The 72,089-nt window shown below is 37.1% G+C and overlaps 2 protein-coding genes across 2 annotated transcripts; both read right to left on the bottom strand.

The window, feature by feature from the left end:
* Window positions 1-31,489: 31,489 nt before the first annotated feature.
* LOC124177479 (putative fatty acyl-CoA reductase CG5065) lies at window positions 31,490-44,501 on the bottom strand. Its single transcript, XM_046559862.1, has 4 exons — window positions 44,314-44,501; window positions 42,149-42,625; window positions 37,494-37,721; window positions 31,490-32,690 (listed from the first exon to the last, which is right to left on the bottom strand). Exons 1-4 carry the CDS (start codon window positions 44,499-44,501, stop codon window positions 32,393-32,395), a joined length of 1,191 nt encoding a protein of 396 aa, XP_046415818.1. The 3' UTR covers window positions 31,490-32,392.
* Window positions 44,502-53,788: 9,287 nt separating this feature from the next.
* LOC124177478 lies at window positions 53,789-55,349 on the bottom strand. The gene is made up of 3 exons (XM_046559861.1): window positions 54,755-55,349; window positions 54,412-54,693; window positions 53,789-54,231 (listed from the first exon to the last, which is right to left on the bottom strand). Exons 1-3 carry the CDS (start codon window positions 55,347-55,349, stop codon window positions 53,789-53,791), a joined length of 1,320 nt encoding a protein of 439 aa, XP_046415817.1.
* Between the last annotated feature and the right edge of the window lie 16,740 nt (window positions 55,350-72,089).

The following is a 72,089-nucleotide window of genomic DNA, read 5'->3' as shown; positions in this document are numbered from 1 at the left end:
ATCTGGTGTCGTCGAGTTTCGATCGACGATAAGTTGAGCCTTGATAGTCGGACTTCAAGGGTAACGTATAAGTATCCAATCACAAGAAAACTAGCTTGTACTTCAGAAAAAAGTGCGTATTGAAACCATCCAACCTTTCAAGTATGGGTTCTACGAAAAAATACAAATCGAGAGTTCAGATGCACAGATACATATTTGCGTTGGATTTCCTGTGGAATTATTTGCTTTGTACATCGGGACTTGGGAAAAAAGCTGTTTACCGGCAGTCTAGTCTGGTTAATATTGATCCTCTACATTTCAAACGTCACGCTCCGATATCGTACAATTCGAATCTCGCAGCGATGATTTCCCAAAAAAAGTAATCAAAACCTTTAGCTCGATAAGAAAATATTTACCGTTACTTCTTTTTATCGGATATGTGGTCAATATCGTATATAACGTACATATCGTGAAATATTTTTCTGCTTATCTTTCATACTATTTACGTACGTTTAACGCATTGCAAGTATTTATTAACGATTCAAATTCTGGTCGTGGATTCGTTTACAATATTACGGCAACGGTACTCAGAGTTTATAAAAGTGGGCGAGCGTTGATCACCGTAATTTCGAATGAAAATTGTGAAACACGGTAGGTTAAATGAATTTGTTGAATTATATCAGCGCGTGGAATGAATATCGATGAAAATCGTCATTGATTGACGGTAAAATTTGAATCCTTGTTTGCACGTACACGAGGAAAAAAAAAAAAAGGAATGAAAATCGCCAAGTAATTTTAATCAGAGAAAATTCAATGATGCCGGATAAAACGTGCCCTGAGCTTCCTGCGTAAATTCGTCTGTTTAGCATTGCCGGCGCAGTTTGATTAATTCTCGAAAATCTTTTAACATTCCGATATAGCATTTGCATTGTCACGAATTTCCCGCTTCCGTTTCTTTTTTTTTTTTGTACAATTTTTAATCAATTTGAGTTCAATATCGAATTGAAATACTCGATTCGAATTTTAAGTCTACACTTTTTTAACTGTACCGATATACCAAATTACATTTTTTTTTTTTTTCGATCTAACTTCACAGCTCTGCAAAGCACCCGACATTACCTTTCATAGGATGAAGGACGTTTGTTCAAGCTTCTATACCAGCGATCGGAGAGATGGACGGGTACAATTTCCCCTGTTCCGTTGACACTTCTGTTAAGACTTGTTAAATGACACGCTATCAACGGCGAGCCGTGAACTGCTTTGCATCGTGACCCTGCCCATCAATCAGAGACCAGAGTTCAAGCTCCAGATTTAGCACAGCTTAGGCTAAGCAGTCGCTGACCGCAACACGGGATTCCACTATTCCGAATTTGACCGATGAAAACTTTGGCCAGCAGCGTTGTGCCAAACAAAAAATGGTCACGTATACCTAAATGTAGACTTTGTCGACGCCACGATCGTTGCGAATATCGGAAGATTTCACATTCCACGTCTCTGAATTTCGACTGGATGACTAATTGTAAGAAGGATTGTCTACCCACACTTCTAGAGAAAACATCGCGTCATATTTGATTATTGGTTGTATTTTTCGAGTTTTAAATTAGGCAGTAGCAGTTTGTTTTTTGCTGGGACAAACTGAATGAGAGTTGACGTAAATGGAGAGTCGAATTCTACGTTACGTTTCGTTAAGTTGTCGCGAGATCGTATAACTTCTCCGTCAAGCCTGCCGTTAATTAAACCGGACCTTGAAATTACACGAGTTTCTTCTTTGCGAGGAAAAAATTTAAAGAAAAAATTACCGTATAGATCTGAGAGCTACGCTTCGTTAAGTCTGGTTAGTTTTGCGCGAAATGGTTAGCATGTTGGATTTAGTATCGCAGTGAATTACAAGATATTTAAAATAAAGAATTTCACATCGAAAAAGAAGAAGAAGAAGAAGATTTCTCACCCGAAACAAGGATGATAATAATCTTTTCGCGTTACGTTTTTCCATCCTGATTCTCTGAGCGCGTGAATGAATACTCAAAGTTTTCATGCAAATTGTGAAAATGTTAATAAATCCGTCTGGTAATTCAAAAAAACTCTGAAACTTTGTACAACGGTGATATGTTTTTTTTTTTTTCAACTTTATTTTACGATGACACTGTGGCGGGTTGAATTGCGATTCCATATTGGATCCGACATTTTGAACTTGTATTTTCGCTTTAGATCTTCAGCCGGTGATCTAAAATGTTGGGTTGCGAAAATTTGCAAGTTATGACACCAGCATTTTTTTTGTTCGATTAAATAGATAATACTTATTCGTTAGTGTAAAGACGTCTGCGGCATAAATGCGTCTGTTTCACGTATCGAACTTTTACCACATTCTAAATTTCATAAGTTGTTTCTATTTGTTTACTATTGCAATCAGTATCGGTTTTCAAAAATTTTGATCTCGTAATCCAACCGTGGTTACGCTACTTAGCATAAAACGCATCCGTGAATTTGTCCAGAATGTGTACTTAGACGATACAAGTTAAATGTATTTACAGTGACGATACAAATAAGATATACGTAGATAGACGAAACAAGTTAGACATAAGTAGATAGACAGCACAAGTTAGATATAAATATATAGACAGCACAAGTTAGATGTTAATTTATTCTTCAAAAAAATCGGATCACAAGCCGCGCATGGCTGGGTTTTTATTTTTATTTATTTTTTCTCAGCTTGTTTGGATTACGGTAAGTGCCATTGGTCCTCCACTTATATTCTCTGAGAGCGGTAAATGTAAAAGTGATTTCGTAAAATCCGTTTGCGTATTGCCGTCATCCAAGTCTGATCACTTTTTAATTATTATCCGACCTGGCCACAAAACAGCAAATATATCCCACATGTGAAACGTGACGTTACATTCATTTCTGATTGAAATTTTCAAATGAGACTATCTTGCGGCAACCATACTAATTTCACGTAAATGTAGTATACGTATACACCCCAATGCATTATATACATATATACAGGTTTCGCCTAAAACCATCTCTGAGCGGGAGTCCGACTATTATCAAATATATTACGCTGCTTAGATCCATGGCAAAGCCCCTGCCACCGTTCCAATTCTCTCCATCCCTCTCTTCCAGTTTCTCTCTCTCTCTCTCTCTCTCTTTCTCTCTTCCACTTCCTCGGTGCCGACGGTGTGCTGAGGTAGGCAACTAAGAGGATTTTCCACTTACCGGGCCAATGGGTGCATTTATCTCAACATCGTCCCACAATTCATTTGGGATTCCTCGCGACTGACAGTACCGCCAGATGCGTAAGAAACCGTAAGGGATGCCTTATACTGAGTTATACTTGCAGTCTGAGTGATCCTTGCCCATTCGGAAGTCGAAGGCACGGTTCACCAAACCCCATTACCTCACCTCCTCTACGTTATCGCTGCCAATAAATATCGCAAAAGTGTAGACGGCGGTCATACTGTGTCCGTTGGACACCACAATGGTATATTATACCTATAACGGACAGTCTTGGATCTGCGGATCGTGAGGACTATAACCATTCGCTGCAATCCTCAGCTTTGCGGTATTTTTCAGGTAAGATTGAGTCGTTGCAACGTGAGATAGAAATCAGTCTTAAAACCTTGATCGTTCATTCTGAAGGGTTTACTACAATCATTCGTTTGTTTGTATACCAGATTTCAAGAATTTACGACTTTCCAAGGTGGGACATGATTTTACAGAATTCAAACGTTGCCATGAGATTCTAAAAATTTGCATGGATTTTGAGGAATATTATACGATTCTAATATCTTCACGAATTTCAGATAGTTTTTCATAACTTCGCGGAATGTCAAAGGATTTCCAAGGATCTCATCAAATTCCAAAGGAATTCTGAAGATTATGTACGATTTTAATGATTTCAAAGATTTTGGAAATCTCAAATGCTTTCACAATATTTCCAAGGGTGAGGATTTCATCGGATTTCAAGGATGTCAGAGATATCGCAAAGATGATTTGACAAGATTTCACATAATTTCAGACCACATCTCCAAGGATTTCAACATATTTAAGAAGTGGCGTACGTGGGCCAGGTTTTAAAGGTGGCCAAGCATCCCCAGCTAGCATTTCCAAATCCTACGTGATTAGACACGTGCCTTTTACGCTTGTGTAGATACTTGGACATAAACGGACAGTGAAATGGGGTTTGAGCTAGATGACGATGCACCGTTGGTAAATACCTGCCGACGAGTGCGGGTTTGGAAAGAGGTACGCGTCATCTGGGTATGTGAAGAAACTTGTAGATTCTTGGTGCGAATCCCGTTTCAGTAGCGGCGTATCGGTTCAGCCCGAGCTTGCGTCTCTTGGAACAGCATAAAGCTCGCTGTTCCATATGGGGAAAGGGAATTGCTGCACGTAGTGACGGCGTCTGTGCAGTGACAGTTCGTTTATTAAAAAGTTTCCCAACGACATCTGACACCTGCAGGAAAATGCTTCAGAACTCTGCGCCGAAGGCGTTCCACGTATGTGCAAATTGTACGATATACTTGAAGGTGAGCAGTGCAGTTTGATTTTGATGATACCAAAACAGCCAAAAATTATCATGTATTAGAAAATTTTAATGACAATCAACTGCTAGTCATTGGTAACTAAATAAGTCGCTGTTCAAGCAGATTGTGACTTTGGCTTGGCGTTAATCGTCATTGAGACGATATTAAAAATTACAGTTTATAAAATTCAGACCATCGACACGAATCACGAGTCTTCACGAATCTCAAAGATGAAGAGTATGATGGGAAAAATTTCATATCTGGCCACTTTTCACTTTTCCGGATTACTTACCAAAAACCAGACTGTACTGGCTCTCTTATCACATTTCATTGCGAGTTCCGCGCTGAGGGTGATTCAGGTTTTATCCCATACGTTTGAATCTCGACTGCGGAAGCGGGGCGGCAAATTGCCTCTTTTTTATATCACGTCAGGCCCAATGGTGCGGCTTATCAGATTACAGAGCTTGTGTACCAGCTTCGCTTCGCGTGGAATGTTTATCGTGTCATGTGTACCGATGCGTGTTCACTTGGGCACGTGAAGATTGGTAAATATCATCTCCGCAATTACAAGCTCCGATTTGGATGCGTAGAAATCAGACGTCCGGTTATCGCGACCGAATATCCGTTTGAAACTCACACGAAACTGAAGATTTCCGTCAATCATTTCGAAAAGTCAGTTTCGTCTCGAGTGCCTTGCAAGCAGTACTGAGATTCGGACTAAGACGACACATCTGTACAATTTGAAGAGTTTATGGGTGATCTCTGAGAATTTCGTGTTAATTAACAGAGTTCTAAGCTGCCGCTGCGCTTGTCGGAGATTTTTTAGGGTAATTGCCTTCGCAACCGTTGGGAAGAGACGGATCCCCGTGGGAAACTACAGCCGTTTGCGAATGACCATCTTCCCGAACGTAGAATTCACTTCCATAGGTCAATTCCAGAAAAATATTCGAGAAAATCAAACATTTATGATCTCCAAAATTGTAGAATACCGGATAATTATAACCGCGCGTAGGATGATTTGCCTAGTAGAATTATGACTAACACTTTAATTCGAAAGTTTGAATTTACCTATCTATACGTTCATAGCGATTCATAGACACAGGCAAAAGTTAGACAAATCAGATAATTTGTCCTTATTCAAAACACATGTTTTTACACATGTTATACTCTAGGTGTTTTGTATAATCTAATGATATACTCAAATACCGAAGAGATTTTTTTGAACGAATCTAACAAAGCTGAAAGTTTTATACACAGTCATATTTGACTTAAGAAAGCATTTTTAATGTTGAGAATTTTTCAAACAGAAAATAGTTCTCTCTACACACCGAAAGAAAAGATAGAGCGAAACTGGAGAAGTAAAAGAAAATAGAATGTTTGATAAACTGGAATCACTTCGTCTTTATCGTTGGAAATCTTGAAAAAAAAAATACTCTTTTCACAACGATTCTGGAGGATGCCGATTTTCACGCTCTATTATATATTTTTGAAGTCGAAGTGAATGACACACCTGTTTGAATAAAAGGGATGAAAAAATAGTTGTGGCTTCTTGGTATGGCGGTTCGGGCTCGAAGCTTGGAAGAATTTTCTGAAAAGTACTACCGGGTAGACGACATAGGGGTGGCGAAAGTTTTAACTTATGTTGAAAGTTAGTGGCAACCATGAAAGTGTTTCCCCTCTTTTATGACCCGACTGTCCACCCTTAACGATTTAGTGGACCTTAACGCCCTCCACTGTATCCATGAACCTGTACGTTAGTTCTCAGAATTCTTTCTTTCTTCGATAACTCAAAGATTCAGTGATATATAGATCTTTTCAGAGGGTATATCAAGCTTCGCATATTATAGTTTCGTAAAACGAGCTCCGACGTAATTAGATTTCACGAATCACCCAACGAAATATCGCATAAGTTTTCATTTCAATTACCTGCTTTCGAACATTTTCTTCAACCATTTTGGAAATTTTTCGTTCCTCAAAAAATTGTGCTTCACCATTCGAGACAAGTTCCCGAAAGACTTTTTCAATGGCTTTTAAATGTCGGTCCGAAATCGGATCGAAGGCCTCAAATTTATACCCATAATTCTCTGCATTGAAAAACTGTTAGATTATTCCTCATCACTTCTGATACGGATAATACCAAAGACGTTTTAGCGAGGCGTGGTAATTGAATGAAAGAAGTTCAAGGCGAGGAGAAATCCGTCGAACCGTGCAAAGGTTGGTTTATTTTTTTTTTTTTTTTTTTTCAAGATCGCTGATCGCCGCATTTCACCCAAGGCTATCAAGATCGAGATTTAGGTACTTTCCGGATAGCGAATCTAGGAGCCGAGATCGGGGAGAGTTTGCATATTCCGAGTCTCTGACTTAAGTGAAAAGTAATGGAGCGGTAAAAATGAATACCATCGTTTCGAGAAGCGCGAGCAAACGAGAATACGGCGTAAGTATTTAAAGTACAGGAGTAGATCCCGCGTTTCCGCATCGTGTTTTTTCTTACCTTATTCCCATCTCAACCTTATTCCATGGAAAAATTGTTATCCTGACGAAGGATCGCTATTGACCCTCTAGGTCGTAGTCGTAAGCATTCTCACCGCCTATTTTACATCCATTTTTTGTATACTCGGAGAACGTGTGAAAAATTTTTTATTCCTCTAATACGTTTTCAATACTCGAGAGTCATTGTTGCGATGTGATGTAAATTATTATCGTTAGAAACAAATTTATTGTGAGAAATCGTGAAAATTTAAGCAATAATTCATTTTCGAATAACTTACTCCTCTACACGTACACATGTTTTATGTATGAAATGAGTTTTTGGGGTCACTGATTACGAATCCGAAATCAGACTTCAAAACTTCAAGGTGACGGATCCAATACGACGGGCAAAAGTTTCAAATTCGACCGAATCCGGAGAAAAAACTCCACCCAACGTTTTTTGGGATCACTGATTGCGAATCTGAAATCAGATTTTTAAAATTTAGTATGACGTATCCAATCAGCGACCCTGAAAACCCGTGCCTAGAGATTTTTGACCGTACTAATGAGAATTGAATTTTGAAATTTCCATCATCCATATTTGATCTGCCACATTGTATCCACCATCTCGTATTTTTTAAATTTGTTCCCAATTTTTCAATCAGTGACCCCGGAAATTAGATCATCGAGTTTTTTGACTTGATTTGATTAAATTTGAAATTTTCGTAGGTCATATCGGATCCAACATTTTGAATTTTTGAAATCTGATTTCAGATTCGTAATCGGCGATTCCCAAACCCAGAGAATACTATCTTGTTACAAAAGTTGACTCAGCACATGATGTGTGACCCTTTGTAAGTTGACCTTTTCGAGGCTCCGGGTATTTCCGAGAAAATACCTCTTTTTATTGTTGCAAAGCTGATATTCTCTAGCCTTTACTTAATTTATGAGTTATCTCTTTACGATTAAACCGTTAGATTCTTTTAATACCGACCGGAACCTTCGTCTTCTCCTTCTGCAGTCCTTTTCAGCTCCTCGTTCTCATTTCACGATGTATCTTTTAATTATAATCTCTTCTCATTAGAGCATTTTATGCTAATGAAGCAAGCCAAGCCCGGTAAATGGACAATTACCTTAATTTCGCAGGTTATTCTTGACACACGCTGATGATTATACGAATTGTTATTCTTACAATCCTCGGCTCTCTGCAAGAATTCAACGTAAAAATTCTGCGGTCGTACATTTATTCTGGAATTAAAGTTTTTTTGTTTTTCTTTCCACCGTCCCGATGGTTGATCATCATTAAATTTCTCGAATATCAATCTCAATCCTACGGTATAGATACCACAGTGTCTAAATTAATGAAAACGAATTTAAAATCGATGTGTTATATAAATGGAATTGCATACCCTGTACGAGTTTGTTTTACATCCGTCTCATTCAATTTCAATCATTCACATACAAAGTTACAAATATACTCACTTTCGATGTTTCAAAATTCATTCGCGTTTCCGGAATTCGTTCCCCAAGTATGATGATAAATCAAATTCAGCCGCGTAAAAAAAAAAAAAAAAAAAAAAAAAATTACGAAAATTAAACGTCGCGGTGTTTCGTTATAGGAAAGATTCTAACCGCAGGGCGAAATGGAAAAACTACCCTCGGAATAAAAATAATAAAATAAGAATAAAAATGCTGCAGCGATGTTTTCGTATCGAATTTCTTTTTATTGTTCTTTTTTTTTTTTTTTTCTTTTCATTTCCAGAAGCTGCGGAACTGTACGGTAACCATTGAAGGTGGGTCTGGTAGCAGATCGGCGAGGACGGTGATAAAACATTTAATAACACCCGCGAAGACGCGAAGGGTTCCTGCACAGTCCTTCTGAAATCCTTCCCACCACCCTCAGCTTTCCGTTGTTTAGTCCATCTTATTTTCCTTCATCTCGCCGAAGGAAGTGTACAGGTATACATACATATATACATACATGTATATATATATATACACGTATATCACCGTGTGGTTATAGGAATAAGCCTGGAGCGATACAAGGTGTGTGAAAAAAAGTCCGAGCTCTTTTATTCCGTCGGAAGATTTCTCTCGGTAAAATGATACGCGAAAACTTCCGTCACGTAGCTATAAGAGAAATAAATAAACAAGTGGGGAAAAAAAAGTTGAAGAAAGAAAACGTGCGGCAAGGTGGTGAAATTTGACCTGAAAAGCATGACAGGCCAAGTCCCAAGTCAACCGTTAGACTGTGACCAAACTGCGGATTCTTCTTTCTATTCTTTGCAGTTCGCTTGTACCTTTGTCGAGTTTTTATCGATCAGTATGAGCGAAGGGTTTATGACCCGACGGAAAATTATACCCTCGGTGACGATTTTCCACAACTCGTGATCAGATCCCGAAACGCGTGCTTTTGCCAGGCTTCTCATCGCCATTTTCGCAGTCTTCTAGTAATGTGGCTTTTTATCCGACAGGTGAAATCGTCTTGGGACGTCCGAGTATCGAGTTGAAAAACGTTGCGATCTGCAGTGATTTGATGCGAATGTCTGAAGCGAACCACGTGCGGCTGTTCGTTAAGATCGTGTAGTACTCCTACCTTTACCGACCGAGTAAACTCACCTTTTTCATTCATGTATCGAATAAACAAACGAACGAAAAGGGTTCAAATTTTGACGTTGTTACTCATATTCCGAAAATCGTCAAAAAAATTTGTGGGTTTTTGACACGTGTTGCTATATTCACACCATCCCCGCATATCGGGGGCCAAAAAATGCATAGCTGAGATACTTTGCGCAATTCCAGAAAGAATGAGGAATAAAATGAGCCATCGTGAGACTGTTTTTATGCAATTTTATGCAATGCAACCTTCGCGGTTTCGCCCGCATCAAAATTTAATGACCTAACCTTGAACCTAACCTAACCTAACCACCGGCATGCTACTGTATGAAATTCGCTCATTTTTTTTAAACGACTCGCGCGCCACCTATATTAAAACGATTGTACCAGTTCATCAACCTCGAAAAACAGACAGCAGACAGACAGAGTTCGTTTCTATGTACCAATATAAAAGATTGAGGACGCTAGACGAAAACTAGGAACTACAATAATTTCGTGAATAAAATGCACCGTCGAAATTAGAACCATTTCGATTCGTTTGTTTATTTAATATAGGAAGAAGAAGGGTGAGTTTGCTCGGTCGGTAAGGGTAGGGGTACTGCACGACCTTAAATAAAAGCATCGTTTTTGCAACAAGTCGAAATACAGGAATTACCTATGTCGTAGGCGAATCACGTACGCAATATGGAATAAAAAATTCCGGCTTTATAGCAGTTGCAATATGCTGTTATTGTTACCGCATAACGTTGTACCGCAGACCCGATGGAGATATATTGGTTATTTTCCTTTCACGAGCCACCTTTTACTTTTTATTTATTTCGTTTTCCACAATGTTATTTCGTGGCAAGTCGACGTCGCCAGTCCGTTTCTAAGGCTTCTACTTTTATCCGATTGAAAATAAAAAAAAACATCCTTTCTTTAAGGATGAAACGGCTATGCGGTACGTCTGACAATGAGTCAGAAGTTAGGAGGAGAAAAAATCGTTCAAACGATCAACAGCAATGTTATTTGCGTCAATGACAGTGAACGGGAACGAAACCACATTCTCACTGTGAAACTGGAATGAATCTGAAAACATTCAAATGAGACAATCTGTGACATCAAAAATTAGGAAAAAGTTGTCATAATTGTACGGTTGAAAATTATTGGACTCCGCTATTTTTTATCCGATGCTTTTATTTCTTGAAGTAAATTTGTTTCTCATAAAACAGAAGTTTTCAAGACAGAAGCTTACTTTTTTCACGACTCTCTTCAAAGCTCAAGTTTTAAGAGCGATCTTTCTCTTACGAAGTCTTACGTAGTTTCAGATTCACGGTCATTATGAGTTGGAGAAAATTTCCTTGCAGCTAACGGTCAATTAAAATTCATTTTACACAACATCGGAGAAGAATTATTCGCCTGGATTTCCGACTGGTGTTTGTGAGAAGACGAGTTCACTCGGAAGCCAAATTCTGCACGCGGAGATCAGACTATTTTGGTACACATGGGGTTTGATTTTTAGAAATCGCATAAATTTATTTGTCGAAATTCGTCGGAATTATGGAGGAAAGTTCTATTTTCATTAATCTCAAAAACACCGCGTCAAAATATTTCAAGCTTATTCCTATAAATCAATAAGCAACATTGGGACTATGATACGAAATCTAAACGATTATCACTTACAAGTAGTTGAAAAAAAGAAAAAAAAAAAAACTCGTTCAGTAAGAATAAGTTCATAAAAATTTAAAACGATCAATCAAATGCTTCCAGAGAAATCTATTTTTATATCGAAACATTTTGTCGCGCGATTTTAACGTCTATGTAACTTGAACTCATCAATTTCACTACAATTTACCTCAAGCATGCAAAATTTGATATTTATGTGGAAAAAATAAGATACATAAGTGGGAAAAAAAAACGAATCTAACCACGAATCAGTATTTTCGTGAGAAATCGTCACGTAAACGTAAAATCTCTGATCTGGTATTCTGCAAATTGCGAAACACGTCTACTAACATACGTTTAACGATATTTTCTCCAGCATAGTTGAGCAACAAACTATTTCCTAATTGCTGGGAGATACGGTGAACCATTATTTTCTACCTTAAGCTGGACGAAGCGATGCAGAACATTCAGAGCAGAGAGTATTCAGGTATTCGGTGTAATTAGGCAGCAAAGCGAAGTTTCGGCTTGTCAAATTATGCAACTCATCGAGCTGATGGCTGCACTTCGAGACCTGCGTGATCCGGAGTCGCGGTGCAGAGAAACGCGAGCCTAAAAGTAGGTACATGGAATTTCTAATCCATAGTCTGTAACGGATCCTTGTTAGCGATTAGCTTCGAACTTTTGATTAGTCGATAGAACCGCAAATTGACGAGCTTCGAGGTATAACGTATTACGTGGCTTGTACAGAGCGAAATTGGTTTCGAGCTGTTATTCTGGTTTGCATGCGTGTGGTTTCCATTGTCTCATCCCGATCACTTTTACCTCTAGGAATTCGTGTATCAATTATACATCGAATTGTTCGATTCGAAGCCTAAATCAATAGATTACCTATTCCATTTGTTTCAACGTTATTTGTTTCTGGCTTGGCTTCAATTCTGCCCAATTCATTGTTCAAAACTTTTGCGTTGTTTAATTGAGCTTCAAGCTTCTCTGACGCTGTAGGATTACGTGAAAATTTGACATTCCTGTTTTAACGCATGTACAGAGTTGACAAATTTTCGTTTTAACATATATATTGATTATATTTCGCTGGACGATAATCGAAAAATTTCATTCTCGAAAATTTGAATTGAAGTTATTCGCCGTTATTCGAAACTTTCAATCTAATCGACGTCAAGTCTTGACTCAACATTTTCAAATCACATTATTCTATGAAATCTTACCAAGAATTTTTAGACACCGTTGACAGATTGAAAAAACACATTTCGTTGTGAAAAACGAACGATGATGTTTTCAAACGTTTTATTTTGTTTTCTTCTGTTTTTAAAGTTCCAAGTCTCATTCACAATTCGTATTCGAATTACGATGTTATTTTTTCAAAGAATAATTTCTACTTTTAGAATGTTGTTGAATCAAGTTACGAATCGTATGGTTGGATAGAAAAAAAACTGGAATAACGATATTGTAATTTAAAGTATCGATTCTCGTAGCCCTCTATTCTCTGATGACAAGCTGCCCGAAAATATTGACGCGACAGAAAAATAACTCAGTTCACTAGTCAGTGGAAGGCTTACGATTAGTCGCATATAAGTAACGTTTATGCGAGTTGTTTCATTGGCGTTTCTTGAATAACGGCTCATCCGGCAATTTTTATGATCTTGTTTTTTCCTAGTCTCGGTGATCGATCGCGACATTGAATAACGCTGAACGGAAAGACCAGATACGAAATAAGACTAGACGCAATTCGTGTTTCCTTCTCGTTACGATCACTGTTGCTATATTTTCTTGCAACTGTTGCGAAAATTTAATGCTTGTGCAAGAACAAATTGACGTTAAAGCCTTATTTAACTGAAAATGTAGAGTAAACCTCACAAACTGATTTTGCGTTGCAATTATCAAAAAAGGGTCGACAATGGCGCAAAATGTTTACGTGTACCTCATTTTTCGTAATACCAACAATATTCGGACAGTTTTTTAACGATACCTGTTTTACTGAATTTTTATAGTTATTAGTACCGATATTTTTCTACCCAGGTGTGAAAAATTAATTCACATTTTCCATTTCAATACGAATTGTGATAAATTATTTTCAAATTGTCTGCACTCGGACGGTAAAAAAATTTTCCAGCTTGAGTTGTTCTTCGATCGAGTGCTCAAAGTATCTTAAGAATTAAGTTCAGCTTTTAGCGAGCTCGCAGACTTAAATTCCCGCACGTTGTTTAAGCAGCGAAGCTCACACTTATTGTTAGAACAAAGTCATTATAATATGTGCTGCCTTGTACAAAGCAAAATCCAAGGTGTGTTCTTTCTTTTTCACTCATTTTCTCTCGTTTCCTTGCACCGCTATTTCCTCAGACTGATTGCATACGATGTACGTATAACGTCAAGGAATCATTATTTTTCCTACTCTTAGTTAGCGAATGCAAATTAGAATAGAAATCCCATTTTTCGTGCCGTATGATTACAAGATGAAAACAAGAGTCTGAATTACGAGATAACAGATATCCGATAAACATTTAGAAATAATCAGTTTATCGCTCAAAATTTATTTTTCACTTCAAATTCTTGTAATAATAAGTATTTGCAAAAAAAGAAAAAAAAAAACAAAAAATCAATTCACCGTAAAGTTATTTTACTGCCAAATTTTTCCACGCATCGTCTATTATTTTTATTACCTAAGAGCCTGAAAATGATTCGAGGATTTGCTCTGCGCTCGAATAATTTTACAGTCGTAACGTAACAGGTGAAAAGAAGAAATAACAATTTTGTAATTTGAATCGAATCCCTGAAATCAGAGTTTGAATACTTTGCGCACTTTTAAGCTTCAAAGGTGACTGAGTCGCGTTGAATAAAGGGGAGTAATGAAGTTTTGATGGAAAATTTCATGCTCACCGGAGATAATTAGCGGTGCTTTTGCGTTTCGGGGAATAATAATTGGTTCAGATTTTACAACGCTCGGCTCTTTTTTGTTTTTTTTTTTTGTTAATTTAGGATAGCAGGTACGTTGAAGAATACAAAACAAAAATAAAAGAAAAAAAGAAAAACCGAGTTTCGTGCGACAGCCAATTTTCCCTTTCAAAATTGCCCGCGAGGCGTTTTTCTTTCAATATTTATCACCAAATATCGTTAAATTTTGCCCTTTCAATTTTTGTTATCTCTTACGACGTACATGGATTATACCGATCGTATTTCGTTTCCATACGGAATGAATCGTAGAGACATGCTGCGACGCGACGTGAAAAGAGATAAGCTCCATCGGCCGCTGGACAATTATTTGAATCAACTGCCTGGAATTGCAAACGAAGCTATTCGCGTTCTGCGATAAAAGCTTTCAGTACGCCCTGACGGGCAGAAAACGGCGAGAAACCGACCGAGCGGTTTTTGCATTGTGCTGCATTTCGGTTCGCCCATTCAATTGCTGATGAAAAATTTTTACTTCCATTTTTCAAACGCGTTACAAATCCGTCCAATCATTTCTCGCCGTCTCTAAATGTGGGAAAAAATCATACACCAGTGTTTCAAGGCAGCAAATTTATACAATCAATGATTTGTCGTATCCAGATTGCAAAAACCAGCAAGTACCGACACTTTTTATTTATTTTGTTACCGTATTTGGCGATTTTTGAATGTTTAATAAAATCTAACATTTCCAAGCACAAAAGATCACTGTAAAAATACAGAAACTTATATTCGGAAGCTTCGTTTCAAATCGTTTGAAAATTGTTGAACGGTAGGAGGATATGTTCGATTTACGTTAGGTAGAAACAGATTTTCTTTTTCTAATATTTGTCAATTCGACAATATCGTTTGTTCATTACTAACTTAAATTAAACGATGTCCAACCTAGTAACGAAAAAATTGACAAGTGTAATAAAATCAACCATATTTGACTAGAATCGAACGATTCGACCAGATTTTTAACCGCATTTGAGCGATTCAAAATCAAGCATCCGTTTATCGAGCTTCTGTAAAAATTTCTCGAGTCAGTTTTATACACAAACATAAGAAAAAGTTTTCAAAAAATGTAATTCTTCGACGGTTTACTCAAATCGTCAAACAAGTGTCAATGAATCATAATCGATTCGTCGATAATTGCGTACACGACGTAACAGATCGATCAATCGATTAATTTCTATCTCGTTAGGTTGTTCTTTCTGGAATCAGAGTACGAATGAAAAATGTATTAATCAACCTCGATCAAGTCAATTCAATACGCATGTGAATCAAGGGAGGAAATTGTTTTCATCGTGAGAATGGTGAAATCGTTAATTACATTAATAACCGTGGATTTTCTGACCGACGAAAGGGGGGGGGGGGGGGGGGGGTTAAAATAACGGCGACGCAGGGCGCAAAGTGTCAGGCGTTGGCAAAAGCCTCGCCGTGACGATATCCGTGCGGCAATATCCTGTAACGAAGGCCAATAAATAAAGGACGCCTCCGCGACGGAATTAAAACACATACATCACGATGTTCCAATGTCCGTAGGCCAGCAACCTCTGTACTTTTCCACCATCCTCCCCCATCCTCACCTGGTTGCCGAAAAGCACGCGAACGTCGCTGGTAGTCACAGAGTGTAATTAATCTGACAGAAGCGCAGATTGTGAAATTATTCAAAATCGATATCGACGTGCCCGTACACCCCGAATTATACCTCGTTTTATATTACAGATGAATTCGTTTCAGCCTTTATTACACAAACGTCATATACATATATCGACGTGAAACGATTTCACCGTTTCGAATTGAAGCGATTTGTACAAATCCGTGCGTACACGTTTTTCTTTCTTTCTTTCTTTTCTTTTTTTTTCTGTCTACTGAAAAAAGGTTTAAACGCTAATTTTTTACAACGATTTCTAGCTCGAATTGTGTAAAAGCTGATTTACAACTGCAGATACGTGTCCTTTTAATGATCGTGTCTCGAAATACTTTATTCGAATTTCTTAGTGGATTTTTTCAAAAAATTCCTAATACAAAAAATTACATCGAAAGTCGTTGTTTCGATACGTAGATATCGATTCAAAGGACTTGCGTGAATTCTGGGATACATTTTAACTGTGATATTTCAAAGAAGATCAGTCATTTTTTTGGCAAAGTGAAATTGCAAATATGAAAAACAAATTCGTGGAAATGGATGGATGATTTAACTCAAAAATCATGAAGCACTGTATTTTCAATATTTTGAACTGAAAATTGACTGATTTCCCAAGACGCAGATATTTAAGAAATAAAATATGATGACACTGTGCGATGAAAATAAAAAGGTATTTATTTGACCGAGTGAGGTCAAGTTTTTGGCAAAAGAATGAATTAACGATTCTTACGATATTCCATTACTTACCTTGGATCAAATAAAATTCTCTTGGCTGATGTTTACCTGAAATTTACGGTAAACATGTCATGGTGTCATTTTGACTCCGGCGTGCAGAACAAGGATTAAAGAAAACAAAAAACAATGGAATTGAAAAACGTAATCTGAAACAGTCCGATACAACGATATTCAACTGACGACGAGTATTTAAAAGCTACGATGCCCAGCTACTGAAAAAGTTGCACCGTTGTTGTTTGAAAGCTTTCCTCTCACTGAAACTCGTCAACCCTGATCATCCTATTCTAGAAACTTTCCTTTTTTTACCTTAAGCCACTGTACTAGTCAGTAGAAAAGCTTATTACCGAAATACAGCCATGCTTTCGTTGAGTAGTCAGATAATTAATTTCAAACTTTTTCTCACTAAGAATTAATTATGTATCGCGCGAGTTTATCGAATATATAACACTTGGAAATGAGAAACGTGGCTATAAATATTCGCTCGGGTGGAGAAAAAAATGGTAGGAAAAGTTTTTCAAACGTAACTTTATTTATTCTGCTTCTGATCCATGAAGACGTGGGGGATGTGATGTATCGGTGCTGTGTGAACTATCAAATATCCACCTGGTGAAGTCTATTCAATAAACTATTTCCGAACAATATTTTCAACTATTAAAGATGCAGGAATAATTATTGACTCAGGTAAAGTACGATTCACTATGAGAAATCACGATTCACTCATTGCACTGTTTGAATTTCGCGGTCGATGCTGCTTAATTGGCTCCAAGGGAAATACTGTACCCGATCTCGGATCTAGAAGAATCGAATCTGGTGAATTCGAAAAGCAGACAGTTCTAGTGCTTTCTAGTTCCAGTGAGAAACGGCTGATTGTCACTAGAGAGGTTAGGAATGTTCGAGAATAAAATCTACGATTTTGAACGATGTGAAACAATGAAATACATGACAGAGAGAGTGGAAAATAACCGGACGCAGAGACACGGTTTACAATCGCAGATCTGAATTCGAATGAGCATTTTAAGAAAAAGAATGAAGATGCACGAACTTTTTCATTTTTACAAATTTGAGTATCTGGAAGCGTTAACTGTTTTATTTCTTCTTTTTTTTTTAAATTTGCATAATATCGTTGCATGATAAAATTTTCATGTCATTGTAAAGAATACAAAGTGGTTACTTTCCGGGATGACTTTATCGTGCATAAAATAGCTACGATTTCCTCGCAAGGAAGCTGCTTTATAAATAGTTCGTTTTGTTAACAAGACAATTTTTTGAAACACGCCATGAAATAAATATGCCTCCTCGTCTATTTAGCGCGCAATTATGGTGCACGGTGTTAACGCTACCCACGATCCTAAAATATTTTATACCGCTCACCGGATTAGCATAGTAATATTCGAGCTCAACGAAACAATATTCCGAGGCTAGAGACGTCAAATAACTCAGTTAACCACTTACCTAACCCCAAACACCCCGCGGCATAATACGATAAATTCTGTAATAATAATTTTTATGATACGATGCACATTGTTCTACATAATTCAGATAGCGGTCAAAATATTTATTACGAGATAGTCAAGCATCGTGTATACATGTCAAATTTTTACATTTCAGAACTACCGATATCTCTACAAATATAGGAATATAGAAAATATTGGAATTGTAAACAAAAGCTTACGAGCATTCGTGTTGCGTTTTAAATCGCTTTAAATTGGTTCAAAATATCGAATTTACTCCACATACGTAGTTTTATTCAGAAGACTCATATCCAAAAATTCATGGTCACGGTTTTTTTTTAGAATAGTTGATTCAGTATTGCCATATTTTAAAACTGTAATCAATATTGATGCAATTCTGCAAAATTGAATGTAGAATGATACTAATAACATGACAAACAAAGTACTTTAGCGAATTTGTTAAATAGAGTTTTCCGAATGACATGAATCACAATAGAATGAAATCTAACAAACCTAATAGATTTTTTACAATTTTGAAGCAAATTTAAACGATGCATCGACATCTAACCTTCTTTCAACAGTTCCAATATTACATATTCTCATATTTTCAAACAGCTCTTCGATGCTCACGAGTATAAAAATTCGATAAATACTACAACTGTCTCGCTCTAAAATTACAAAAGCACGTTTCCGAAAAATCACGTTTTCATAATATTATCAAACTATTGTGCAATGTCCTCATCTTAAGACGATCGTATAAGTTCATAGTTTAATTGAACGTATATAATCATTTAGGGATCTCTCAACGCGAAATGATAATTTTTGTACGTGTATAAAAGGATTTCTTTGGTCCACAACAACAAGACACAAAGATGAAACGAAACTGAGAGAAGGCACTTGGATGACACGCCGCATTCGATTTTCTCACGACTAGAGACCTACTGCTCTGTTTCCGTTTTAACCTGAACGAGAGAACGCGCCTCTAGCTTGTCGTTCGTCATGGTGTCCGGTAAAGAAACGGCAATAAATACGCGTCACCGAAAGATATTATATCTTGATATTTAGGTCTCGTCTCCTGACCCACAACAACGATTTATGGTGTGCAATAGTCAGATATAGCCAAATCACATTAGTTATCCTAAAAATGACTCGATCGTATTTCATTAATCGGCAGAGAGAAGTTGCTAATTTGGTGAATGATTTTACAAATTTGAAAAAAGTTTTACTAATTTTTGTCAAATGATTTCATGCGACGGAGTTGAACAATTGGCAAACATCGTGAATACCATAAGTGTGTTAAATGATTTGATTATAGAAATCCGCGAAGCTCTGTGATCGATTGTAAGAAGTCATTTACCGTTTTTTGTTCGTGCAGAAACGTCAAGTACGATTAAATTATTTCGACGGTCAATAAATTTTTTTTTTTTTTTACCGAATGACGTTTTGGCTTCTTAGCTACATGAGATTTCGCTTAACCGGAAACGCGCAAGAGTGCAGCAGCTGGACATCTTCGGACTAAAGCTGTTCGTTTCCTCCAGCATGTAGGACACCGCCGGAAGCTGTGTCTCAGTTCGTTTTAACTTCTTTCCAAGTCCTTGGAGCGCAGAAAAGAAGGAAAGCTCGAAGGCTGGAAAGCATTTTCACCAGCATCGCTAAGGGGGGCGACTATAACTTGAGAAACTGACCTTTGCTGCGCCCAGTAAACTTCTCTGGAAAATATATCCAGGGCTAATGGTGTCCGAAAAAAGTTGATTCAGCCTCCAGTCTTACTTTCTGAATTAATTAGGACTTTTTCCTTGCGGGCTCGTATTTTAAAATCCAACTTTCTTGGATCCGTACACTGAGAAAAATTTCATTTGTTATAGTAACTAGAAAAATTGAGTAAAACACTTTTTGAATATTGTTGGAATTTTGGAAAATTGGAAAAAAACAGTTGCAAGAAAATATAGCAACAGTGATCGTAATGAGAAAGAATACTAACGGATACTTGACTTTCTGTTAACAGCTAGAAAACTAATTTTCATTTTGTACCTGCAACAATATTTTTCGATTCTAGTAAAAAGTGGAAACAGTCAAGGACTGAGCGGTAACCGAAACTAAAAATTTCTCGAAGTGTAGCTTATATTTTCATACACGTATTGACTCTGCATTCGCGATGCTACGATCAGGTCTTCATTTTTATTATGCACAATACTTGTCACCATCAATTCGCGAATTTTATAACTTTGCGTCACGGACATTAATTTCCTAATTATAAAGGCTGAGGGACATTTCGGAGCATCGAATTCTCTCTAGGGAATACTAATCAAGTTTTCAGGTGGTTCTTAACGGCGAGAAATTAATTTGATCATTCCGATGGAATATTTCTGAGGAATTCCAATTAGTAAAGACCCATCTCTTAATACAGATTCGTAAAAGTATTCATTTTTATTGCAGTAATAACGTCTTAATTATAGTTATTCGAAATTCAGGGAGAGTGATAAAGCTCGGGGGAAAAATCTTTCTCTCAACAATACGAGAAATGCATAATATTTCAAATCGCGTCTAATGGAGAGATATTTGGTCCTTTAGAAATGTATTTTTTGTGGTTGAAAATGAATCTATACACGAATTTTTGAGGCATACGACACAATCGGATAATACAGTTTTTACACAACATATTGATAATTGTCGATATTTGATCCAATTATTGTAACCATTTCGTAAAAACGAATCCAGATTTAGTTATTGACACCTGAAAATGTAATTATATCTATAGAAATAACTAATTTTGAAGTTGTTTCTTTTCCAGATTTTCAAAGTAAAAAAACTGAATATCAGGTTTCTCCAAATTGATGTTTCAATTGTCGTAAGGCGGTGAAAAATTATACAAAGTTTAGTTGCCTCGAAACTTTGAGCAGTTTTTTTATCAAAAAAACGGATCCAAAGTTACTAGGTTCGAAAAAACTTGTATAAAAGAAAACTTTTACGGACGACTGAACTTTTGCTGTTATTGATATTTTGTCATCAATTTTCCATCGATAATGTCAAGACTAGAAAAAAATTATGTCATAATTGGCTGTAATTACGCTCAGAAACTTATCGTGATAAAAATGTTCGTACTTATTCTTGGCGAATTCCTGACAAATTGTACTTTTGTCGATATTTCTAGATAAAAATAGAAAAAAGCCAATATTTTTAATTGGTAGCTCGCCCGTTTTCTTTTTTTTTCTGTTTTTTTTTTCATGCTATCCAATGTAAAAATACCATCTTTTTCTATTTCTTACTCTGATAAAAATTGATAGAAGTCTGAAAATTGCTTGCAGAAGCTATGGAAATTTTTGCAGGGAAAATTTCTCTCCGTGTGTCAAACTATACCCAGTAACGAAATAGTTATTTATAAAACATGGTAAGGATTTGCGCCTGATTAGCGTAAAGTCTGTAGGCTTGAACTTATCCTGAAGGCTTAATGATCCTGCAGGAGGTTCAGGATCAGAAGCAGCGTCGAGAGAGAGAGAGAGAGAGAGAGAGAGAGTGAGAGAGAGAGGAATAAATAATTGATAGAGCGTATTGTGCATGAATTTTCGTTACTGTAGATGGGATCCAGAGAAGCGGATGAGGCTTGGAAATAGTGAAATTTGTATAACGAAAGCACGGGCTGATTAGCCAGGATTATTATTATAATCCCAAACTAAATCGGGGCTGCTGGGTCACGTGCCGGGAAAATGGCCGACGGTACAACACTGCCAGCAACAATTATTTACCACTTTGTTCGCCGCGAAAAAGAGGGGAAGCTCTCACGTTTCGAAAATAACACGAACCAGTTGGAGTCGGACCCATCAGCAATATTGGCTAATGAGTAATCGTTTTAAGAGCTCGACGATGAGCAGGTTTCTGGCAACGCGGCCAAGTCACACTCAGAAAAATTTCATTTGTTATGGTTAACCCCAGGCGAAAAAATCCTGTCATCATGACTCGCACTAACGACTACTCCGTCATTGAAATATTAAAAATTCAATAAGATAGGATTTTTTAAGCAAAATGTGATTTTAGAATGACAAAAGAAAAAAAAAAAAATAATAAAAATTTGAAATATTTTCATACCGAATGAAAATCATTGGAGTGATAACTTTTTATAATTGAAACATGTTTTTTAATGGTCGATTTTCGTTTCGGAACTTGGCCAAACATTTTGGGTACTCTGTTTTTTGAGTACTGCAGCTGATCGATAATTGCTCACTGAGGTCGAATGATGGGAATTTTTTCGGTTTTGAGTTTTTTAATTTCTTTGTTTGGAAGAAAACGTTTATTCATTCTTTGACAACGATATCCGGAAATTAAGATTTCAAAAATTTCCTCATGATTAAATTAATGAATGACATGTTGAAAACCATTTATGGGGATAAGATGTTGAAACAAATCGCTTTACAAAAAAAACAAGACAGCCTGTGAATTATAATATCGGAAGGAAAAATTATCGGAAGAAATGGACACTTATCCTATCAAAAAGTGAACAAGTAAACTTGGATTTTGAAACTATTTTCATCACAGTATCATCTAGGAGTTTAATAACTAATGATTTTCAAGAATAAACTGTCTTCCAATGGTATATTGTGTTACAAGGAGGCAGACTCGGTTTTTTCGGGCCGAGCGTAAGTTTGAAATAATTATGAGAGTTTTTTCGATAAGCACGAAATTGAGGTCAGGTCGCGTGATTTCAGATTTGTTTCCAACAGCGCATGCGCGCAGCGGTGTTGCCAAATTTCGTTGCGCGCTAGATGGAGCCACGAGAACGTTCTCAAACGTAATATATATGAGATACACATACAAATACATGTATCATGTATTATATACACATATTTACGTATACAATACTATAGCAGAAACATGTGTCGCAAAAATTCGAAAGCAAAAGATGATAAAAAACCACGAAAACCGTGACACGAACGCAGTTTCTTCGTCGCATTGTCATTTAGTGTGTTGTTTTCGACGAATCTTTCGGGAAATCAGAAAATATTATAAGAACATCGTAACAGCGGTGAAAGGAAATTGAATTGAGGTGAAACGAAGTGATAATTAGGACTATTGTACTAATCCAAAAACAACCTAAAAAAGTGTAATGGTTCTTATTAACAAAAAAGAAAGCAAAAAAGGAATCGGATTGAGGTTATGGGATTCCGGCTTGCTCGAAGCAGACAGTGTTTACAGCCGAGCATAGTTCCCGAACGTGACACCTGGCGGCGCTGATAGAGGGGTCCAGCAAAATGGCTGCCGATTCAAATTTGTTGCGAAAATTTAGAGTACAAAGAATTATTTTCTGGCGTTAATATGGCTCGTAAAAAAAACTGTCTTGGGGAATTCATTATTTTTCATTCTACTTTCGAATAAAATTAAAATTAAAAAACATGCGAGTTCCCTATTGTGGCGCATTAATTGTGATACAAATAGGAAACGTCGAAGAGACCGCTGTTGTATCGACTGTCGATAATACCGGAATCTCGAATCCGCGGTCTTTTTAGTACTCCGCGCATGCGCATTCGCAGCCTCACTCGACCGTCATAGAAACCGGTACTTTGTGCACGGAAAACACACATGAAAAATTGCGTAAAGCATACTCGCGTTGGAAAAGGTTTACTTTCAATATTATTGATGAAATAATTTATGAAACGATGTTCATAAAGAATAGTAACCTACTCATACTGTCAATTTCCCTGTGAAAGGTATTGAACTGATTTCCATTTTGTAGCCAGTTCCAAGTTTCCCGTTAACGGTAAGAAAACGAAAAAAGTCGAGGGCTGTAAAGTAACCGCAATTCAAACTTTCTTCCGCTGCATTACCCTTCCACTTTTCCACCCCTTTTGCCATTTACACCCTCGACTCATGACGAGGTCGGTTCTAATAAGAAGCCGAGCTAAGCTGAGAAACAATTTCGTATCTCGGCTGAATTCGTACGTACCTTAATACTCTCCGCCAATCTGTGTGCTCGGTAATTAAATTTCAGTCATCTGGGAATAGCTTGTCTTGCATTCGCGCAGCTCGCCGTTTCTCTGTCCCAAAGTATTGCTAACCAGAGCAGCTGAGTAATTCTCTAAGGAAGTGTGAAATTCGAGCCAAGGATCCGTCTTGGCGATACAGAGAATCGCAACTCCGAAGTTACGCTGCAGTTCTGCCCTCGTTAAGAAAACGTGCAGGCAGAATACGTCTGGATTAAATCCGTCCAATTTTCTTTGGCAAAATCGCAAAATCACATCGTATTTTCAAAAACTGTCGGACTCGCTCGGTTCTTCTTAATTTTATTTTATTTTTTTCTATCCAAGGATAAACCGAAATTCTTATATTTATATCAATCTTTCCAGATTTCCCGCGATGCGTGAGTGATGAACTTTTTCCATGTTCACTCCCGGCGTTCCGAGGAGAAATTAAGGTAAGAAAATGCCTGGTACTGATTATTGAGGATCAATTTATGTAATTTAAATGAGCTTTTACTCATGCCTTGGAATTCGGTTGATTCATTGTATAAAAACTCTGCAGGCCAGAGATTTGTTGCCTGCAGCGAAAGCCTGTCAATCATGGCGTAAAAACTCGAGGTCAAACTCTATAGATATTATTCAACTTCGATGCCGTATGTTTAATGCAGGATATCCTCGCACGGTTGTAGGAATTGTATCATCATGCCTTACATGCCGATGAAATGTATTCTGGTAAACACAACGTCCAAATACACACGATAAATTACGAAAGATGTTTTGCCACCAGATAATCGATACGAGGTATCGTTCCATTTCAACAAGGTCATCGGGTTATTGATTATGTTGATGCGTTAAGCGGTTATAAATCAGAATTTTAAAATACCTTAACATCCTTTCCATTTCTGGATGCATCGAGAGAAATTTCATTCGTTAAATTTGAGAGTAAATTGATAGTGGACATGGTTGGGAGTTGTTTAATAACGATACAAATGTTGTTGGAATTACAAGGAAATTACATAATGCAAACATGAACTGTTTAGTGTAATTATAGTTGCCAATGTAATATTTTCTGGTTTTTGGAAAGTTAAATTTGTCCGTTTGGTTTAGTACATTTTCTTATTGAACTATCTCACACCATTGATTTAGTGTTTCACTGTTATAAAATTATTGTAACTGTTCCAAGGAAATGTAGAGCGTCGCCACAAATAAAAACGAAAGTAACACGTTCTAGATTTTATAGTTACAAATACAAAACTAATCTTTATTTTGTAACCAAAACTGTATTTTTCGGTTTTAGTAAAAACTGGAAACGCTTCGGACTCTACAGTTAAAACCACAAGCAGGCATTTTTTCTCGATATTTATCAAAGTTTTTTCGTTATTAATTTGTACTCTGCAATTTTTTTATTTCATTTTTCGTCGGTGTCCGACGATCAGAATTACAAAAAGAACTTATAATTCGAAATTCCAAGGCTGTTGTCGATTCGGGTAACAAGAAAAAAAATAGTTATGGTATCGACTCCAGAAGTACGAAGGATATTAAAAAATCATCGTTAGGAGATAGAAGAAATGTAAAGTGATATTCTAAAAAGCCACCCGAGAATCTCAAAACAGACGAGGACCAATACATATAAATCTGGAAGTACGATTGTGAAATTCCGTTTTTCGAAAACCCGGCAACGATGAAAGTGGGGATGATGACATCGAGCTTTTTTTGCCGCAGCAGCAGTCAAACCCGGTGTTCAATCCCCATGCAGTCAATATTGTCGCGTGTCGAGCAAATTGATCTGACACACAAAGTGACAGGTTTTACAGAGGAGAAACAGCGAGTGCCGGAAGCGTGTACAACCGGTGAATAAAAGCTGTACTCTCTCTGTTCAACAAGTCAATTTTAACGGACTAGCAAACGCGGTTGCATGTTTTTTTTTTTGTTTCAGCAACGCTGCAAACTTTACAGCTTCATTTTCGCACGTAAACTGAAAATGCAGACATTATCGAGTCTTGTTCTACCCTCGAACTTCATACTATTCTGTAGCAAAAAAAATTGAGGTGGATGAATTTTCACGCCAAGGAGCAATTCTGACGTGTTTAAAAACAAAGTTGATTTGAGGAAAATATTGTACATCGATCTTGTTCTTTTTCGTTTTCTTTTTTTTTTTTTTTTCTCTTACCCGCAAGTTTGGAATGTTTGATAATAATTTTCGTGTAACTAAAATTATGACGCGCTGTATTTCATATGAAAAAAGTCATTTGAATGACACCTGAATAGTTCTGAAAATGTTCGATGAATCGTTTAAACTTGCTTTGAACGCTGAATGTGTGTATAATTTACTTTTGAAAGTTGAGAAATGTTTTTTGAATAAAATAACGAACTCTCAACACGATATCCTTGAGCGATGATTGATTATTACACCTTCCGAGGATTTCTTTCCTGCAGGTCAGCATCCTCTTATCCTTTTCACCCGTTGACGGCTAGGGCTGGAGTTGGAATTCGAGCTCCTGTCAGCCGAGACAATTCGCGCTCCGCAAATTCCCACCGGTCCTTTTTCCTCTGAGAAACGAGTTCCGTTGTTCCATAGTAAGACAAAAAATAAACCCTCAGGATAGGTTCGAGTTATTCCACGGAAGTCTCACTCTCACGGTATTTCGTAGCTGATTTCGGATCCCGATGTAGAGAGCAGCTTTTCTCCTTGGTAACAAGATCGCGTCGGCAATTTTATTAGAAAAATTGAAAAGGAGAGTTAGAATAAAAGCTGAAAGTGCCACTTGAGGAATAAAAAAAAAGAAGAGAAAACTGATCGACGTGATGTCTTTTTTTTTTTTTTTTTTTCAACTTTCCGTTTCTCTGTTTTTAGTGAAAAGGGGAAGTTGTCGTTGTATAATAACATTTGGATTTTGATGAAAATTGGTACTCGTCGGTTTCTTGGCGAGCTGATCATGAATCTGAAGTAAGATTGCAAAATCCGAAATGGTAATCCGATATGGTGGAAAATAATCTAAAAATATTCCGATTTTTGTACAAATTGATAGAAGGAGGTTTTTTGGATCATCGATAACGAATCCAAAATCAGACTTCTAAAATTTGAAATGCTGGATCCGTTAGAGTTGTTCAAAATAAGAAAATGTCATATTATCATATAACATGGTGCCCAAGGGCTTAAAAGCTTTAATCACGAATCGAGGGCTGACCCATGGCCAGTTTAAAGCCGCTTGGTTTCGTGGCCTTTCATTCGGATAAGCGAAACTGCAAAAGGCTTTTCTTTAACGCGGCTGTCGATGGAGTTGCATCAATGCAATCGCTACTGATTTTTTTCTCAAAATTGTTCGAATGAGAAAAGACACTAGAATCGAATCGAATCGAATCGAATTCGATAGATAAGCCCAACCTGCAATCGTTCGGCAGAAGTTAAGCTGATAATTCGAAACGACACCACGGGGAACACGAATCGGCACTGAATCCGCAGGAAACGGAACGAAATAATAAATTCGCCGGTTAAGACCAGCGATGTGTTTTCCCAGTCGCGCATGTATGGGTATCGGGATTCCGATGGTCACCGAAGACTGCGGGAATTCGTAAATTCGTATAGCCGGACCGAAATGGTCCGAGTTGTATCGTAACTTTGGTTCCAAGATGTTTTCTGGGTAAGATAAGCGGTAAGCTGCCGTGGAAAGAAGGGACCCAAAGGTCTCTACAACTAATTCAAAAGTTAAGCCCTGTTAGCCTAAGCTGATCGTTTACTCCGAGCTTTCTTCGAGACTGCGAGGGGAGTTCTTGGGATTTTAGAATAAGAATTGTCATTCGGTAGGTACATACGGTTAAGGAACACTTGAGCCTCTGATCTCACGATTATGACGTAAGATAAGCCATTACTTTTGTGGGGTGTAATCCAACTTCGTTTCATCTTTTGATCGAAAATTTACCCAAGTAAGACATTATTTGACAATGATTTTCGGTGATTTGTAATCGTACAAAGGTATCTGACGAATAGTAGAATGTGATTGTATAATCGCAGATTAAAAGAAGTAACGGATAATTTAGTTCACGTTTGATTGGAATTTTCACGACGTTGTATTTAATGTACAATGAACTGTCAAGTTTCTGATATAGTTTAAATGCTTTATTTCGAAGGATTTGTTAACGAAAATTGTTTAAAAATACAAACATCGAAAATGCTGGAATCGTAAGAACGGAAGCTTGAACATTGATGCTTCATTTCAAATAGTTTTGAAATTTTTTTTGAAATCTAGGAGATTTCTTCGAATCCACTACAAAGCAACTGAAACAGATGTTTTCTTCTCTTCCCGTAATAAGTTCAATATTCCCATTCGTTGATTACAATAAATATCAGTGAGAGTACAAATATTAGTCCAATTCAATATTCCACGATTTGGAGAAACAGTCTGCTGAATAAAATGAGCCATCCCTGTAGAGTGAAACCGAATGGATTTAATATATTTGAAACAATTTCAGAGTAATTTGAAACGAAGCGTCGATACATAAGCTTTTCACAGAAATTCCAGTGATTTCTAGATCTTCGGATCTAGAAAAGGAATATACGAATACCTAGGCCGATTGTGTAAGTGTGAAATTAAAAAAAGGTATCGATTCTTGGCCAACCGATTTCCTTATTTTTCATCAAGAGAAACGCGAAGGGAGGAGGAAAAGATGGTTCGAAACTTGACTCGCACGATCTCTTCACGTAACACGAACAAATATAATCCTTGGGACGCGCGGATGACTCTCGGCTTTCCACCGTAGTATTTATCAAGTTATGATAACTCGAACAGTTTGTTCGCATCGTGGATATAGTTCGCTTTTCAGTAAGAACAGTGCACCAGGCGTTGGGTTACTCCCAAAGGAGTTGTTAAAGTTTCACGATATAGCGGAGCACCAACTTCTCTGTGTTGACCTTTCGAGACAATATTGTAGCAGACGTTGAGACCTAAATTTCAACAAGCGATATGATCCACAGAGATTTCTCTACTTACTTCAGTTTGAGTTTCACAGCTTGCATATTTACGTTAATATACGTGAACATGGTGTTCACACTGTCACTAGTCCAGGGATTTTTGATATTACGTTTTTCTCTTTTCGTCCGTTCAATTTAATCTCAGGCTACAAACGTGCTCGGTTTGTATATTCTTGGATAGTAAAATCAGTATTTACTCACCTTTGCGATGAGAAGAACTATGATACTAATCAACTCGTGCCTTTTTTCTTCATTAAATGCTGATTTTGAAGTCTTGTTGACTTCTACACGCCTCAATAGACGCGCGTAACATCTCAGAAATTCGGTAACACAGTAATGTTCGTTGTGAGTTTGGATGAATCTCCTCCACAAACTTGTTACATTGCAGTTTGCGTTACCGGGTGATTGCGTATGCGTAATATAACTTCTGCCTCAAACTAAAACTATCGTGTACCGATAAAATACGGTAGAACTGAGCAGACCGAGTGACCGACTGCGCATGCGCAAGATAATTGAACTCTATTGGTCATCGGGATCGTGTCACTGAAATCTTTTCGTCTGCAGGACAGGGGAGCCAACTTAATCTGAACAGTGAATGAAATGTGAAACTTTTCCAGCGTCAAGTGGTGAGTTTATATTATGTTGTTATGATAAGTCGTAGAAGTCATCAGCCATTGGTCGGTTAACAATGAAAGATTGCTAAGCCTCGCTGAATCATCGCGCATCAAACACTTGAAATCTGCTCGTGTTGAGAAACTTTGCAACATGTATAACATAACCTCCGAGTGAGGTTTAAGGTGGCCAACCTGCGTGGTAAGACATCAAAGCTTGCGCATGCGCAGTCGGACGCTAAATCTGCTAAGTTTCACTGTTTTCTCTCTGTATATTCATGCCTTTGTCATAACACTTCTCGTTACGTGGTGTGTATCAATGAATTTGTGCGTTTGTTTTGGTAAATGCTTGATTCCCTGACTGATAAACCGATTCATTGTCGAGTTTCAAGTGCGTTTGGTTCTATACGGCGTATTGAACATAACATTTTTTTATTCCACGTCTTCGAAGAGAAGAATCAGTACTAAAATTATCGTGTTGATGTTTGTAGAGCCTCTAAATTACTCTACAATGAATTGAAGGTCGAAGAAGCTTTGATAAAAATCTGAAATTCTGGTTTGTACAGAGAAAATCCGGTTAAAGTAAAAACGAGCAATCGAAAGAAATGTTTTTTGCTGGTGAAATACGCTGTTACCATTAAACTGAAATATTTTACGATAATTATCTCATGACGTTCAGTTCCAAAAAGAGAAGGGAAAAAAATTATCGAAAGACTTGAAATGCTTATGTATCGTACATGTACCTACAAAAAAAAAAATCAAACGCCCTTTCGTGAACCATTGCTAATTCATACGGATAATCAGTCAATTAGGTACTCAATCCCATTAAACGGCGAAAAACGAAGCCAAATTATGATTTCTGTCTGAATGGAAATCACTCGTTTATACGTTGTATAAAATTTGCAAAATCATTTTGATGGAATGCGGAAAAAATTGTAGGATCATTATTAGTGTTTGCGTGTTATTAATGAGTTGTATATTTTTGTTGACACACTCGGCACGGGAGAGTATTTTTGTGATAACTAGTGAAAAATGTTTTCGAATTTGCTCTGTATTTTCTAAATTCTGTCTCATTCTGTCCCCTTTAGTTGCAATTGGTGCGTTCGCGAATGTTAAAAAGTGAATTTTCAAATTTCATTGATGTATTCAAAGAAATTTAATACTGGAAAGAAGTTCCCGGATATCATCTGTTCATCGCGATTGATAATTATTCAAACGAAAGACTTGAATTCAAAAAAGTCATTCTTATTGAAACTTCGTTTTAGAACTATTTTGAAAAAAAAAAAAAAAATGATAATAATAGCCCTTACGTTACGGATCTGTTTTATTTTGTGCTTTTTCAAAATCTACTTCGACGTACGGACAATTTTTTTATTTTTTCCTCCGTTTCAAACGATCTTTAAAAGTGGCAGTGATTTAAAAACGTAGGATAGACGAAAAGCAAAATTCGATTCTGCGATCATTCTCAGGTCATCGAAAAACTCTTTGTAGGAGCGTGAGATTGTTCAGAAAATTCAAATCGTGCAGATCACTTTCACCAAGAAAGCCAGCGAACGAACCAGTCGTGCTGCAAACAACAATTTGTTACTCATTGATGGCCCTTTCTCCACATATAGAGAAGACGTTGAACGCAGTTATGAACGAAGTTCGAATCTTGTAAGTCGTAAAACGAGACCTTAATATTTGAAGCAGCGACAGTTATCCCGGGATTTCTTATATAATACATATCAGCCAGCGATCGAGCTTGCCGGTAAAAAAAGAAGCAACCAAGTCAGCAAGCCAAGTCAGTCGACCATGTTTGATTTAAGATTATGGAAAAAATGTTTAATGGAGGGATTCTGAAGAGGGTTAAATGTAATTTGTTACTCTACCCACTGGCCGAATCAAATCGTCTCATGCAGTATTTTCGACGTTATCGACCGAGTTATTCCCGCTCAGTGAAAACGCCTTATAATCATAATACAATTCCTTTATTCAGTAAAACGAGGCACAAAAATCCGAATATACCAACGATACACGCATTTACATAGTTATATAATTTATATGTACAGAATTTTGATTCTTGCCGATTCTCTGATCAGTATAATCGTTGTAAGAAACGATGTATCATTTTGGAGAAAACTTATTACGTGATACACAAATCATCTGGAATGAAAAAATTAAAAAAAAAAAAAAAAAAAAAAAAAACTTTCACAAAAGTCGAAAACATTCGAATAACGGTATGACGGTGAAAGCTGCTATGATTTAGGGTTATTTCGTCAGTGTGCAACTGCAATTCAGCGTAAATTTCGTGGGAAAATTAGCACTGCGAAAAATGTGAAATAGCAATATTTACAACACCGAGATGCGACTCCGGTGGAAAAAAAAAAATCATTCCGTCGACTGTAAACAACTAGTGAAAGTTCAACGCCGCGCAGTCTTGTCCATAGATCATTCTTTCAGCTTAGTCTGCTATTGGGCGAGTTTAATTGTGGTCCCTTTCAAAACCGAACGTTTCCTCTCAGCCGATCGCTGTATTTTTAACTGTGATCGTATACTAGACTGTTTAAAATTTTCACCATCAACAATCGTGCTTTGGATTAATTAATTCTGATAAAAAATATGTAAGCAAAGCTCGACCCCCCCCCGTGCTTTGGAATATAAATACCCAGAATTCACCAATTTCTTCAACCAACTTTAACCAACAATGTAAAAATATACCTATTTGTTAATATTGGGCTAGAAAATCCTGAAGTATACTTCGGGAAGACTCTTGCAAGCAATGAGCCAAAAAAGTTTTCAAGTGACGTCCGGCAGCCACTGGCTTTGGATTAACGCTTTTATCTGACCGTGGCGTCGACATTGACGCAGTTACTATCAGAGGAACAGGAGGATATATAGCACAGCAGCCAGTCCCAGCATTGCGGCTATCTTGAAATTTCTTATCAACGTCAGGTTAGCCTTGTTCATGCAGAGCTTCGTTGCCATCGCGCTTGAGCACAAGACGTACGATTCAAGATCAATTTCTGTCCGGACGTAAAAATCCTCTCGATCCATCGCCGTCATTCGATCATTCAACGCTCGGACTTTTCTTTGGTCGCTAGTCCAAGACTTTGACAAGACTGGCTCCAGTGTCTCTAGCACTGAACGCATGTGCTGATATTCCTTAACCATTCTGGAAAAAAAAATTAGGAACATAGTGTAGAACGAGTCGATTGTTCGGTCGTATCGTGGTTGAAAATGAATGGAACGTAAGAACGTTATTCAAGGTTGGAATAATTAGTAAGCGGAGATTCGAAAATTAGAATCATCGACCCGATTCAGTTCTGGTACCATGCATTTTATATAAAAAAAACGTCCTCTTGGCAAAATAGAATAGAGAATTAGAATCTGGAATCTATATTTTGTTATACAATGTATAAATAGGTCATTGTATGAATACCGTAGTTGATATTGGAGACAGTTCCATTAGACCTTGTCGTTTTACCGTTGCGATTTTTATGTACGTTTATAATTGTTGGGTCAATTTATGCTGTTGTTTTATGCTGATACGGATAAAAAGTGAATGGTAATGGATCTGCAGAGAAGAAAACGCGAGGGAGTATCGAAAATCAGGAGAAACATATCCTTGGAACTTTGTCATTAAAGCTGCGTGCAAATGCTGGCGTAAAGCTTTCAGGATTATATCTGAATTTTAAATTCCTGCCTGCAGACATCGATATTCGGTACTTAATGCGCTGAGGCATGAATTAAACGGTGGCGAAGTATGAAAAAAATTCCACGCTATTGCAAACGTTGAAAATGCATTTCCGGAGAACAAAGAACGACCTCTGCGTTTGATGATTTTAAGGGGGAGCCGAAGCGGATCTTTTAAAATTCACATTCTCAGATGAAATTTAATCGCCGCGTTCATTCAGATCGTTTGCGATATTCCAACCTAGATCTGAAAGAATTTTTATCCAATTTTTCTTAGCTTAGTTTTTACGCTTGTCATTGTAATTTTTTTTTTTGTTTCTTCACGAATGTAAATCACTAGTTTCGAGATCTGAAATTTAATTAACCTATTAAAATTTTTATAATCCGTATGCGAAACAAAATGATTGTGCAATTGCAGTAAAAATTCAGGATCTTCGAGATTTGTTTTTACAAAAGTAACCGAAATAAACTCGATTAGTTTTATTCGCGTGTTTGCGATATTCGTTATCCCGTAAATTTGTTTCAACAAATTTTTTGATGGCACTGTACTCTTGAATGAATTCCGTTTTATTGACGCGAGGAAAGTGTAAAGAGAGAAAAAAAAAATGTTAAACAAGATATTTGCGCGGCAAATAACTTGACGGAATTTTTTACAAATTGAAAACACGTCGAAAAAAAGAATCCTTGAACTTCAGTCAGGACTTTACGACGCTGTAAATTGGAGATTAAATAAACGGAACTATGTGGTGTAGGTTCTGTATGTATTTACCGAACACGTAACTCTGTACACTCGTTGAGTGAGGTATACAAGTTTGAAAACTGCTTTCAAAGTCGTTTTACACATGATTCTGAAGTACCGTAATATTTGAACATTCCGCGTTAGTGGCAAAATGTAAGGTTGTTCGGACATCATAGCAATGAAAAGATAAAAACTGATTTTTTTTTTACGTTTTTTTAATCGTTAATAAATACGTGTGAAATAATTTTTTTCAGACAGATTTGGCGAGTGGTTTTTGTGTAATTCATTATTAATAATTGGATATTTAACATGTAGTCAATACAGGATCTTGTGTAAAACGCACATTTTTTATACAATTTAACCACACCTACGAATGATAAATATACAAAACACAGTAATTTTTATTTATCGATTATTGTAGATTACGCAAGAATTATTTAAAAAAAAAACGCATTCTGACTTGTGGTTTTGTAAATATTTTTATCTGAACGTTCTAAAATTTACGAAAATATCAGTCAGTCATAGAAGTGTGGCAACGTTGGATAAAAAACCGTATTTTCATGTTACAGTTTTTTTTCTTTGCAAATAGTCCGGTGCATCGATATTGAGTTTTTTCATTAGTCATTTTATAAATTTATAAATGAAATTCAACTAAACTAAAAATAGTCAGATGCGCTGTTGCCGGATCTATTTTACGCTGAAAAATACTTGAGTCAAGAGACATTTGTCTATTATTATCAGTAAATAAATAACTGAATTAATCGGCTTAGAAGTGATCTTGGTTAACATATAAATTTAAGTTACCAATTTACATGATCTAATTTTTCATTTTAGTCAAAGAAAAAAAACTAGTCGCTGTTTCAACTTACGACATTGCATATAACGCGGGCCTTTTCATCGTAGTTCCGAAACAACTTTTACTTCCAGTACATCGCGCCGCCATTCTGTACGGACCATTAGCGCATAATAAACTCTTTGGATGGTTTTTATTTCTAGGTGATCACGCCGTCGTATACAAGCAAGGAGGAATAAAATACCCGCCAACGTAATGCGTCAGCATCTAACATTACGATATCAATCACTGTCTGCCGAGCTGTAATTCATTCGCAAAAGAGTCGTTGTGAGCGAATGTAACGCTGTATTCATTGATACAACACTCGCTAAATCCAGACGAGAATTCGCCGAGATGTGAATAACCTCAAAAAATTTTACCGTCGTCTGCGTTCGGCCGGCGGAAACTTGTCGCAGTTTTGAGGTTACGTTCGTGACGGTTGGTCACCCTGGCAAACAGTTGCTCTCGTATTGTAGCGCATGCGCGTTCAACTTCAGCAGACGACGGACGATGCAGTCGTTAGGAATTCGCTCTATGTTTGCTTGTAATTTCGGAACTGACGAACCGATTTTCATCATTTTTCTTTCTATGGGTAGCTACAGCGTTTCGCTAGATTTTAGACTAAATTTTCTCACAACGAGATCAACAGTTTCAGAGATATAACAATGTTTGTAAGCCGAGTCGGAAGGAGCTCGGAAACTTATGCGAACGCTGACTGAACTCTTACAGATAGAGGAAAGTTATTTTTAAGAGTTTTCAAGTTTTCGATGAGGTTTGCAAGAAAGTTTTTATAAAGAGGCGTTTGAAACTAATAGCAGGTCAGTTATTAGCTGCTAGTTATTTATATCTCTCGTTGAATCGACCGATCCGCAATGAATTTTGTAACTATTGAACAAACTAAACGATGTGGGATTCCGAATCGAGTGTATACTCAATTCCATAATCGAGTTATAGTAGCGAAATGAGGATACAATTATTTTGTCATTAAAGTTTTGTTTCCAGTACCCGAGCGTTGCATCGAATAATTCCACTTTGTACGCTCGTACAGTGATTAACAAACCATAATGGTTATATCCTCCGCCATTGAGTGGTAAGTAGCACATGTGGCAACGAATTACACCGCGAAATTCGCAATTAGTACGGTAAAAGCATCGGGATTCAAATTTGAAAATGTTAGATGACCCTTTGCATTGTATCCTGCGTTTCAGCGCGTTCTTGATGTTACGATGCGTTTAATACAACAGCGCAGAATCGCGCACTCGCTATAATAATTTGATCAAACGTTTAAACATGCGCAGCTGCAATTAGGGTGCTGTCACATCGAATTGCGATTGTGCATTTAACTTTCGCAAAAGCTGCTACACTGCAGTTACGTTGTTGCATTCAAAAACTCTGATGCAGGTAGTTTTATTCAGGCAATAAAGCCCTGATTTACATTTATTTCTCTACATTCTTCGTTCGATTTGCCTTGACGCGATAAATTATCGAATCATTTTATCCGCGAGATTATTCCGTTATCGTAATGAGGAATCTAAAGAGACGAGAACCGGTTTGTGTTGTTTATTTGAGTGTCGCTTGTCGAAAATAATAAAATAATAAAATTATACGTCAAAATACATTTTTTATCATTTTTGCGTAATCTATGAGAATCGATTAATATGAATTAGAGTTCTTTGTATTTTCATATTTAGCTGTTGCGGTTAAATTGCATCCAAAATGTGCGTTTTACACAAGATTACTTATTAACCACATAATAAATATCCAATTTTCAATAATTAAATACACATAAGCGACCCGTCAGATATTTCTGACCAAATTATTATTACGTATTTATTAGCGATTAATAATATATGAAAAATTTAAGCTATATATCTTTACATTGATCTAGTGTCCGAATAACCTTAATCTATTCAGACATGGCAAATAATGGAATTATAAACAAATTAGGCTTGCATATTTATATCGATGATTCAATTCGAGTAAGTTTTAAAACGGTTAAAAATCGGCTAGATTTATTTGATGTCACTCAATTTCAGGATGGCTTATTTTATTCAAAGATTGTTTGCTGAAAAGTTACAGAAAGATATTTTCTTTTTCCTTACCATAGTTAATTCAATACTGTCACTTATCGATCGTATTAAATAATTGTCAAGTATATAAAATGGGGGTAAAAAATTTTCCGGCAAATTAAACGCCGCTATATATCTTGTAGAATTATTCTCACGCTGCGAGGAAACCGAAGATTCATGAAAAAAATAAAGAAAAAAAAACAGAAAACCTCATTTCCCAAACATGTCCAAAATATCTCAAAACCGTCTAAAAAAAGTTTTGTCGTTACTTTGCCAAAGGAATTTTGAGTCAATATTTTCATTTTAAAGTCAAAATTTTAACATCGGTGCAATATTAAATAATTCAGTATCCAACGCCACGTGAACGTGAACAAATAAAAATGTTCCGATGAGTTTGTAAAAAACAACGAATAAAACAGTCTTTCGTGTCGAAGACAAATCGTGGTAAAGTGAGATCGCGACCACTTCGAAGCAATTTCGAATGAAGCATTGACATTCAAAGCGTCTGTTTAAAATAACAGTATTTCATAACTTTGAATGACGTAGATTTATTTTATTGGTTTGAAAGAATTAATTTCTATCTGTTTCGCCGGCCAATTCGACCTTGATTTCGCTTAAAATTAACATCCTTCGATCGCTTACCTCGGTTTACCCCCGACCGCAACCAAAAACGTGTCGCAAAGGAACGAGGGCAGCCATTCGAGCAGCAGGACGACCAGAAAATGCATCCGTGGCCTTGACGTCATCCCTCGAATGCCGAAGGACGGAAAAGGGAATTGCATACTCGCCCTGCACCCGTTCTCGATAAGGGTTCTCCAAGTGCAGCCGAGGGCTGGAACGCTGAAGACTGTCGCCGCTCGCTCGTGGCTTCTAAAACGAATGAAAACAACGCGCGGAACTGAAAATATGTATCGAGAAAAACGTAGTAGTTTCAAAATTACCGAGGATCTAGCGCCAAGTGGGTATCGTTTTGGAAAAGATTACCCCTTTTTTTTTTTTTTACACTAAACACACGTTGATCCATAGTTTTCTTAGGATGAAAGGATGTGTCGCAAAATTTAGAGGCGACAGTTTTATCACGTAATACCAGAAAAAGTGACAAAAAATTGATCTACGTATTTCTCACACATGGTAAGGTCTAAGGATTTGAGAATTCATGGATTTTCATATCTTGATGCGAAACATCGCGACGTCGCATCGAAATCGCAGCTGAATTGAAATTTCGGGCACAAAAAACTGGTCGAAAGTTTGTAGATCGGTTCGTGTGTAATTTTATCATTTTTACAAAATTCCACTCGTTAAAATATGTCTGTAAAAAACAAAGGAACATCCATTTTTTGAGGTCTATCGTTTCGAAGAAATGCAAGTACATGGAATTTTTTAGGTATTTAAATTTTGAAAAATTATTCCAGCCACTTTTTCATACGTTTCGCTTTTTTTCTACAACACAAATGAGACATATTATCTTGTTTTGATGTCTAACGAATATCTGCCAAATATTGTGTAACATGTACACAGATTTAGCAACGGTAATTCTTGGTTTGTTAATGATAATAATTGTGATACTGTTACACAATAAATCGTAAATAACGATGTCAAATATATATTATATAACAAGGATCAATTATCGTACGTTCCGATATTCCAAAGTAATAAAATGTTTTTAATATTTTTCCATCAATACTCATGCACGCATGATACAAAGAAGTGTAATTTAACTAACGGCAGAAACATTGTTAGACAGTGTTATTAAAACGGCGAAGAAATACTGAAAGCGAAAGTGCAACGGCACCTGTGTAATTATTTACCCGCGATAATTATCAGCGATAGCGATAATTTAACGGATTATGCGGTCAAAAACATTGTTGAGCCGTCGAGAAAGCAACTCCACAAACCATGACGACATGTTATAAGGCATTCCATGCCGTTTCGATAAATGATATTCCCTCTCCATTTTTGATTTTGTTTATAATTTTTTATACGATTATTCTATCTCCAACTAGCACTCCCAAATTATTTGGATTTTTTTTTTTTTTTCCGGAAGTAAAAGCTGGTGTATTTTTTTTTTTTTTTTTTAAAGTCATTCACTGATTTGAAAATTTTCTTATTTATTAAGCGGATGTGAAATTGTGCATATAATCTTATTCCCCAAAATCAAACTGTAACAACTCGAAAAATCTCGCTTCTTAAAAATTCCTGTAAAAACTCTATTTGCAAAAAAAAAAAAAAAAAAAAAAAACTCTTCCTTTTGATACGGTTTTATTTCAATTTTATTTTAAATCATTTGTTGTTTCAGGCATACGATAAATATAGACGTGTTCATAGGCATTTGTATCCGGACGTAAATTAATGTACATAGTTTGCGGCCTGTTTACCCAAACTTATCTCTGAAAAACAACAAACACGCTGAACGGGTTACGGAAAGGATAAGCAAGAGTGACCATCGCGGAATCATCGCCTCGGGAGAGAGGGGAGTGATTGACAGGCGCTCGAGACATCCACTAGTGTTATAGTGGATACTCAGTAAAATATATTGTAAATTATATTGTAAACTTATTCTTTTCATTGTCAACTAAGCCTATAATCCCGATCGTCAAAACCGACATTGTTGTTGATTTAGGTGACTATAAGTGTTATAATTATTTTATTTATTATTTATGTAATTATTTGTAATTGGTGTTAATATAATGTTTTAGTATCGTTTCTACATCAACCCAAGTCGTTGAGACTCAGGAATTATTATTTCCGCAACCCTTTTAAGTTATAAGAGTCACGCTTATAACTTAAATATATAATATATGAATATGCACATCAATATATATATATGTATAATTTCACACCCGCTTGGTGCACGAAAATGAATAAATACCAATGCAAATAACAAATTGAACAAAATTACGCAAAAAAATTTTCTTCAATTTACTAAATTAAATATAAGAAAAATACTTTTTCGTGAATTTTTTCGAGAAAATGAAACATGACTTCCTGTTTTAACGTTTGAAAATTCGTAAAAATATATCGGCTAGAGAAAGAAAATCTGTACGAAAAATTACGAAAGCAATGAAAAATATGGTGGGGAAAAAACATGGGTCGAGTTGGCATGGAATACCTCATATGTAAATTAGGCACGGCCAGTTTGACTTTCTTTTCTTGTTCATATCACGCCGTATAATAATCACGTTTATACTCCTTCTGGAATCCGCAGATTGCATGACCGGATGAATATCTGTTCTAAAACGCGTTTCTTTCATTTCGACGCTAGCAGCTAAATGTGGGCCATTTCATGCCAGTTGAGTCGTTTTTCAATGCTCGATTTCTTTTGAATTTATCAAGACAATATCTGCAGCAAAAATAGGTGTGCTACTTTTTTTTTTACAGTTTTAATTGAACAAGATTTAATTTGAAAAAAAAAAAAGAATATATAGAATGAAAAAGAATTACTACCAACGTATTTTGATCTGCAAATTTGTCAAGTGACGAAAATTTCGTTTCTCAATGAAGCGGGAATGAAGTTACAGTAAAAGTCAGAAAAATGACTTTCTATAATCCACGAAATGGAAATTTTACACGTGATTCGAACTGAAAGGTCGACTTTCTTTTACTCGTTTTTAACATCGACATTCTTCTATGTCTTGGGTGATTCTTGGGTGAAAATTATTACAACATACATTTTCGTCGATTGTATATAACGTCCAGTATCGTACTTTAATTTTTTTTTTTTAATTTTTTTTTTTTCACAGACTTATCGTTACTTGTGAATTCGACCAGTCGGTAAGGTCGTAAACTTTTTCTTGGTCTTAAAAAACTTTTATTGTAAAAGTGACGATGTAAGAACGTTCATTTCAATCATTCTACGTTGCGACAAACTGATTGAACAATTCGCGTGGAGCAGTTTTTAATTCTCTCGATTATCATCCGTCAAAAAATATTAATTTAGCTAGAACGATTCTTGAATAATTTTTCAAATGCAACTTACAGACGTAACACTGTTTTACCTAAGAGACTTCCTGCAATGTCACACGAATCAAGGTCGTCTAGTTATGCAAGATCATGTCAACGTTTTGGTTCTAATCAAGATTCTATTCGCAGCTTGTAAACAGGTTTTTTTTAGCATTATCCTTATGTATCAGACATGTGAATTTAGATTTTTGGATCTATTAACTTACCATTATCGTGAAAGTGAAAAACGATTAGAAAATACAGAATAATTTGACTGCGTAATAAACATCGTTCTTTTCGCAAACAGCGTAATTAAATATTGAAAACTTTCGAGCGACAACAATCGCAAAAAATAAAAAATAAAGATACTAGATTTTCCACCGTCATAGAAAAACCGGTAATTTTTCTTTATTTTTTCGAGGCTAAGATAATTTCAAAACTTGGTAAGATATTTCCACTAAAGGCTTTAATAAATTGACATGAACACATAGATTGATAAAGGAGTTGAGTTTAACTAATACGGGCGTTGAAAGTTTCATTCAACAACCCAAATGATTGTTTCGATTATTTTTTTGTTGAACCTAATGATGTATTGATTTTTTTTTTCTTTCTTGTATGAAAAAGATATTCATATCGACGTTCGTATTCGATGTTCATATTCGTTAAATCTAGGAAAATCTTAGAACTGTGCGATTAATCGATTGAACGTAAAATCGGACTGTTCAATTAACCCTTTTCTCTATTTTTTTTCGATCGATCGTTTGCTTTCTACCCGAATTGCCACGTGAAGAATATTTTAAATGCTAAGACAGTCAAAAACGTGGCAAAATTATTAAACAACAAATTGCAAGTTTATTTCGAACGATTTTCTCCAAACAAGATTCATCAATCGTTGAATCCGACTTTCATTTTACAATATCTTCGATCAATCGACAAATCGTCCCTTCGCTGAGAGAAATTTTTAGTTCCGTTTATTGACTATTTTCATTTTTTACGACAACCGAAAAATACAGTTCTAGGTAGAAAATGAAAATTAGTTTTCTAGCCGTTACCGGAAAGTCTAGTATCCGTAACTATTCTTTCTCATTACGATCACTGTTGCTAGATTTTCTTGTAACTGTTGGGAAACTTCAATGCTCGTGCAAGAATAAACTGACGTTAAAGCCTTATTTAACTAAAAAAGTAGAGTAAACCTCAGAAACTAATTTCGCTGCAAACAACCGACCGACAGATCAATCGGAAAAAAACATTAAATCAAACCAATCAACCTCCGATCATTCGATCAACCGCGAAAACTCGTCGTCGGTTTCATCTTCAAATCAATCCTCAACCCCCATAAAAATCCCCGTAAATCTCACCTCGTCCCTTTGTCCCATGCCGAGGCGATGAGGGTGTTGGCCGCGATATCGACCGGAAGTATCGCCGCGGGAGAATCGGGATTTCCGAGAGCGTATCCGGCGCCGATCATGAGAACCGTCGCCCCCTTCAGGACGCTCGTGTAACCAGGAATCGGTTCCTTCGCCGCCGGTCCGATGGCCGGAAATCGGATCATGACCAACGGGATCCCCGGGAGTTTTGAATTAAGAACCGACTCGGTGATCCGTCCTCTATTCCCGAAGATGCTCGTCGCGATGGCCGCCGATTTTAGGGCTGGCAAATTGCAGCAAAAGTCGAGAAGCTCCTCGTGCGGACCGCCCGCGTGGATCACGACGTTCAAGCCTCGGAGACGCGCCACTTGATCGTCGTCAAGGCCCAAATTTTCGTACACCAGATTTCCCTCGAAGATCCGAACCCGCGAAATCGCTCCCGGACATTCTTGTTTCACTCTTTCGAACCTGTTTTTTTTTTTAACGTCAGAGAAACAAACGTGAGTGTCGGAATTTCGTGTCGCTTGTCTGACGGCGTAGAACGCATCCGCGAAAAGAGCTAATTTAGCGATGAAAAGAAGAAAGAGTGTAAATATTTTTCTTCGCGGCATTCGCAACAAAAAGTAATCAACACGCGCGTCTGCAATAATGTTGAACAAAAAATAAATGAAGGTTAAAGTTCTTATGTTTGGCGCACACGCCTTTTCAAGATCAAAATATATGTTTGTTCATCACGTTTGTAAATTGTATAAACTTGCATTCGCCATCTTTGGCTGATTTTTTTTTTTTTTTATGAAATTTGATAAATTGAATTGAAACGTCGAGAAGTTTCACGATGTTTTTTGATACATTGACATCATGTCAGGAAATCAGAGAATTTCTCTCTTGGGATCTTTGGGCATCTTTCCAACAATACTAATTCAAAATGATCGGAAATCAAATTTTCACACTTTTACATTCACGCATTTACGCTGATAAATAATCAACAACTGATTGTAACATATTTTTACATGCATTTTGTTACGGATACTATCTTTTCCAACTATCTAAGAAGAATGACTCGCAGAAAAAATTACACTGCTGCTTATTATGGATACATTTAAGGCCTGTTTGTATGAAATTTTTGTCTACGAGCTGCAGGCTGTTTATTTACACAGAAAATCGTGAGAGTAAAAATATGTAGTATAAAAATTGCAACTTTCGTTCCGAGAATTTGAATATTTCAATTGAACATAATCGACCTGAACCTCTGTAACTTTTGTTATCACTTTTGTTTTTAATTCCCTTTGATTCCAACGTTTTACAGTTCAACAGTACATCTTTGGACATTTTATATTATCAATTCGATTTCGTCATGAATTTGGCTATTAGAGTGTTTTAGCGTTTTGGCTCATTTGACTCTGGCTTGTCACTTCGCGTTTCACGATTGGCTTGAAAGTTTCCAGTTGGTATTTAAATGTACAGCAATGTTCATTAATGTTCAAAATGCGACTCCGATTCTACGCGAATTACGTGACAACGACTCCCATTCTCTTACGTCCACTTCATCGTTTTGCACTGTCGTTCACGTTATTTGTGAGAGAATTGTGAATAACCGGAGATCGGTTCCTGGTGAAACGATCGTTTTACCTCAGCTCTCGGAGAATACTTTCCACAGCGTGTATAGTTGACGTGATTTCTTTACTACAAGTTACGTACTATGAGAAGCGTGTAATATTACTGAAGAATGTGACGAATGCTGGGAACTTTGAACATCGGAACTAAACCTGAGACCATTAAGCATCCCGATGAATTATCGTAAGCGTTGAAAACAGGGCCAGGAATTAAGTGTTTTTCTTTCAACTTTTTTAAATTTTTAAAATTTTAAATTTTCTTCCAACTGTTGCGAAAATTTAACGCTTGTGCAGCAATAAATTGCCATTAAAGCCTTATTCAACTAAAAAAGTAGAGCAAACCTCGCAAACCGATTTTCCGTTGCAATAACCAAAAAAGTATCGACAACAGCGCGAAACGTTTACGCGTACCTCGATTTTCGTAATTCCAACAATATTCAAACAGTTCTTTTTAACGATACCTGTTGTACTAAATTTTTCTATCTACCGTAACGAATGAAATTGTTTTTTTTTTTTTCAGTGCACGCGTAACAATTTACCGACCCGCGTGATGAGAGCAAATCTTTTATCCGGTCTTCGCTACTCCGAAGATTCTTCGACCTTAGAATCACGCTGATGGTTTTTATGTCCGGACAAGATCTCAGCAGTTTTTCAAGCACCGCGTTTCCTATGTCACTTGTAACTCCTGTCAGGAGGACCTCCTGGCCCGCAAACCACTCGCGAACGGTCATCGTTACTGACTGAGAATTCGAAGCTGCTCGCCGGTATATGAAAGTGCATAGAGAGTGCAGCTAGACGATGCCAACTAAGAAGGGCAACCAGTTCTGCTAGAGCCATGAGATTATGGATGAACGATTTGGCCGATAAACAAACTTGTATCATCTCTTTTTTTCTTTTTTTTTTCTTTCTTTTTTTTTTTTTTAACTTTTTTTTATTATTACATACCCGTGTCCAAAGATTTAGTAACTCGATTTTACGAAGTGTTTCACAGTATGAAACGTGACTGTTTTCCATTCAACAATAAATAACATGTGAGAAAAAAATATGCTCGTATCAGATTCCTTGTGAAATTTTCAAAAACAATCGAGAATATTATATCGGCATAAATGAGCAGACGGTCAACTTATCTTGTTTCAGAGACTTTTATTACTCAAAGCTGAAAACGGTGAAGTGAAGCTGACCTGGGATTTTTTTGTTTGAATAAAAAATGGTTATTATTTATTTCACAGTAAAATCAGTACGATTGGAATGATCGGTGTACTTTTTTTACTTTTTATCCGAACGGGAAAATGTCACGCGGTATAGATTTGATTGAAAAAACAACCGAAAAAACGTATATACAGGATTTCTCGTTTAATTTGACACAGCGGAATATCCTGTGAACAACATATTTGAGGGAATAATGTTTGAAATAAAAGTTTCACGGTTTAACCGGGTTTTTTTTTAACTTTTCATTCGGCGGACATTTACAAGGTCATTTGGAGGTAAGCATTGATTTCTAACTGGGAATCTGTACTTCTTTTTCAAAAAATAGATAATGCGCAAAAATTATACCCGTGAACTTTGAGTCATTTTTCAAGACGCTTCACAAGAGCTGCGTGGCATCTTAAAAAGGTTTTTCGTTCGATGTCTCTTCAAGCATTTCTGATTCGTTCCTTCATAATCGTCTAGAGTAAGTAGTTCCTTTCATTCTGTAAACTTTTTCTTCAGGGTAGCCCGATAAATAAAAAAAATTAGGACTTGTACGATCTGGTGACTTAGCAGGCTAATTTACTGGTTCGCTTCTGCCAATCCAACGATTGTTGTAACGATTGTTGGAAACTTTATGTCGTGGGAAAAAAACGGTTTTAAATAAAATTTTCCTTTTCTTTGTCTGTAGAATCCTAATCTGGTAAAATAAGTACACGGTCCAAGTTAAAAATGCAATGTTAACCTCCAAATGACCATGCTAAACGTTCACCGAATGAAAAGTACGATCCTACCGTGAAACGCTTACTTTACACTAATTGTAAGAGAAATTTTTAGTTCCGGTTACCGCTCGGTACTTAATTATTTTCATTTTTTACCAAAACCGAAAAATATATCGTTCCAATTATTCGATAACTTTCGGCAGGATTTTTTGGTCATTACTGTCGTTCTGATTTGAACAATAACTAAATCGCCAAAACGTTAAAAACTTGAGAATTCTTATTTTTACTCTCATAATTCGAGTAAATCGTTTCCTTCACTTCCTCAATCATTATACCAAATAATGGAGTCTTCAACAATTATTAATAATATTGTATATTACGCAATTTCCCCCGATGAATGACCTGATTTTGCCTATCTATTCGCCATACATCGCAACTTCAATCTTAGAACCAGTTTCGTTTCGTAAAACGAACTTGAAATTCCTTTGCTGATTATTTTGGCCCACAAGAATCGAGGCATTAACGCTTTCAAATATTTCGACCATTTCGATGTGAAATGTAATGGTAAGTTTTTTTTAACCAACGAAAATCCTTAATGTGATACTTTCAAAGCAGCCAGTATTTCACGCTTGGCTGATATAATCGTGATCCAAATCAATTCACTTCTTCACCAAAGACTGCGTCATCACGATCGCCTCGTTTCAAAAAACCTGCTTCACGATTTATCACTCGTAATACAATAATCAAATTATTCTGTTAACTTATAAAAAATTTCATTCAAATACCAGCTCAAATACGTCGCCTTAGACTTTTATTTTTCAACTTACCATCAAATATCAAATTCGAATATCGTATTTGACGAATCAGCAGAGTTTTAGATGTTAAAAAACCGACCTCAATTACGAAATTGCCCCGACAAAATTTAGCTGATTATAGCCGTTGTTATGACACACTCTCTCTTCGCCAAATTAATGAAAGGAAATCCAATAAAAAAAAGTCTTCGGGATCCAGTTTCATTTTGCAGCTGAAAATTTAAAAACGCATTCTTCGTCTGGCAGCTCAAAGAACATTCTTCAAATCAAACGGATCATTCCAAAGTCTGGCAGTTCCGCCAACGCAACCGACGATCACGCATTTAAAACGCTTCACCAATTGCACTCTCTTTTAAAAATTTCTTTCTTCAAATAATACACGGTTAATAAAGGGTTTCACAATTATTACTAATTGATACGCGATCTTCGCAATGAAATTCACAAATTATCACGTTATAACAGCATTAAATACGGATGATTTTCGTGCTTGTAATCTAAACTTGTGGACAGATTTATTGGGGAACCATATGAGGTTTAATTATATTGCGACCCTGGCTAGACGGAAATGTGTGAATTTTAATGGTTTATTAAATTTTAACATGCAGCACGGGATACGTAAGAGTAATAAAAAAACTGATTTCACAACTCGAAATTCAGACTCGAGAGATTGTTTTAAAATAAGATTTTGACGCAACTGTCGACCGTCCGATAATTTTCGTATGCAAAATAATAACATTTATAATAAAAGTGCATAATTTTACAATAATTATGAAATGTCGAAATATCACACGGATTGTAAAGATTCCATGATATTTCAGTACGTCCCACTTAATTTTCATATTCTGTGATGCGTTTGACGCGCAAAATATATGTTCCGTGTCTAATGGTATAACAACGTGTGCGGTTATTGAACGACCTTTTCGCACGCGTAAAGGTGGAGAGGTCTTTTTTTCACTTTCTTATCCACGCGAAAAAGACATGAGGAAACAATTAAAAACTTTGAAATTGAAAAATGGATGAATTAACGATAACGGGCTGTAAATACTGTCGCTTATGCTCTTTCATCGCGAACTTTATGAAACACAATTAACACAACCACATACGATCTTGTATCCTTGCGTTTGTTACTGTTTTTTAAAAGGATAAAAAATTTTAAACATCCTTTCGGAAATCGCGGATTTCTTATATTTCAAAATATAAAATTTTCGAAGTGCTTGCGAAAAAACAATCGGCTGATGCGATCTGACACCGTTAAGTTCGATCTTTAAATTTTTATTTTTCAAAGTTTTTTGCGGCGTTAAAGAAATAAAACATAAAAATGGCGGATTCGAGATATTCACCATTTATAAAAGTGGTAATAAAAATTTATTGTCGGTGAACTTTAACCTTCATTTATATCTCGGATGATGTTCTTCACACTTACAGCAGTGTCCAGAAATGGCAATCCTGCATTCCAAGCATGACGTCGATTACAGGTAATGATTTTACATTTTTTTACGAAACGTAACTAAGCGGAGCAATTTCAAGGGTACCTAAGTATTATTTATCATAGATAATTATAGTTCGTTGGATTCAAGTAACGTAAGAGAAATTTCATTTTCACTCGTTCACTGTTATATGATCGTGATACGAGGTTGACGTAACAAGAAACTACCGTGTTGTTACACAAGCTATTCATAATCTGACCAGGTATTATCACCAAACTACATGCAAATTAAGTTGCATCTAAATGCGTTTAAATTTCGCGTATCGTAAAATTTTGGATTTTGAAAGAGCACGTTTTGCGCAACGACCAACGATTCCCACTGCAATGCATGCAAATTACGTACCATCGAGTAGCATTGAAAATTTTCATATTCAACGAGTTTCCATTTTAAAAGAGAATTTTGTTGCGCAAGGTTAACGATCGGTATAAATATTGACGAATAGTTGCAGAAACAGTTGACTTGCATCACGGAAAATTATGCAAAAAACATTTGCTGCGTTTAGGTGAAGGGAGTTCGCACGGTGGAAAAGAAAAGTGCACAGTAACATTTTATAACAAGGACAACTATTTTTATGGTAAAACGAAACGAAAGTACAGCTTTTGGATAATATTAGATTTTTGTGCTGTTAGCGATTTTATTGTTCGATTGCAGCGACTCGAAAGAAGTTTACGGGCAAAGAAATATTTCAAATTCTGGTTTAGTAACCGGAGTCTTCGCAACTATTTTCATTTTTCACCGTAACCAGAAAATCTACCACGTGTTACTATTTTTTTCCAATTACGGTCACTAGTGCAATATTTTTTTGCAACTGCTGCTATAATTCGATGTTAGCGTAACAATGAATCGATGGTAAGCTCTCGGTTAACTTAAAATTTATGGTAAACTGAATCAACAGATTCAAGGTTGCAGGTACGAGAAAATGTAACATAAAAAACTGCAATTGTACCAATTACACTGAGAAAAATTTTTAGTTTCGGTTACCGCCAACTCCTCGACTATTTTCTTTTTTTTACCATAATCAAAAAATATAGTTCTAGGTACCTAAAATTTTTTATTGCATTTCATCGAGGAAGAAACGACGTTTGAAGATAACCGCCTGATTTGTCGTTTGATTACAATCATCAACGAGTTTACAAATTCCATTTTGAAATCCCTTTCCGCTTAACTGCCGTCGATGGATTTCCGCCGCTTTACAAATATCGGAGATTTGACTATTGGGAAAAAAATGACCCTTGACGATTTCCAAAAGTGAAAAGTTTTTACAAATTTTAGAAAGTTGTTTTCATCGGTTTCGAAGCTTCCTCGTATTTATCAAATTCGTGATCTTTATAGAAGTCTTATTGTAAGTTTCACTTTACATTTTTTTTCCACTCCTTGAGCTCAAAAATTATTAAATTACCAAATACAACGGTGCGAGAATTTCGGTCAGGCGAAATTTCCTGAAGCGTAACGGACATCTAACCTTGGATACAACAGAGACGGATGGATGACGTGTACGTGATACGGTAGGTCAGTTACAAACGAGGATGATTTTAGCTCGCGCACTGTTCTTGCGACAAAAAACAAACTTTCACTCTGTGATATTTGTCTGGAGTGAATGGGGCACGCACAGTCCGATACAAAAGTTTGGATGGGCAAAGAATACGTTTAAAATTATCCTTCCATGTTACTAGCGCCAATAATTGCGAACACTAATTAAACAACATTCGAACCGACTCAAATGGTTGGTTTTTCCTACAATTCTAATCCCTAATTCGTGATATTGTTGGAAACTGGAAACTTCAGTCAATATTAGGACATTCACACCAACCTAATTTTCTTCCGAAGAATCATGACGGTGCTCTGTGAAAAATTACATTTGTTATATTAACTAGAAAACTTCAGTGAAACAGGCATGGTCAAAAAAAAAAACTATTCGAATATTGCTGGAATTACGAAAAACGAGGCACGCGCAACCATTTTGCGCTATTGTCGATCATTTTTTTTTTTTTTTCATGTAGAATCACTAATGCCGACTAAAACCTCGCGGTTACAGATTTTTTGGAACGTTATTACTGTCGCGATAAAATATATAATGCGAAAAAAAGTTTTTCTCATGTCATTTCTATAAGAAACTTCGATCACAATGCGGGCTACTATCTCAGACTTGCTGTAAGAATCTGAAAAAATTTGACAACTCTTTTTAAATGATTTGAAATTAATTTCAGTGATGGGGCGGTAAAAATTCGTCAACACCCTAAACAAGGACCATCCTTATATATATATATATACTTGCATGGAATTGAGAACAAGTGACCCGTTTTAATCCACCACGTTTTATCTTGCGCAAAATGAAACCGGGTGCTTTGTTAAATTGAAAAGCACGATGAAGTATATTTATTAACTAGCGTCAGAAATTATGGGTGAGATGACGTGGGCGTACAGATGTGTTCTACCTGAGCTCTAGCCATCGTTTTGATCGCTAGTACTTAGCGCAAGTCTTTGAACATTCATCGTGCTTTCCGCGAAGCTCAGAATTAAGTATGCATTATAAGTTGACGGAGGTTCGCTAAACGGAGTGAAACAGGGACGTAATTTATTAACTCCGCTTCGCATGCTATTGTTTGTTTCGTTGGTAATATCAAAGCATGATGCGTGGATGTCACACTTTTGCACTGCAGCATGTTTCGACAAAGTTAACAACGTTTCGTCGCAAAATCGCTATTGAAATGTATTTCTTTCACTGTGGCTGAGACTTGTTTCATAATGAGAGACTTTGGTTTCCATGGCTGAATCCTCGTACGATACATAACTCATGAAACGCAGCATCGTCTTGATCCTTTGGTTGTAAGTTGTAAGACAGAACTGGTCGAACGAAAATCCTGGTATTTGCTTTAACGGCATGTTGGGTTTCATTTTCACTCACAAATTGTACGTATAAAATATTTTTGACTCAGACTTTTTTCAAAAACAGTGTCAATACTGTATGCCCGAGTAAATCCTTTCAGCTACTGTCGAATTTGTGTATTCGAAAATTCGTTTTTCCGGTTAATTATTGGCGTTGACCAGTGTCGGGAATTTTTTAAACTGATTTATTATATTCTAATTACAAATTATGGGTATGTTTAATAAAAAGAGAGAGAAATTCTTTATACGTTCGTAATTTATAATTGACAATGAGAAAAAAGGGACTAATTACAATTTGAATTTTGATCGTTACGTCTCAGCCGGTAATCGCGGCGGCGTCATTTCTGCACGGCTAATTACCGACGCCTAATTACCATAACAGTATTTTACACGCTTTTACCATAGGTTCTTAGATCTATATCGATCTGCACAGTTACCATCATAGTATACAGTATTATTGCATTCGTAATTTTTAGGCATCATATCATTCGATTATCAAGCAGAATCCAACTCCTAGATGTACAATTTTTTTAATTCAATTAAAACTTATCTATGTTATTAATAATTTCGATGTAATTAATGCCAAAAAGTAATTAGTGGTATCCAACACTGGTGCTGACTAATAAAAAAAAACAAAAAACCTTCGATAGCGAGAAAGAAAAGCAATTCGTTTCTTTTGATCACATCGCATTCAAATAAATTTAGGCAGTGAATTTTGAGCTGCATCCGATGTGTACGATATCCATTTTTGCTTTTTATTTTATCAAACACGATGTATATTATTCTTGTCTTATTTTCGAGTTCCGTAGAATTTTCACTACCGAATCGTATCCACTAACCTGTTACATTTGAGCACTTTGGTGGAAAATTGCGTATAATTCGGATGACTACCTCTTCGCCTGATTCCTCTACCGCGTCTTGAGTAGGTTACACCTTTTTTTTCGTGGCCAACAGCCCTGTAACCGTGTGGAAAAGATGCCTCGATGCGTGTTTTCTAAAAAGCATCGGGTTGCCGTGCACGAACTATACCCAGTGACCCAAAGTCAGGTAATTCCAACGAAATATCCCCGGAGGCAGGGTAAAATCGTTCCTCGAATATCGAGACTCGGAGAGACTCGAAATACGTACTTTTATAGAACGACGTACGTTATGAAAGGAAAGTCAATACGAGGTGTAGAAGCAATAGAAATTCTTGGCACTCTTATCTTTTTATTAAATATTTTTCCAAAAAACTCCGAGAGAAACCTAATATATGCAATGGTTATGCTTGACGGAATTTTTTTACACTACTTTCCTTTGCAACGCGTGCTGTTAATAACGTATAACGCGATATTGCAAAAACGTCATTGCACAACACCAACAACAATAGAGATTGCAAGATATTATAAACACGATGCATTCGGGATGTGAAATTTTTTTTCTCGATGAGAAATCTTGTTTTAATTTTTTTTTTTTTACAAACTATTTTAAATATTCTCGTAATGTCCTGATAAATACGTTCCAATATGAGCCAATTTATAAGAAAAATAAGAAACATTTTGAGCGCTGAATAAGTTTGCTTAATAAATGAAACATCGAGTCGCTAAGATGAAAAAAGATTACGGATATTTTCAATATTGAGACTCAAACTAAAGTTTGATCAAATCTGACTATAAAATTGTGTTAAAAGTATAAATTTTCAAGCAACAAACTGCATCACAATGTCATACTCGTGTCATCTTCTAGCTCCAACATTGCAATATTCCATCGATACTTCAAACGGAACTCTCTGCTGGGCTCTCTTCGTTTTCCTGTGAATGCAAGGTAGACGGGTCGGTTAACACGTAAGAGTGTGTCTGCTTTTTAAAAATAACGAGCGTCAGTTCCCTTCGGGCAAGAGTTGAGTGAAAATATTCGCATAGATGTGTTCGAGATCGACGTGTCAACGAGTTAGGAAATCTCAGCAATGCACGGTTTGTATGCGTTCCCTGACACGTGTCACACTTCTGCAGAATGAAAATCAAAACTCAACTGGGTGAAATTGATGCGGGTTCGAAGGATTTGGTGACCCAGCCACAAACTCATCGAAAGAAAGTTATTGTACTTATCAGTCGATGAGTCGAATTGACGGCTTTTCAATGGAAGTAAAAATTTTCGTCGAAAACTTTTACGAACCGTCGAGTGTTTCATGTTACTAACTGACAGCTTGGTCTCGCAGTGTTTATCGACAAGCAATGGAAACTCTATAAACTTGGAAATTCAGGGTTGTTGCATAAAGTGAGTTTAACGAAAAATTAGTCGGTGGGAAATTGCCGGTAAAGTCAACGAGATTACATGAAGTTTGAACGGCAAGTGTAAGTTGAAAATTTACAACGTTTATGTTTTAATATTAAACCCGCAAAGACTTTCCTCATCGCCATTACCCCGCAATTTGGAACATGAACTTATATCCATAAACTCCTGAAGGTAGGCGTCAACTTCAAGCATGCCTGCAGATTTGCTCTCAAATATCAAAGCGGAGAAAGAACGACTCGAACTCAACAGAGTGGGTGAGATCGGAAAATCATTTCTCTTCTCTTCAAGTGAAGAACTGGCCTCGTTCGTCGGTATATTCTTCACTCACTAAATTTGCGAACGGATTTACAAGTACTCGATAAAAGGAGCACTGTTTAATGCTTAGCCTCCGTGAACTTGAAGAATGAATTATGTGCGATTTTTTCTCTCTCCTTGAGAAGCTTCAATCCATCAATTCTTCGATCGGACGTTATTTATATTTATATAGCTGTGGTATTGCGCCGAGCTGTGAATACTGCTGATCAAAAACGATCGTGAATAAGAATTGTCATTCTCAAATGTAATCGGCAACGTCACGAGGCTTTAATTAATTGCAAATCTTAAACAGCGGCGTTTTAATGAAGATTTCACTACTATGGTGTTCGGTATCTCAATGACACAAGACGAGGATGTATGAAGAAAATAACGCGACTACGGTGCTGTGGAGACTCGGAGCCTTTGACCTGGTAAGGACTTTGACAATCTTCACCAGGACGCTTTTCACCTCCGTCTCGTTAGCGTCCTCATCATCAACTCCGTGGAGCGCCTTGTCGAAAGCTTGACTAAAGACGCAACTTTTTGCCTCCGGACTGTAAACATACCCGAGATTGCACATGCAATCATAGTAACCGGGTAAATTGATGCAGGTGTTCATATTCTCCTTTGAGCATTTGTCAGTCTCGGTGCTACACTCGTCGGTGTCGACACAGATGCCGAATCGCGAAGACCACTCATAGCCCACCTCCTGACACGCGCAGGTTACGTTCAGCTGGTTCTTGATCAATGACTCAAAGTCCCGATTGTCTTCGCGTTGAAAAACGCATTTCCGGTTATCTGTAAATACGAGAAAGTCGAATAACCATCGTGAGGAAGTAATAAGACCTTTCTCTTCTCAAACATTTTTCCTCCAACATAACTCGACGTGCAGTATATCTTAGGTGCAACGAACCCATTCAAAGGCAAAGAGCGAACGTGTCCAAGAAGAATACTAAAGCACGCATAGATGAGGAATACCTGCACCATTCCCATCGTAGCAAGGATTTTCCTGCGACTGATAGCACTCCTCCATTTTCCAAATATGCTCCAGAGGGCAGCAGGGGTCGGGACAAAAACTGTACACAGCGCAGGCGAAGGGTTTCGCGTCGTCTGCTCTCGGGTCCTTGTTGCCGATGCCGTAGGAGTCAAGACAGTAGGCCATGTTGTCACAGGGTTCACCGAAGCGCGCCAACTCCGGGGTATCCAGCATAGTGTACCAGCACATGTAGTAGCTTGCAGTGGTCCTCCATTGGAATCGTTCTGCGATGTGGAATGAGAACCTGGCCATGCGATTGGGATCGTGTATGTCCATCCAACTCACCGATTGGTCCTTGGAACGGATCCGCGGTGAGGTTGTCCTTCTTCTTCGCGAGTTCGCAGTCCTCTTGGGTCGAGGTGATTTGATTCTTGTCCTTCTCCGGGTCCCAGGACTGCTCTCTCATGACCGTAACGGTGTCGTCCTGGCGCCTCAGCGGTGTCAGCTTGACAATTTCCTCGAGAAACTTCAGGCAGGACTTAAAACTGACTGCGCAATGCTTGTGGACTTCCCAGTGCAGCGACCGCAGCGGTGGTTTAGGAAACTCCTGATACAGTCTCCTCGGCACCTCAGAGACCGAGCCGTAGTAACGGTGGTCGAAATCTTTGAACTTGTGAGTCCGGAGGAAGTAGGCCACGTCTCTGATCACTCGGTTGGCGTCCCAGCCCGCGTCCGAAGCTTCATCGTTGTCACCCTGAGTCGTTGGCTCCCCGGTATTTACGTCGGGGTTAATTACCTGCTCCGTGGCTTGCCCCTCCTCTAGATCATCCTCGTCGTTATCTCTGTCATCGCTCTCCTCGACGATCCCCCAGAAACGTGCCGTCGCGACGCTAAAACATACGTACACTCCGAGGAAACAGGTCGCGTAGTGTTTCCGCATCTCTTGATATCGGTACTGACGGAGGTTAGAAAGTGCCGCGTGAGATCGTTTGACTCCTTGGAAACAATGGAAGCTCGTGACACGTCGGTTGCTGCGTTAACTGAATTATCACGCATTCGCCTTTGAGGATACCATAGATCTGCCGATTTTTGTGACCTCATCACCAGTTTCAACGGCCATACACGAATGGTTCGCCAATACTAGTTTCCAAACAATCAAAGATTACAATCAGTGATATCTTCTGTCCGGGACTCGTGAGTAATTGAAAAGGTTAAAAGTGGCCTGCACAAATGATGTTGCGTCTACTCTACTGTGAGCTTTGTTCATTACCATTATTCATTTCATTTCAGAGTGTTCCGTTTTCCATTTCCAAATCAGCGGTGGTCCAAGTCCAAAAACCAAAACATTCACGTTCGATAAATGTGAGAAAAACAGGGGATGAAAATTGGCAACCGATCAGTTTAGGGTTGAAAAAGGACCTTATTCACTCGTTATTGGAGTACTTGATACTTATGCTTCACCAAATCCACCAAATCAACGTGACAAGATCCTTGTATGCGTAACCATTCTCGACCATGGATTTCTTTTTGCAACCTCACCGAATTCGCTATGTATAAGGACTGAATATATAAGACGGCGAAAGAGAAATCACGACAGCTCTTTTCGCTAGTATATACGTATACAGCTAGACGCCACATGCGTGCTGCTGGGTGATTGTACGATTCAACGAAAGTGGAGCAGACAAATATTGTTGCCTGCATCTGTAGTTGCACAGCCTTAGAATATGGAAAATTGTGGTCCTCGTTACGTCATACTCGTATTGCAGCGAGGTTCGCTCCGGTGATTTTTCACTAAAGGTAAACCTCGTCAGCGTCTACAAGTTAGATTATTATTCCTTCGTTTCTCATTGAATTCAAATAAAGCTGCGGCTTATGTACCGTGCATTTGTAGATTGTAAACTCGGTTACGAATAGAGGTGGTTGGACCAAGCAGACTTAAGTTATCTTGAATAATAATGAGTTTTTGTAGGGAACGAAAGGGAGAGAAATTTTCTCGACCGTATTCAAATAACCGTTGTTTTCTTTTGGTTGAATAAAATGCCGAGTGAACATGGTTACCGCAAATAAATAATATCGTCGCAACTCTGCATTGGAATCAAAATATTTTCGTTCGTGCAAGGTTTTTATTGCTGCCAAAAAAAATCAGATATCCGAGCTCGAATGTAAATAATCACTTCTACGGGTTTCATTCTAAAATCGAGTCACCATTTTTTATACCCACCGGTAAAAGTAAGGGTTCGAGATGGAAATTTCAGCATTGATGAGAATAAGATACCCTCGATTCTAGGGTAAATTCTCCAGATCGTGTAATCAACTATTTATTCATACAATTTTGTATACAGCTTGTGATAATCGTCGCTTATTAATCTTAAGTCATTCCGTTATTCGAAAGCATTTTTCTGAAGCTCGTTTTATCAGCATTACACAATTCACATCCCGTAATCGTCGATAAGCCGAGAAGACTGAGAATAATTGGACAGATTTTCCGGAATTACGATCTTCAGCCGAATTTATTCAACATGACACTCTCTTTAAGGATTCACTTCGTCAGCCTAATATAGATTTAAAGATAATTGCATGGATACGAAATAAGAGTGTAATTAGAGTGCGAATTAATGCTTCGAAATAACATTGCCACGCCATGCAGAGGAATAATATTTCTCATCGTAGAGGGGAAGTGAGTTATCACTATTCTCAAGGTGAAAAATTCACAGTAAGTATCAAGTGTCAAGAACCGTTTGGATGAAACGAGTACAATCAAAAGGCGAAGCGAAATGTAACCACCTTGCAAATCGACTGGTAAAAAAAATTTTAACGTCACACGAGAGGCTTTCCACCGCAGATCGATAAACGAGGTTCATTACTTTCCCATATCGTCATCGTACACGAGCAGAGCGAAGCTTTACTCGACTCAATTTTTATCGACAGATTAATAACTCCACTAATTAACTGTGGCTTTAGTGGTGAACGTTATCCGCCTGGAGTCTATCATTCAATCTTTTAATTATCCACGATGGAGGTTTTCGATTAATTTTCCTCAATCGCCCACTCCGCAATTTATTATTATTATTATTTGCCAAAGTGTAACGGATCGCGTTTTCAAAATACGCTCATCGACTTCAGTTATTTAAAAATAATATCTAGTGCGATTATTTCACAAGTGTTACACTGAAGGGAAATCACGCGTTCGTTTTAATTCCCCAAGCTTTCGATGAGGCTTGAATTCCCGGAATCAAAAGACAACGTGAAAAGGTCAGAGTGGGAAAATTCGAAAATAGAACAAAGGCCGCTCGTGGCAGAGCTGATGGGGTTGGAATAGTAACCGCCAGGAGCTTTTGCCGGAAATGAAATATGTAATTCAACAAAGTATAATAAAAGGGCCAGCGTCATTGCGTCTGACAAACGGGATGTTGAAAAGATAAAGAGAAGTCGAGTATTTACTCCTGCTTTGTAATTCGCCTACACACGCGTTTCATTTTCAATTCCAGGCACCCGTGAATGGGCCGATGGATGGACGACTAACGCGTGCGGGTTCAGCGGACGAACAGAGAGGGACTCTCCTCAAGTAAACCCCGCTGCAGAGGTATTTTCAGGTTAAAAGGCAAAGGGGTTCTACACATTCATTTATTCTCCCCGGCGTGTTTCGATCCCGCGACGCGAGGCCGACGCGGCCAAATGGAATCAAATATTTGCCCGAATTCACGGTGAGAAAGGAGAACGCAACAATCGCACTGCTGACACGTTGAATGAAATTGTACAATGCATCAATTTCCGGCGTCTAGGTCTACGCTCTCGACTGCAAAATAGCTCCCTTCCTGCCGCGCGCAACAATGAATAGCCACCCTGGAAAATGGAAGCACGGAAACACCTGGTCGACCCACAGGAAAGCATCCAGTTCGGTAAAGCGGTGTGTGAAAAAAAAATTGAAAGAAGTTGAAAAGGAAAGACACACTCTGCATCCATTGAAATATGTCGCTGTCTGGTGTATTCATTGGTTTGATTGTTTCGAAAGAAAGCACGAATCTGGACCTGACGCGGGTGTCAAAGCTCGGACTGACGTGATGAATGAACCAACGGAGCGGAGTCAGTGCCGGTTGGGTAAGACATCGGCTTATTAATTCGCCAGATCTAATCGCGCGTGAACTGACATTGATGAACTACTTCGTAATTGCACGCAAGAGTCGCCGCTGTTGGTGGTGGTCTCATTGTGCAAGGATATCTAAACTCTGGTCCGCGTGCTTGCACGTGCATGAACTCCAAGGCTCGTCCTTGGTGAATTTGATACCCTAATGTTAGAGTTTCAGTCGGGTGAAGGCCAAGCTCCAGAGAAACCAAAAAAATCGACTGGTCGAAAACCCGAGATTTTTTAGATACGAATTTCAAAACAACGAATAATCAGCGTACCGAAGTTGGGATTTTCAATTAATCACTTTGTAGAACAACTGTTTTCCGAAAAGTTTATTTAACCAAACGCTCTCGTATTCGAAAAAGTATTTTCGAAACAGTCGGCATTCCGAGTGACCAAAGCGCAGAATGTCGAGGTACAGGAAAGTGAAAGTTACGAAATTAAAAATTGAGAGCGGTTAATACTGTGAACAGCCGCAAAACCGAAAAAATTAGCTACTGACAATCAAAGTTCAGAAAGAGCAGAATTACGATTCGCAAAATGTAGAGAAGGACCGGAAAGCCGATAGGCTGAAATACGGTTTTTATAGTTACGTAGACTTACGGTAGATGGCACTAAACACCGGCTATCGTATACGTGTTGCGTTCCAGAGCATATATGGGTTCATGATGTCATCCATTATTTCGGTATTTTGGCCATTCCGTCTTTAGCGGGTTTCGAGATTTCGACGTTTCAAGTCTTTGGTCAGCCGTTATTGATAAATTCAAATTTGTAGAACTTCGCCAAAGTCATTTGGAAAGTCAACTTTTCGACTGTCCGATATTTTCGCAATTCAATATCTTGTCCTTCATAATCTTGCCCAATCCCAAAAGAAAATTTCGGTATAAATTTATTTATACAATTTTGCGTACTCAATTTCTATTTTTATACAAATTCATCTTTTCGTATTTATGGTCCTTCTATGTTCTTCAGTGTAGATAAGTTTGACTTTCGGGATTTGGTACCATCAATTTTTTGGTCTTTCGCATTTCTGTACCCCATCCGCAAGGTGAGACCAAGATCAAGATCATACTACGTATCGTAAACTATTGTCAACACTTCTCGAAGTTTGATCTTTGTCAGTAAAAATGAAATTCATGATCGGTGCTGTAGCGATGATGACCATTGGTGAATACTTCTGAAATGCGACGTTGCGAAGAACCAAAACTTGGGGTGATTTCGCAACAGTTTTGTTCGGATCCAGTGTAGCGGTTCAAAACAAGTGTCGCTGCTGGTGTACCTGAAAAAAACGGTGATCAGTACCGAGGTTGGTCGGAAAAAACAGGGTTGCTTTTTTGTTGGCCGATGACCACACCCTGGTGAACACGTTATAAAATACACGGCGAACGAAAAGTCCAATTAGTGAGTGGGTTAATTCATTTCTTTATTTTCATTTATTTTTCTGTGGAACACGGACGAGTTCCAATGGTTGGCTTTGGCCTGGCACCACTGAGAGTGGGGCAAAGCTCCGAAGTTGATACGCGAGGAAGCAGTCTCTCTAACAGGAAAGCTGTATTAAAATACCACTCTCCATGTGGCGGGGAGCAGCTGCGAGGCAACCGGCCTAAACTATTTTTCGAATACTCCGGCTGGATTATGCCCCCAAGCCTGCCAACGAGGAATGGAAGTGCCGTTGCGTGTATTTGGCCGTGTATGACGGGCCTCTTTCCAAATCGATCGAGGTTAAACTTGTCACCTTGGTATTCATACCGAACGAAGGTTCCGATGCTGCTGTGCCTAAAGTTTATTCGCAAAAACAGTCTTATTATTTGATAATATCCATCCTCGAAGTTTATATTCTAGTCTTTATACCACAGACCATGCTTTCGATTATTGACTTTCGAGTGTTTATTAAGAGAGAAAAATGAAAAAGATGTATGTAAAGTGTCATCCAACATAGGTACATTATTTTCATTTTACCGTTGGCAAAACTGATGAAACAAGAATGTATTAAGGGGTCTGTCTACTTCGTAACTTTCGAAAAATCGATTTTTTTTTTTGCACTTCTCGAAGGTTTATATATTTAAAAATATTCTCTAAAAATTTTAGAAAGATCCAGGCATTGCTGATTAAGTGTAAGTCAGATTTTTTTACGATTTTTTATAAATTAAAACTTTGAACACGTTTTTCTCGAAACAACGTTTTCGAACCGCTTGTTGAAAAAATCTCAGAAACTACTCACCTGATCCTAATGAAATTTTAACCACATATTCTGTACACTTATCGCTATACCGCGTACCGGAATTATTGCAATTTGTTTTTTTTTTTTTACAAAAAACATGCAAAAAAACAGGTTTTTCAATTTTTCTTTTTCTTTGTCCGTCATTTTGTTACTTTTGGATACAAATTAATATCTGAGGTACGGGATATAGCCACTGTCACAATAAATCTAAAACCATTCAATTTTTTTGTTTGAGATTGGCCGTTGATCAGATTTTTTCATCAGCGCACACCTGCCTACTTTTTGAAGACTCCTTTTTACCTGGCATTTTCACCCTAAAAAATTGGTTAAAATCAATAAATTTTTTTACGTTTCTTTGTAAATTTCGACAGCTTTTCTTAAACCTAATAAGTTTTATATCAATAAACATAGCAGTAATCTTAAAAGAAAAAAAATTAATAAAAAAAATCAATTTTTCGAAAGTTACAAAGTAGACAGACACCTTAACCATTTTAATAACTCCACCGCAATCAATCACGAAGAAATTTTTCATTAGATTCGATATCTGTGGCTTTCAAAACACCGAGAAGCAAATCCTTAGCATCGGATTTCCGTAGTTCGATTTGTTTTTTCTGTAAAAAAAAAAAAAAAAATTGTATTTGCAAATTTTTAATTGCAATAATGTAGTTGCATGAGCTAAGGAAAATGACGTATTTGAATTGAAAGTATCGATGTTCCGCCAAGCATGACCGATACTCGTATCGTGTAAAAACTTTACTCGAGAGTTCGTTACTTAACCTCGAGAGTATATCCTATTAATCCAATTATGGACTAAAACTTGGTTCGTACTTTGTGCTATGCGCATGTTCGTCTGTGTCCTCGAGGGCAAAAGGATCCCTTCAGGCTAAACAAGCCAGCTTGCGCTATGGTCTGACGTGTATGTACGTGTGGAGTTTGCTTCATGAATTTACTATCTGAAATTTCAATGTATATGGTTCTTTGTCTGCAGCAAACTGTTAATATTGATTTATTGATTATCCGTGATTATTGCAGTCTTTCCGACTCCAAAAGGGTCTCTCTGGTCAGGATGGGCCGAATCCTCCTGTCTGGGATATTTAAACTATCCGTTTGGCAATGTTGTTTAGGTTGGAAAAACATGTGCTCAGAAGGTTCGTAACTTAATAACCTTCTTCACCCTCTCCGGGGAGTAAGACAATTTTATGCATTCGGTTTTTTATCCCAAGACAAAATTATGGGTACGCATTACCCCAAAAGACCTTTCAAAAAAATTCAAAAGAGTTAAAAATCGTTATATTTCGAAAACTAATCGATCTAACAAAAACTTTTTTCTGTCATTTCATTGCTTTTGATGTTTATTGCCCGTACGAATTATTTCGAAAATGACGATTTTTACACTTTTTTGCCATTCTTTCACTATTTTCCAACACGTTTTGAAAAAAAATTGTCTGAACGCAGCTATAGGATATCGATATTTGCCATTTTAAATATTATAAGTAATATTCAGCCTCGCCACTCTGTATACGAAAGCTTTGAGTTCATGAAATATCTTATTTCAGGACTAAAAATAATAAGTCGTAACAATATTTTATTTTCATTTTTATTCTTCATCAACAATAGTCAATGTCAGATTTTCTGAATAAAATATAATACCGATGATAATTACGACTCTATGATGTTTTTTGCGTCTCATAAATCACGTAATCAATTAAGCTCGCATTTTGATTATCTGAATTTTGAAAAAAGAAATGTATTGTACCCAATAGACGTTCGACAGTGTTGTCCATAATTAACTGCGCTTAATTACGTGACAAAATATTAAACTAAGTCAAAGTATTGCCTAATTTCAAATTTCTTCGTGGTTTTCAACAACCTTTGACGAGCTGGACTCATGCAATGAGAAACTACGATTTACGGACCGTGCATCAGTGATGATTATTGCGTGTGCCGTGAGTTTGAAGCCTGCCTGCACGTCGTTACCTTCTGCGTCAAGTGAATATAGAGTTAATCCAAGTTTCAACCAGGCGTTAATACAACCACGTGCAACAATATTTAACGCCGTTGGAGTAACCCTTGAATTAAGTGTGCCGTAAGGTTTTCCCTTGGGGAAAGTCGGGGAAACGGCGGTTTAACCTTATGAACAGGAGACTCTTGGGGAGCAGGGTGACTGCACGCTAATTAACTTCTACCTTTGCCTGCATGCGTTCGAGTCCTTCAACGATCAGGTTCAAATATTGTAAGTTATTGATGTACGCGGTCACGACGCAAGATTTCGATATATCTTCTCCTACGGATCGTTACAATCTTGCTGTGGAATATTTTTTACGCAATCTGATTTTGTTTTCCAAAAATATTCTGTAATTGGAATCACGTTTGATCTTAGTTTCACTCACAAAAAAAAAAAAAAAAAAAAACAGTTCTGCCTTGTTCCACAACTTGTAGAATGTTTTTCAAAATATCCACAGGGAGCTTGGAAGATTGAATTAGATGAGGACCTAGGACTTATTTAGACCCTTGAAGAACACTTATTTTCCAAAAAACAAATATTTGGATAGTTGATCAGCAGGACAACAAAATTTATTTTTCGAAGAATTTTCGGGATATGTTTTTTCGTCGATGACAATTGCATAAAAATAAAACTTATCGTCGACAGTAAATCTTTTCAAAGCATTTATGTTTGTCAGGATACATTAAATATATAAAATTTAGAAAACATCACCTGTACAGATTTGGTTCTACATCCTATTTTATGTTTTATATTTTATAAATTAATAAACAAATCACCATAGATTTTCGTTCCGTTCACTCGGAATAAAGAGTGATAAAGGGAATTGCTACACTCGGCAAAAATTACGGGGTTGATTGCTGAAACCATACCTACATCGTTACATTGTGTTGCAATAAATTTTGTTGTATGATCAAACAGTAAAACAAGGATGATAAGCAGACCCGTTATAATTTATAGAAATTTACATACGGGTGTGAAGATAAAGTCAAATGTGAAAATTATACTTCCGAGTATGTACTTTATACGCATTTATACAGTAGAAATAATGCATTTTGCGAACGAATTCGAAACATATCATACAAAGTGAATTTTCACTTGAATTCAAGCCCAAATACTGATGGAAAAATCACAATGACTATTGTAATCGACAATACCTTTTAGACGTGAGATTGGCATCAAATTAAGAACTACGAAAAATTAGCGTTATTATTATTCCGACTATCAATTTTTCTTGTCATTGTGATTGTTATTATTACGAAGACGTTGTTTTTAGCCTTGATGAGTATTGTTTGAATAGTGATTATATTGATTAAGAATTCATAGGCAACTGTTCGATAAAAATATTATTTCAATAACTCGATTTCTTCGTATCCGGTTGGTATCAGAATTAATAAAAATCTTTCTTTCTCAAGTTTTTATTATGTTGCACAAAGTAAACGAGTAGAAAATTGAGTATTCCGATGCAGCCTTCAACACGCGTGGGTGGATTTTAATCAACGCGTATGGTTAGGTAATAATTGGCTGAATAATGAATTGCATGGGTATAGATGAAAGCTTTCATAATGGATTTCCAATCAGGATTTACTCGAAGTTTTTATCACAGCATGGCAAACTGCAGCGTTGTATATAAATTGGCTTGCCTTACGCGAAGGTTTGAAATATATCAATTAGGGCATAAATTTTAATGCCTACACCAACATCCCAAGAAATAATCAAGCAGCAAGATCATCAGCCAATCAGCTGTAACGAGTTGAATATCCCAGCCATATGAATACGGTTATCTTACAATTAGCTGGCCGGAAGTAATAAACAAAAAGCAAAGTCTGAATCAATATACTAATTAGGCATGCGTCAACTTATTTCAAATTATATATAAGGGTATGAATGACCTTACAATTTCCAATATTGTTATGTAATACATTATAAGCTGAAAATATTAGTTTGAATACTACACAGCTGGGCAATTGTAAATTTTAATTAATATTTGTTAATTGTCTGCTTATGAAACGAAATTGCCGTTCATTAAATGGCACTGGGAACAATATTGGGATTAAACGAATCGAAGGTCGTTATTTAGGGGCTGAACATGTGCTACGATAATCGAGTAATATTTAGTAATAAAACACGTTTTTCACCCTACATTCAAATCCGTAACAACTCAACGCGACAAAAGAAAATTTCAGTCTATCGCAACAATTTTTTCGTCGCTTTATATTCGTACAATCGAGCTCAAGCAATCAGCTGCTAACGGATTACGCCGCCATATTGCCGGGAGAGACGCTCGTGTTTCGTATCCCAACAGAGCAGACGAAATATCGTTAGACGCTCGAAACACGTATCGCATAACGTTACAGTCAGAGTAGCTGGTGATTCGGGAAATATCAGGACTGCAGAATGGTGTTTCGGTAACGTGGGAGGTTATATCACCCCCATGAGTCTAAAGTCTTATCCAGGATGACTAGGAGAATGTGTAAAGTTGGCGGAGAATCGGTCGGACAAATCCGTGACCCTGCTGGCGGCGTATGTCGCGAAGAGGAGAGGAAAGCTTTCGGCGAAAGCACTCGCCGTGGCTCGACGTGTCGGGAAGAAGAAGAATAAGAAGAAGAAGAAGATACGAGGGAACGTAAGTTGTCCGAGTGTGTGGGTAGCGAGTTTACAGGCATCCCTCGTATCGGCTGATGGTAAGGAGGCGAGTGTGTATTGAGGGTGGTGGTAAACTAGGCTGATGGTTTCTAACGAGATTGTTTCGCGAGCACCCGTCACTTCTCTTGAGGGAAGCTTGCGTTCCTTCTCTCTTTATCTCTCCCTCTCACCGTCTCTTTGTGATTTCATTCCGCAGCTTGTCGACAGTCGTTCGCCAAGGTGATCTAGACCGATTCCTCTTACGATAAATAAAACGGAAATCTAAACTGTTTTATTTTATCATTGACAGAGGAGTATTTCGAGTCCTGGTTGGAACGAATCTTGTGAGAGAAATTTTATTGAGCAGCGAAAAACACCTGCGCCAATTTTTACAAACACCTTAAAGCCACTGTGTCGTTTGCATAATGATCGATTGATGCGAAATATGTATATCGCATGATATCGTTTCCCTCTGTAACAACGGTCGTAAAAACCTTGAATTTTATTTTATTGACAGTTGTGAACGGGCTATGTACCGCTTTGTTTTTGTTTTCCGGTGGTTTTTTACTGCCGTTTTTCCTCTCCATTGAAAATTTTCAGAATTTATAACCAAGACTCGCTGCAGGCATTCCGTTTTGTCACAAACGTCAACTGTCACGTTGAACGTGTGCTTTCAGGACTTGAGGATGTTTTTGTTTGTTTGAAAAATTTTGTTCATTCTGTGTGAATTAAAAACATTCAACACGTTGGTAAATATGTAAGCGAATCAGTACATTTCGATAAACTTCTTCTTACAGAAATTCTGGTCACTTTATGTACATTTGAATGAATTCTTACTGCTGTATTGGATAAGGTTGATTTTAAGAGATGGTTTAATTCAGCTTTTCTTCTACGCCTATCAATTGCTGGACACGCTTAAATCGTTCGCACAACGCACGACTAGTGTTGGAAATTTTGGTATTCATCGGTTAATTTAAGACATGGCAACGTCAATTTTTGCAATTCAAATTGACGTTGTTTTTGTTTTATAAATTAAGGCTCTTAGCTTCAAATATATAACTACTGTTTCCATTTAATTTCGAGAAAATATTTGACAGCTCTATTCCAATTCCAACATGTCTTCGATGATGAAGTGTCCAGTGGCATACGATTTGAAAACTCAAAGAAATCGCAATGTGTAACGTGTAGTTTATGATATTGCGAATAAACTCGGTGTAACATATCAGCATCGTATCAAACTGTTCGTAGAGGCATTTGAAATGTGTCAAAACCGTCAGAAGTACTCGAAGCGAACGTGTATCCACCGAACCTGATTCAAAGGTGATATATATTCCCTGCAATACGGAAGGTATACAATAAATTCCAGCGAGCAAATCGATCGTGTCCTTTCCGTGCTCGGTAAAGGATAAACGATTGTAATCCACTTCCAATTCTGGTATACGAGGTTCGTGTTTCGGGGCTTCGGACGATGGAAGATTGAAGCAACGAGACGGGGAAAAAATCTTCCGCATGGTACTTTTTACAAGGGTGCGAGGGCCCGAGACGAGAAAGATGAAGATGTTGCCCGGGGAAAACGTCAAACAAAATGAACTTGCCAAGCAGAAAATTAGTCCTTTCACGTCGGACCGCAAGATCGCCCCATCGAACGGCATCTTTGTGTAACAGTTGGCTCACCTGATCCGCCGCGTCCGCCTTCGCTTGATCCAGGAACCACTTTGGCTAGATTACCGTTATATTCAGCTTTCACGAACCAAATCCCCTTTTAACCCCGTTACCTGTGAATAGGCACTTCGTTGCAAATACTCGAACCGAACGTCGAGTCTTCACTGGATCGATTTGATCTGTCAGTGATCAGATGCTCGCTAAGACCATGAAAACAATTTGGGAGAAAGACGTCCTTCGGTATCTATTATCTAATGGGGTAATAAAGTATTTGTTCTCAATATTAAGGAGGTAAGGTTATGTTAAGTTATGTTAAGTTACTTAAGGTTAGGTTAGGTTAGGTTAGGTTAGGTTAGGTTGACTAGCAAGAAGGGCCGGACGAAGAAATGCTGTGAGTGTTGTCATCTGGAGTCGCCACAAAGCAGAGTCCCGTCAATCACCTCCATTTTTGTCGCCATTTTCTGACAAACCAAAACTATGCGAAATTTTAAACACGTATAAGTATCCAAAACGTTGATGTTATGTGATGAACGTATTACAATGTTGGCTGATAATTGGTTTAGTTATTCATATCAAAGATTCTACTCACTTAGATGTGCTTGAAATTTTCTTGAGATTTTAGTTTGTTAGAAAATGATGACCAAGATGGAAACGATTTACCGGACTCTGTTCTGTAGGGACTCCAGTGTCATCCAGTCTCGGGCGTTGCTTTGTTCAGTACAAAGTTAAGAGCGAAAACATTTGGTGTCTTTTTGAAGACTGTCTCTCGTTCGTAGCAAGGAAAAGAAGCTCAAACTTCCCGTTTTCAGGCTGTAGGTTATAAGTTCACAGAAAAAGATATTAATATCGAACTTGACTTTCGAACTACATATTTCTATTCGTTATTAACGATTCAAAAGCCCGCAGGTATCATATGCCACGAAAATGTGACGATTTTTCTTTATTTGCAATCACCATAATGAATCCGCTATTACAAATTTTAGAAGTCTGATCTTCGTCTCGTTATCGGCGACCAATGAAACCTTCACCTACAAATTATTACCATAATATAAATAGTTCAAATTTTTTTTGTTCATTACATTCGATTCACCATTTTGGATTTCGTAAATCTGACCTCAGATCCGGGATCGACGACCCTACCAACCTTCGAGTACCAATTTTCATAAGAATCCAAATATTGTTAGTTCCTTTTTTAGCATATTGAACACGCCAAATAAAATTTTTCAAAGCCGCCTTTAGATTCGTGATCAGCGAACCAAAAACTCCACGGCACCAACTATTATTTGAACCAGTTGATCCATTCTCAGGATACCATCATTTTCAGTTTATTTTTTGGGACTTTGTCGCTTTAACAATCCAAAAAGTACCCAACGGATTACAGCTAAAATCTATTCAGTTCTAAATTTCGAAAAGCCGCCTCGATTGAAATCAAAATTATTGAAATTCGGTAACTCATTTTCGAGTCATCAAATACATTAATACATACAAACAGACGTCCAGAAAAATGGTCGGAGATGATTCTCTAGATTTTGAAACGTCGAGATCTAGCAAAAACTCACTTGAAACTTGTCATTTTTGTGTTAAATCAGGTTGGTCAGAAGTCAATACTTTTTTTTTCAATGTACAAAACCATAATCGTACATTAGGTGTTCACAAATTTTCGCATCAAGTGGGCGTCGTTAAATATTCAATTTTCAAACATTGCACCGACATTGATTAATTATTAGCCCCTATTCAAAGAAAGAGGGATAATTGGCAAACTCATTCCAATGAATTACATATGTATAAGAAATATTATTTAAAATAAAATTTACCATAGTCCAGTGAGTCCGAACGAAACTAGGAAATTTTTAACTATTTTAAAGCTCTTTGACACGAAGCATAAAGATCCGTAAGCTTTTGTACATAATTCCAGTATTTCTATTCATATATTTTTATAGACACCTTTGCAATTTACGAATCCAATAATTTGATGAATTCTCAATGTACGATTTTCTCACTACCAAATTATTAGTAGGTATCGATTTCGGGCCAATCAACCTCTTTGGAATCCAATGGTTTCGTCCTTTTGTAATTGCAGTCTTGGTGATTTTTAACCACATTTCGAGGTTGACAAAACAGTATTGTATAGATATACTCGTGGAGAAAGTAAGATCTTGGTCGAAAAGGAAATGGTTACTTTTGAACCCTTTCAATTGGGACCAATTTCGCAAAGGTGTGCAGAATAAAATTCGGATTAAGGAGCGTGTTTCGATTCCTTTCACAACTTTTATACAGAAGGTAATCAAGGCCAAAAACGTTGAGTGGGTCAGCGAGTGAAATGAAAAAGAAACGACGAACAAGTATCACATATATATGTATATATATCAACCTTTTCGAATCGAAGCAAGAGCGCAAACTTGCAAGCTTGCAAACTCGCATTATCGTTCCGATTCGAAAAGGTTGATTATTCGTTGTACTTTAACATGTAAGTTTGGCAAAAAGACAGAAGCAAACATTTGGCTCCGAAACACTGTGGATTTTCACGGGATTCTAAGATCTCAATTTCACGTGAAATGAATTTTCGATCCGTTATTTGGTCTCGTGAAAAAATCGAACTGCCAATAGAAATTTTTTTATCGCAGTCTAATTTCAAGTCGAAAAATGAGCCGAGTATTGAAAATTTTTGAACGTATAGTATAATAATGCAATTTTCACTGTATTTGACGCCCGAAAGAAAAAGCGAATGGGAATGAAAATGATCTCAGCGAATGTGAAAATATGTCAAATTAATTGACACTGTGAATTATAAAAAAATTGAAATCATCGCTAAAGACTATATTTGCTGGTCTGTTTACTTTCAGAAATGAATTTCATGTATTGGAAATTTTCTTTTAATGTACCGTGTACTGAAATCTGTACGATCATTGAATGAAATTTATATGGATGTTGTTTGGTGGAGAGTCTCTCTCTCTCTCTCTCCCTCTCTTATGATCAATAATGAATGAATTACTAAAAATGCGCGTCTTGTCTTTGCGCAACTTTTATACAGCCTCTCCGATCGCTGCGTCGTCGAACTTCTGCTCGATTGAGCATTCAAACAGACCTTTTGTTCGAAATGAGGAGAAAAGAAGGGAGGAATCGAAAAAACAACCGCTGGTGATAAAAGCCTTACGGTACAAACTGTTATGGGCTCTGTTACTGCACTGTTCGGTAATTGTGCTCTTTTAGCTCGATTGATTCCGCGCAGGTATTTTCAAATGGCCAAGTATGCGCTTTCAGAATCTCGAGCGTTCTGAGCTACTCGAAACAAAATCACCTGATCCAACTTGTATTTCACGAGACGTTACATTGCAAAGCAAAATCAGTTTGTGAGGTTTACCCTACTTTTTTGGTTAAATAAGGCTTTAACGTCAATCTATTCTTGCACAAGCATTAAATTTTCGCAACAGTTGTATAAGAAAATGTAATAACAGTGATCGTAATGAGAAAGAATAGTAACGGATACTAAACTTTCCGGTAACAGCTAAAAAACTAATTTTCATTTGTACCCAGTACTATATTTTTCGATTGTGATAAAAACTAAAAATACTTAAGGACTGAGCGGTAACCGGAACTAAAAATTTCTCTCAGTGTACTGATTTTATACATAACTGTAAATTTTAACTTTTTAAATTTAGCTTTTTACTCAGAATTGTGACGATGTGAAGAAATTCCGTGGTAAAAATAATGCAAGAACCGTTTCTTATATGATTCATGTTATTATTTTGATAAACTATGCATTTTTTTTTTAAGAAAAAAGTGAGCAAGAAAAATTTCACCACGTTCTGATGCTTGAACAAGAAACATTATGATAATAACTTTTTTTCATAATTTAGAAACCATTCAAACGTAATATCGTTACGAGACATGGCTACGGTCTTCATATTTTTCCACGCGAATTATTATTTTATAAAAATACGTTTTCAATGCCAGAAGAAAAGATTCAATCCTTCCGTTTTCAAATTTTTTTTATTACATATTGCTGGGACGAAGAGCCCTTTTCGAATTGAAAATATCGTACAGGTATAATGTTATCCAAACATGAATCACATCGCGTCAGGAAAATATCTCTAGGAGGAATCGTATTTCCAATCACCGGGTTACTCCAACATGTCGTCGGGTACACGTTCCGACAAAATTACCGTCTCGATCGCACCCACGCGATAGTCTGAATCGATAACTCTGTTTTTGTTAAAGCATTTTGCCTGTTACGTCTTGAGATCACTCGAATATTTTTCCACAGGTAACTCAGAACCGATCGTATCAACTTCTTCGAGCTCTCAATCAGACTTGGAATAAAAAAATACCGCAAACTCTGTTTGCTTGGATGACAGAGATCTTTGAAACCTGTTTTGACGTCAATTCTACGACTATGGACTGAAAATTGCGAGCTTTGGAAAAAGCGAGCTTTCGACTGGCCAGCGATACAAAGTATAGGTGGGATTATACATTCGGAAAATACGTTTGCTTTTTTTTTTTAAATCAACTCGTAGTCGCGTTTTGCAGAAAATTCTCTCGTGGGAACACAAAGTTTTCTTGTAAATGCCAAATCTATTGAAATATTTGTTACAAAATCGTAAAAAATATTTGATCGAATAAACTATACTCGTAAATATGGAATCTCTATTTTAATTCAGTCAATTTAACGAAGTGATACTTTTTTCATGGTATTATTAAACTATCGAATACCCCGTGTTAGAATCAATCAAATTGCTTCATACAGTTCGATAAATCTATTAGGTGGATAAAGACTAGTAAAATTTACTAGATCGTAAAAGCTACTAATTGATTTACCGCTATGAAATAATACGTCGCATTGCGAATCTGTAAAATTTTTTGCTGTAGTGGCAAAATACTGTTTGTAACGCGTTGAAAATCCTTTCTCGCAAGAGAAATAAGATTCGTGGTCTAATACCATTGAATCAGCCTGGCAATTCACAATGCCATATTTCTTTGTCATTGTTCGATATGGCACTTAATTCATGGAGCACAAATTACAATCAAAGAATAATTTTTTTAATTA

The sequence above is a fragment of the Neodiprion fabricii genome, chromosome 3, assembly GCF_021155785.1.
Source record: "Neodiprion fabricii isolate iyNeoFabr1 chromosome 3, iyNeoFabr1.1, whole genome shotgun sequence".
Taxonomy (NCBI): Eukaryota; Metazoa; Arthropoda; class Insecta; order Hymenoptera; family Diprionidae; genus Neodiprion; species Neodiprion fabricii.
Note: the sequence above shows the minus strand (reverse complement) of the source record. Positions and strands in the feature narration are given on the sequence as shown.

Excerpts from the sequence above, each read along its gene's own strand:
- LOC124177479 (XM_046559862.1), bottom strand. The coding sequence starts at position 44,501 with ATGACCGTTCGCGAGTGGTTTGCGGGCCAGGAGGTCCTCCTGACAGGA. Across the intron at positions 42,626-44,313 it reads GATTTGCTCTCATCACGCGG|GTTCGAAAGAGTGAAACAAG; the intron begins GTCGGTAAATTG and ends AAAAAAAAACAG. Across the intron at positions 32,691-37,493 it reads GCGGTCGGGGGTAAACCGAG|AATGGTTAAGGAATATCAGC; the intron begins GTAAGCGATCGA and ends TTTTTTTTCCAG.
- LOC124177478 (XM_046559861.1), bottom strand. The coding sequence starts at position 55,349 with ATGCGGAAACACTACGCGACCTGTTTCCTCGGAGTGTACGTATGTTTT. Across the intron at positions 54,694-54,754 it reads TCCGTTCCAAGGACCAATCG|AACGATTCCAATGGAGGACC; the intron begins GTGAGTTGGATG and ends TCCACATCGCAG. Across the intron at positions 54,232-54,411 it reads CTACGATGGGAATGGTGCAG|ATAACCGGAAATGCGTTTTT; the intron begins GTATTCCTCATC and ends TCGTATTTACAG.